The sequence below is a fragment of the Mytilus trossulus genome, chromosome 11, assembly GCF_036588685.1.
Source record: "Mytilus trossulus isolate FHL-02 chromosome 11, PNRI_Mtr1.1.1.hap1, whole genome shotgun sequence".
NCBI classification, from domain to species: Eukaryota; Metazoa; Mollusca; class Bivalvia; order Mytilida; family Mytilidae; genus Mytilus; species Mytilus trossulus.
Genome location: NC_086383.1, coordinates 152,601 through 224,689, shown reverse-complemented (window position 1 = coordinate 224,689; position 72,089 = coordinate 152,601). Strand labels below are relative to the sequence as shown.

Here is a 72,089-nt window from a genome sequence, read left to right as displayed (position 1 = left end):
GTCGTTTTTTACTGTCTGTCAGATCTGTCTTTTTTTTTAAATTATTTAATCATTCAGAAAAATTCCTGCACGGATCTTTTGTCGGCCTAGATGTTATTAGTACATCTATTTGTTAATGATGCCTGATAATGCATAAATGTAACTGTATGCTTTTGTTGAAATGGTTTTTGTACCTATGCTTTGAATAATCCACCTTAGATCATTGACACAATTTTATTTGCAAGTTATTAAGACCATGCAGAACACGATTGACCCAAGTCTCTTTAATCCAGCATCGATAAGGGCATTAAACAATATATTTAAAAGTCGAAAAGCCGTTGTAAGCTGCAAAATTGTACTGTGAAACATAAGATCTGGCGAGGAACCTGCAGTAATTATTTTGAAGTTTAAATGTCAATCGTCAACTCCCTCTTTCAAAGTTGGTAATTTTATCAGGTTGATTTATGTCATATATATCTTCCTTTGTGTCGCTTCGTGTCGTTTCGTATGGTTCCTTGGCTTTCAAATATTTGACTTTGAGGCAAATCTAGATAAGCGCCTCATACGCATGAATTAATATAACGTGTTGTTCAATTTTTTTTCTATATCAATGCGAAAGGGATTAACATTATTTACACCAAAAAAAATATATAGTACGATAAGGGATAAGTGCCATATGTAAATAGCTTATATATTTAACTTTTGTACTTTGAATGTGGATATTTTATTTTCCATGTGTAGAAAAAATTCTTGTCGTTTTAAAATTCTGTTCAATTTTAACCTTAATCATTCCAAATTAAACCTAATGAAATAACTTAATCATGTTAATATTGTTAAATTTTCTGGTGTTTCACCAGAAAATATCAAGGAGGTGCATACAAACTTGCTATTTTGCAAACGGAAATGAATAGAAACATTTTTAATGAAAATGCAAAATTCAAAATAGACTTTCTTTCTATTGTTATCATAACAGCTACAAAATTAAATTGAAAATTAAAATTGAAAAAAAAAAATCCATTCTTACAAAAACAGAGTAAAACTACGGAAGCGTATTAGCGCCACACATTTTTTTAAATTTGTCTTCCTATGTTTGCGTTATAACGCAAACCTTTGATTATCAATTTTAATTTTCAATAAAACATTTGTTTTATCTTATTTCTTATTCAAGATCCAAAGGAAACAGTAGTTATTAATGGAGGAGGCTGTATATATTAAAATTTATCACCTTTGTAGTAATTGCAAAGTAAAATGCTTGAATAATTAGATCATATCAATGACTAATGATGAGCAGAATAATATAAGAAGATGTGGTATGAGTGCCAATAAGGAAACTCTCCATCTAAGTCACTATTCGTAAAAGTAAACCATCATAGGCCGAATTACGGTCTTCAACACGGAGCATTGGCTTACACTGACAACAAACTATAAAGGTCCCCAAAAACGATATCCATGTTTCTACTAGTATATATATTACAAAGAAAATTGAGTAAATTGAGGTTATACCTAAGAAAAAAATCAACCCTGGTAATATAGCTATAACCGAATATATATACTTCCAAAGTAAGCTCTCGATTGAGAACTGTGTAAAGTAGGTTAGATTCAAACAAGCTTCCCTTTGGCAATAAATGTATAGAATGAAGATGTTTTATTAATAAAATTGTGTTCGCTCTATTCAAATTGCTACCAAAGCATCTTACAAATACTTCTTTATTGAAATGAAAATTCAATGACTTTCTATCAAAGAATCTTGATCATATTCTGAGATTTAAAAAAATGTTTCCTTATTAATAATTCATTTTAAAGCAGAAAGATCATTTTGTCTATTTGACTTGGAGGTTGGTTTCACAATTGTATGACATTTTTTTGATCTTTCAATTTTAATATGACTATATCATGTATATACTAAACTATATCTATTTTCTTGTTAAATTATATACTTTTCTGATGCACAAATCAGTCTTAATTTATGTATAATTGCACTTCATTTATTCCATTATTGCTATGCATATTTATTATAATGATTTGGCCTTGTATGTATGTATGTATGTAATGTTTGCGTTATATCGCAAAGGTTTGCGTTATAACGCTAAGGTTTGTGTTGTAACGCAAAGGTTTGCGTTGTAGCGCAAACATAGGAAGAAAAATAAAAAAAAAAATATGTGGCGCTAATACGCTTCCGTACAAAACAATACATACATTGTATTTAACAGAAGCTAAGGGTGAAATTGAGCATGTGCTGAAAATTAATTTGTAACAACAACACATTAAGGATTGGTTATATAATGTAATGCATCGCACTTAAGAAACATTCAGAAAAGGAAAGAAAATAATTTTATCTATCAATTATCAGTTAAGAAACAATTGAAAAGATTGCTCCATCAAAAGAACAGGAAAAAGGCAAAATTTCGCACGAAAAAACATCTTTATATAGAATTTATGAATAAAATTGAGAATGGAAATGGAGAATGTGCCAAAGAGACAACAACCCACCACAGAGCAGACAACAGCAGATGACCACCAACATGAAATAGGTTTTAGGTCGATGAGTTATTATTCACGTAACAAAAATTTAGCAGTATTCAAAGAGAAACAATGGTCTGATTTTAAAGTCATAAGAAACCTCAAATTAAAAAAACAATATGATGTATATGTTTTTTTTATAACAAAATGGATAGTTTTCATTATTACACTTATGTTCATATACTTTTTTCGGAAGAAAATTCTGTAATTTGTCCACATTTTGAAGAAGTTTGCTTTTTTTAATTGCTTTATTCCAGGAAGCAATTCGCCGACATATTTTCTGTATGCAAAGTGACCATACGTGACCCTACTTGTTAAAAACCAGTGATCGCAATATGCATGGATCTGTCACCTAAATAAACTATTATCTAATTGTACATGTTAAACACGTGTTCAATATCCATGCTTCTTTGTTGATTGTTTACTATAAGATGACAATCATTAAACTTCGGCTTCAAACATGACAAGAAATGAGCTGCCATATTTTAACATCATAACAGACAGAGAAAAAAAATACAATTATACGATATGTTTGCGTAAAATATGATGAAATCGTGTACAGAAACCTAAGTCTATATAAAACTATACACATGCATTAGTTCGGGAATTGGATAAACCTCATTTTCACCAGTAACTCGTTTCAGATGATTTTAAATGTTCATTGATTATTTATTTAATACAACTTAATGGTAAAAATGTAATAATTAATTTTAGTTTTATGTATATCGTCTCAATAACCAAATGATTTATGCTTAAACATTATCATCCTTCGACATCAAAAATCGCCTTCTTTGGGGTATAAAGATATCGTGCTCACCCCTGAAGGTATGCCAAACCAAATACTTGAAAACTGTCACATGTAATTGTAAAAGAGATGTGGTATGATTGCCAATGAGACAACTGTCCACAAGAGACACAAATGACACAAACATTAACAACTATAGGTCACCCTACGGCCTTCAACAATGAACAAAGGCCATACCGCATATACAGCTATAAAAGGCCCTGATAAGTCAATGTAAAAAAATTCAAACGAGAAAACTAACAGCCTTATCTATATAAAAAAAATAACGAAAAAAAAATGTAACATATAAACAAACGACAGCCACTGAATTACAGGCTCCTGACTTGGGGCAGGCACATACATAAATAATGTGGCGGGGTTAAACATGTTAGCGGCATCCCAACCCTTCCCTAACCTAGGACAGTGGTATAACAGTACAACATAAGAACGAACAAAAGAATCAGTTGAAAAAGGCTCATCAGATGGACAAAAATAAAAGTGGACGTGGACGGGTTTTTATACATCCCGACACAAAAAGACACCATGAACAGATCTGAGTACTCGCAGTTATCTGACAGCTAGTTTAAAGCCACTAACAACTAATACAAAAATTATGCTTCCTAAACTAAACTGGTTGACTTTGCTTAACTCACGTAGCATGTAGCAATATATCAATTGCTTATAATATAAGGTCTTAGCAAATCATATTAAATTGACGCAGACATTAGCCATATTAACGAGCATTTTGATAATCCGACTGGGCTTGTAGGTGTTGTACAAAGTATGGACAATCATTTAAAAGTTCACATGTTGTCTTATAAAACATACTTCATAGTACACAAGCATTCAGCGCAATCACTAAACAGCTTGACAAATTATATAAATTATTATATTTGAGGTATCAATAACATTTAATATTATAAAACGTGTACGAGGTATACATACTGTAAATCAAAGTCATCGCGAATATTTTTGCTCTCGTTTTTATCAAACTGTTACAAATGTATTCAATACGAAAACTGGAGTCTAGTATGACATGTATTATAGGAAGAAAGAAAAACAATTATAGAAAACACTGAGAATGCGCAAGGAATATGGAAGAACATCATTGTTTGCCAATGGCGAATCAGTTAGGGCAAGTAGTTTCCATTATGATATGAATGGTATTGAACCTAATTGTGACGTGTTATTCAAATGTCGTCAGTTTGGAATCATTTTCACTCTATTTAGAATGTCTATTGTTGTCCATGGGGTTTCCGCTTAAGCTATAAAGCCTTATATGATTGAACAGACTAAAGAACGACAACCAAACGATTGTTAATACACTAAACATGTTACTCATATTACGGTATCCAATATAGACTTTAGTTTTGTGATAACAATACATGTTCATTGGATGCATCATCGGAAGGGCGTGTAATGATATGATATGTTGTTTTGTATATAAGAACTTGAAAATTATACCAATTAATGATTAATTGTCTATCATCTGTAAATGAAAATACAACTATATTCACAAAGACAATAAAGATCATTGAGGTATGTGTTTTATGATTTTAACTAGTATATCATATATATTTTTTAACGTATCCTGACAATGGATGAAAGTAACGTATCGATGTAAAAATAATGGAGTTTGATGCGGCTATCATACAAGTGAAACGTTTACCAAACTATAAAACCAGGTTAAATCCACCATTTATCTACATACGAAACTGCCTATACCAAGTTAGGAATATGACGGTTGTTATTCATTCGTGTGATGTGTTTGAGCTTTTGATTTTGCCATTTTATAAGGGACTGACCTTATTGGATTTTCTCGAAGTTCAGTACTTTTGTGGTTTTACTTTTTTCAGTACAAAAGAATCATCCTGACATTCATACATTTAACTTTTTAACAGTTGAATACTTAAATATGTAAACTTTGGGTTTTGATCTGAGCGTCACTGATGAGTCTAATGTAGACTAAACGCGCGTCTGGCGAATTGAATTATAATCCTGGTACCTTTGACAACTATTGATATGATAACACACATTTTTTTCAAAGAGAATTATTTCTTTTTTTTTTTTGTATTCTTGCACAGATACTACATTGTTCGATGAAGAGCAAGAAAGTTGGTATATATAAAGTACAGGGCCCCTTTTCACAAAAAAATCTTACGACTAAAATTGATCGTAAGTTATAATGAAATGTGTATTATTTACGAACAATTTTACTCTTCAGATTTTTTGGTGAAAAGAGCTGCCGTACCGTATGTCAACTAATTACCTAAGTTCTATTCATGTAATTTTTAATTTCAATTAACAGATATAAATCAAGAATGGTTATTTTATTTCCACTTTTTAATTGGGCAAACTGAAAAAAAAGGGATTTCGGATGGATATTTTTTTGTTATTGTTACCATTTGGAGTTACACGGATTAAAATCATAAAATAAAATTCTGTCCGATATAATTCGGATTAAAAAAATTCAACAGGGAAGTAATTGTAATTTTTTTTACAAGTATGTGATTGTCGTTTTCCTGAAGTTAAGGCTAGTTTGGAACTGATCTCTTCCGATTTGATAATCTAGCACTTGACACACATTTGTTGTTTAAATCATTTTTTAACGAAGTACAGGAATAAGGAAATCATTCTAATGCTAACAAAGGAGAAGGTTCACGAAGGCTTAAATTGGCACTGAATTTTTAATGTTTTTTTTAAAATCGGGCCAAATTATTACAAATTTCACGTAGAAATACTTGTGATAATACTTTTAAGACAAACAAAAAATTTCTAGCACTTTCCTTTACAATTTATGGAGCTATGACCCCATAAATAAATATAATTTGTATTGAAAGTTCAATTTTGGTACTTTTTTTCATATTTTTTAATTGATTTTGGCATAATTAACCTTGGCCGCCATCTACGATCCAAAAAGTTTTTATATTGATGAAATCTATATCAAAATTGGAATCTTTGGTAACAACACATTTTGGATCGTAGGTGGCCGCAAAGGTTTTTTTTTGTAAAGCTTTGAGGTTTACAAAATGCACAAAATCATCATATTTTGACAAAATGTCCAAAATAGGCTAACTTTGGAGAATATTATGTTCTCTTATGAAAAGAACTGATATATTTAGCATTTAGACTTTTGAAATACAACCATTTACGAACAAAATTGAGACCTTTGTGGTGTTTTATGATAAAGTTGATATTTTAGGCCATTTTGTGCCATTAGTGAACCTTGTCCTTTGTGGTTTCAAAAATGGTTGTAAAAGAGAGATTGTAGATACCAAAGGGACATTCAAACCTATAGGTGGAAAATAAACTGACAACGCCTTGGATAAAAAGCTAAACGACAAACAGACAAACACAAGTCCCCAAAACAGCAACATAGAAAACCAACCATATACTGAGCTTAATGAAACCAACTAAAATGGTGATGTTGTCAGGTGCTCTAGAATTGTAGCAGATCCTGCTCCATATGTGACATTCGTTATTTATGCTATCCGAACATATCTGAATCAGTTTGTAGGAACATATGTGAATCAGATTAGAAGAACATATGTGAATCAGATTATAAGAACATATGTGAATCAGATTATAAGAACATATGTGAATCAGATTATAAGAACATATGTGAATCAGATTATATGTGAATCAGATTATAAGGACATATGTGAATCAGATTAGAAGAACATATGTGAATCAGATTAGAAAAACATAATTATGTGAATCAGATTAGAAGAACATATATAATTGGATTAGAAGAACATATCTGAATCAGGCAATGAAAACATATTTGAATCAATTACAAACACAAAAAAACTTATCCTTTAGAAAGAAGTAAAATTAAAAGGCTGCTGATTAAAAAATTAAATTCGTCATTCCGGAGTACACCAGACGAAACACACGTGAGTTATTCTCGAAAAAAATTCAAATTTATACAAGTAGCTCTCATTTATCAATTGTTATTAAAACCAAAAACATAAAAGGTTTTATTTAATATTTTCAGGATGGCATTATATTTATCAAACGGAACTTATACGAGTTTGAGTGACATAGAATACGAAAGATTTCTGAACCAAGGGATTCCAGCTACAATATGCCTTAGTTTCTTGTGTATGATAGGAACAGTTGGAAATATACACATGATATTAATATTCAAGATATCGCCGGTCATGGCAAAATATTCAATTCGAGTTTTCATCATTTGGCTTTCTTTAACTGATCTAATAGCGTGTTTGTTTTGTATGCCATTAGTGATTTATAATATTCGATACAGCTACTCCACATCAACCAGTAGCTGCAAATTCTTCATTTTTTTTTTCACGTGGTAGCCTTGGCCTCAAGTGGATTTTGGACTACGATTGCGGTTGAAAGATATAGAATTATTGTTAAAAAAGAACCAATACTGTTTGTAAACTCTCAGAGGTCGAATAATGTCATATCTATTTTCCTGGTAGGAGTATCTATGGCATTTTCAATCCCACTCGTAATATTTTTCGGTCCCAACGAAATAAAAACAGTTATCCCTGGTCTCACCGGAAAGGACTGCACTGTTTTATCCCAGCATTTAAATATACATAATGCAGGAACTTATTACATCATTATACTTAGTTCTCTTTGTTCAGTTTTCGCCGTAGTATGTACCGTATCATACGCACGAATTCTGTGGGACATTTGTAATGGGATAAAAACTAGGAAATCATTAAGAGGAAAGTCAAATTCGTCTTTTAATTCCGCAACGCATATTAGATTTCGGAACGACAATTTTAACTCATCTATTCAAAATGAGGAGATACAAACAATTCACGTACCAGCCGAAATAGGTTACAGGACGAACGCATCGCATAATCTTAAAAACGCACTTCGACTTACAGTAGGTCTCATAATAGCAACCACAGTTTCGTATATAGCATACATGTTGTTTGTTTGCATAATGATGGTCAAAATGCTGAATCCTACGTTATATAAAACCACTGTCCAACCGGTAACAGCCGTCCTTCTGCGTGGATATTTTGGTAGCAATACGTCCAATGCTTTTGTATTTTGTCTTTTTGATAAAACTTTTCGACAAGAATGTTTGAAATTATATCGGAAAATATGTTCTTAAAAGATTTTCGACCGCTTGAAACTGTTGGAGTTTTCTAAATAAAACGAGTTATATCATACAGTGCATCAACATATTTGAAGAGCTGAGATAGTATTGCAAATATAATGCACACGCATAGTATTTGCATGTAAGGCTTTATCTTTTTTGCGCCAGTATATATAAAAAAAAGAAGATGTGGTAGGATTGCCAATGAGATAACTGTCCACAAGAGACCAAAACGACACAGACATTAACAACAATAGGTAACCGCACGGCCTTCAACAATGAACAAAGCCCATACCACATAGTCAGCTATATAAGGCCCCGATATGACAATGTAAAACAATTCAAACGAGAAAACTAACGGCCTTATTTATATAAAAAAACGACCGAATAACAAATATGTAACACATAAACATAAGAACCATTTATTAAAATGCATCATGATAATAAGTAAAACAAGTTGGGTAATCGTGAATGAGACAGTACAAGCAAATAACACAAGATGAGCAATTTCTGAACACCTCACCATCACACCCTTGAGAGCATCTAGTGGATGAGCCATTGTATCAAATTTGAATATGTTATAAATAGTCCGACAGACTATCAAATGGTATAAACATGAAAGAAATTGTACAATATATGTGTGTTCAGTACTTGATAAAGGGCTTTAGATATATATGTTGTGTTATGGAATACATGTTTGTTGTTTGTCTTTTTGTAGTTTTTTGTTTCTTGTCATGACCATGATGGCGTTGTCAGTTTGTCATTTACTCAAACGTTTGAATGTCCTCTATATATCTTCCGCATGTTTTTGGTAAATGATAGGTAACTGATGAAATGTTTAAGCTCAAATTCGTAGATACATATTGCATAGGTATGAATAATTCATTGGAAAAAAGGTACAGTACATGTAGGTTTAGCCCTGCTTAAAATCACTGAGTGATTGGTATCCAGCGTGATCTAGCTTTAACAGTTCAATGTCCTTTTGTTATAGTACAGGTGCGTTCAGCTATCATCAAATCTGTGACATCATAGAGGCTCCTGAATTAAGACAATCGCAAATATTCGGTTGTGGTCAAAAAGTTTTTTAAGATCTCAACCCCCAGGTGTTCACGCAAAAACAAACACATAGAAATATGCACAGTAAAACTTAGTTTAAAAGAAGTTCGGGTCCGACGTCAGAAAAGGTAACAAAAAATTCTTAAAAAAACCCAAACAAAGACAATAACGACAAATTAATGTAAAAAAACAAAACACACATCAATACGCAGAGTAAAACTCAGTTTAAAAGAAGTTCACGTTCGTTGTCAGAATAGGTAACAAAAAAAAAAGAAAAAGCAAAATGACAATGACACATAAATTAACAAAGGACTACAAGCAGTTACTGACATGCCAGCTCCAGACCTCAACAATATAAATAACAATAAAGAGAAACAAAAAAAAATACTACGCATAGGTCATGTAGGTAGGTATACATGAGTTAAAGGTACCAACCTTTTTGATACCATGTATAATGTCTTTGGATTTTCTAGACACTTCTGCAGATTTGACTAAATGATGTTAATCGTTTTTCAATTTCACCAAGAGTGATGCTGCCTATTTTCGTTAGGTTTACAGCATATTCACTACGAAAACAATTTCTTTTGGCGTGTTTCAAATCAACGGTTGAAATCGAAGGTTCAGAGGATACACGAATAGCTTATTGATATTATGTATCATGTGCAATATTGAGTGATAAATACATTAATGAGGTCGGCAGCTTTCTCGTTTGAATTGTTTTACATTGTCATTTTGAGGCATTTCATAGCTGACTATGCGGTTTGGACTTTGCTTAATGTTGAGGGCCGTACGGTGACATATAGTTGTTAATTTCTGTGATATGTTGGCCTCCTGTTGATAGTTGTCTCAATGACAATCATACCTCTTCCTTTTTTTTTTTTTTATATTAAACGAAATTCACCATAAACTTGTGTATCAACAAAAGTTTGGTCTTCTTTGTTAATTAGGGATTGCTCCTCTTCTTTTTTTGAGTTTATACCACATATTCGAAATCCTCTGATATTATCCATGTAGTGTCAGTAAATGTTTTGACCGCCGTTCTCTACTTTTCTTTTCATAATTGTATAACATAATTTTTAAAAGCCATATTTCAAAAAATCCCTTTTTTTTTCGTTGTTTTTGAAAGAAAAAAAGGTGCCAATACTAAATATATGAAATGCGTAAAGGGAAAATTTTCCCGCCAAATTTTCAACGACTGATAAATTAAATATAGCATTTGGACCCATAATCCGAGTCAGCACTTTAGTAACTCTATTTACATACTTGTATTTTTAAACGTCTTTGAACAGCTTATTATTTTGATTACAAGTTGAAAACATGCTATAGCAACGAAAACCATATTTACAACATGACAAATGATAAACAGCAGAGAACAATACATATAAATCATTACAAAAAAACAAATAACATTAAGTAACAATATGTGATCTGATTGACCAAGCAGATTGTATGTAGTTACACAATTTTGTAATATGTAAAACAGACTTTAATTTAAATAGATACTGTAATTGAGTAAGGTTTGGCCAAGAACAATAGAATTTTGGCAAACATAAAGGCCTAATTGATCTATAGGCAGGGCATACTAATAAAAACTAACGATTAATCAATTGGCTATGACTAAGAATTTAAATGTCAAAATGACAGCTCTGTTTTTTATTTTAAAAATGTATTCTTCGTATTTCTTTTATCAACAACAGAAGACGAGAACACATTTTTTTTAGTTTTTAGATTAAAGTTTTTTTCAAAGGATAGAGGAATGGAGGCTATATAGAGTTTTACGGACAGATACTTAATTACACATTTTTGTGGAGATCATAATATATGGTAAAATAAAATTACTATTTGATATACACAATGTTACAATAATACATGCAAGGACTTTTTTGACAATCAATTTATTTTAAACATTTTTTCTGAATGTACGGCACATTTTAAACTGGTCTTTTCAGATTGTGTTGCCACTCACTTTAATTCATTTATAGCTTACCCGAGGGAATCACCAACCCAGTAGTCAACACTGCGGTATTGACATGACCATCAATAATGTGGTCATTTTTATAAATTTCCTGTTCACAAAAGTTTGAAAAAACTAAGGATTTTCTTATATAAGGCATAGATTACCTTAGCCGTATTTGGCAAACTTTTTGGAATTTTGGGTCCTCAACGCTCTTTAACTTTGTACTTGTTTGGATTTACAAGTATGTTAATATGATCGTCACTGATGAGTCTTATGAAGCCGAAATGCGCGTATGGCGTACTTAATTATAATCCTGGTACCTTTGACAACTAATTATAAACGGGAAAATAATTTTATATCATTCGAATCACCGGACATGAATTGATAAAAATGCACTAGTTTAACGAAGAGCAGGAAAAACAATCGTCACTCAGTAAAAATGGTCATTGGATACATTTAAAAAAGGCGTGTAGTAATACGACAGATACAGCAGTTATATATTTCAATATTTTAAATTGAGAAAAATTAAGGGTAAAACAATTGACATACACATTACACAATTGTAAACATCCGGAAAAAAGACTTTGAAGATCTATTCAGGTACGTTTGTATACTTCATTTGTTTTTGTAGTTCTATAATTATATTAATAAACAAATAATTGAGCAGTAACAAATGAAGTTGTTGAATAAACTCATCATACATACCAGAATAGCTATATTTGACGCAAAACATTCTTATTGTTTACAAAGGACTCATAAGTGACGCTTGAATTAGAAAATTAAAAAAATATACCAAATAAAGTACAAAGAAGATCATAGATGATTGGAATTTTGATTAACTGAGCAAATACATAATATCAATGATATATATTACTGTGGTAAACAAATATTATAGTCGATGTGAGATTTGAAGTTATGATAGATTCAATTAACAAATCATTGTATGTGAATTATTACAAAGGTTTTACTTAAAATAATTTAGACGACGATGCCATTAATAACGAAATACGTGCTTATGTTGACCGCGATGTAGTCTGATATTTTGTTTTTCATTTACCATCCAAACAGATCTATGTTTAGTCCAAATAAAGTTTAAGGTGCAAAATCAATGTACATTCAACGGAGATCAGGGATGCAATCATAACCATAAGAGCTCATTAGAAACCCTGTATGTTCGATTGAACTTGTTGTGGAATGTTTCGTCATTGTTTTTTTTATATTGCGTTACCATTTTGTTTTCGATTTGTTAGTTCTAAAGTCTAATTGGTATTGTAAGCCTCTTTTATATACTATTATCAAAATCAGGGCTAACTTTAGTTTAAAATGAAACAAATATCATTGAATATTAGTATGCACGAAAAAGAGAAAACATTTATATTTTTTTAAAACAAACATAATTTATAACAACATGGATTAAAATCGAAAAATATAATATTTACGTTCTATATAATACAGAATAAAAACCAAATACTTTAAAAGAAAGTAACAGTACGTTTTTTTTGTCACAAGTTGTTGTAGTTTAAATCTGATTTGAAATTGTTCATTTTCAATTTTCATTGTCATGCACTTGATATGCATCTGAAAATAGGGAAGCATTGTGTTATGCTGGAAACTACCGGACATAATGTGGGCAACATGTCTTTTTTAAACGAAGTACAAGGAAATCATTTATCAATACATTTTGGTTGATTCATTGTGTTATTTTTCCAAGTACCGACATTGTTATATCGAATATATCTAAATAAATTGTCGTTTTATGTCTGCTTATTAAATACATCGTGATGAAAAATTAATCATATGGGTTTTATGTAGTGTGGTAACCTCTGGATTTGAAACAGATATGTGAAAATAGTTTTACATAAAAAAATAACTATAAACACACAGAAAACAGAAATAGGAAGAATCATTCAGGTATGTATAAAATGGGTCATAAGAATACTTATTCTATATAACGTATTACAAATATTCGAACGGTAACAAACAATTATTGAAAAAGTAAGCAAATACTTGATAAAAAGTAAAACCACAAAAATTCAAAATGTAAAGTCCGTAATCAAATGTCAAAATCGAATTGATAACAATTGTCATATTCCTGACTTGGTTTATGCATTTTCTTATATAAAAACAGATGGTTAAACCTAGTCGCTTGTGTTCATCATTAGTAAGCAAACATAATATGATAAGGTAGATTTGAAGTTATATCCAATCCAACCAGATATGCTCTTCATAAGACTATTTAGGTTTACCTAAATTATATTAAATCGACGGGCACAAGAAATCGAGTCGAAATTTCATATTTTTCTTAGTATTTAGTTGTTCATCTCGATGTATGACATGTATTGTTTATCATTAAAAGATGTGATATGACTGCCATTGAAACAATTCGCCATCAAAAACAAAATGATTCTTCAACAGGTACACAGCCAATTTTTCATAGGTACTATGTTTGTACTTAAAATCTGAAGTACTGAAAATTTATTTTGATATTAACTACTATTTCATTACTTTAAAATTATTCTACTATTTACGTACCTGTTATATACAGAACTTTATTTGTACTTGAAATTTCGGTACAGAAATAATACCAAAAGCGATCACAATATGCCATGCTTGAAAATCATAATTTTCAGAGATTTGAAATAGACATACTATCAAAATGCTGAAAATGTAACTTTGTAACCAAAAATATGTAGTACTTAAATTTTCAAGTACAACTCAAGTACTGTAAAATACCGGTACCTAAATATTACAATAATTTTAGAGTAACAAAATAGAACTGAATATAAGAAGTAGATTTCCAGTACTAATGATTTTTGGTACTGACAAAGTACCTATGCAAAAGTAGCTGTGTATAAAAATTAAAATCACAAAAATACTGAACTTAGAGGAAAATCTAATCGGAGGTCCATTATCACATGGCAAAATCATATTACAAAACACATAAAAACGAATGGACAAGAACTGTATTATTCCTGACTTGGTACAGGCATTTTCAAATGTAGAAAATGGTGGATTAGGACTGGTTTTATAGCGCTTACCATCTTACCGACTGTTTAACTACTACCAAAGAATCTGATTTGATTACATATATACAACTATAGACAGAAAACTGTGTAAATTCTGGATACAACAGGTCATCCTTGATCAGCTTTGAGTAGAACAGTTTTCAACAATAGTTTTTCTTATGTACACTTTGGTAAACACAGATATTTCAAAAACATATATATACATATGTGTTTTACGCTAGTAATATTTTGGTCCTTAAGAGCTTGCTGTTCGATGTGAGTCACGATTATGAGTTAAAGGCTGTACTTTGACAATTATATATTTTTATAATTACTAATTTTTGAGACTTTGTAACTTGAATGAAGAGTTGTCGCAATGGTTGGCACTTTAATATACCTCATTTCTCAGTTGTATTTTACATATTTTGGATAAAAATCATAAAAAGTCATACATTCATCCAAGGTATATAAAATAAAACAAAATGAAACATTTTTATAACGTTTTCATTTTATCATTTTTAGAATGGCATACAATTTCACAAACGGAACTCATACAAGTTTGAGGGAAATAGAATACCAACAATTTATGGATAAAGATATCCCAGCTACACTATTCCTTATATTTCTGTCAGTTATAGGTACAATTGGAAATATACACACGATATTAGTGTATATGTTATCACCGATTATGGCAAAACATTCCGTTCGAGTATTTATCATTTGGCTTGCTGTTAACGATCTGACAGCATGTGTAGTTTGTATGCCGTTCGAAATTTTCGATATTCGATATGATTACACATTTTCATCTGACGGTGCTTGCAAATTCTTCAAATTCCTAAATCACGTTGTTACAGGAGCTTCCTGCATATTATTGACTTCAATTGCCATTGAGAGATATAGAATATTTATCAAAAATTTGCCGGTGCTTATAACAAATATACAAAAGTCAAATGTCATATCTTCTGTTCTTGTTGGATTGTCCATGATATTATCAATCCCAGTTCTAATATATTATGGTCTAAACAAAAAAGAAACAAACTATGTTGGTCTAATAGGCAAAGAATGTAGATTTTTGTTAAAGTATGAAAAGTTGAAATATCTAGGTAGCTATTACAGTATAGTATTATGCATTGGTTTGGTTTGCGTTGTAATGTGCATAGTTTCATATGGAAGAATACTGCATGCAATTTGTACTCGAAAAGAATGGAGAAAATCAATAAGGAAGAAACCAGTTTCGTCTGTCATTTCTACTTCAGATATAAGATCAGAGACCACTCGAGTAACATCAACTTTTCACAATGAAGCGTTAGAGTTAAATAAACTGCAAACTGGATCATGTGACAAGACAAACAAAAAGCGTACTCGTTCATCACACAATCTTGGAAATGCGATTCGACTAACCATAAGTCTCATGATAGCAACCGGTGTGTCCTACATAGGAAATATGTTGTATGTTTTCACGAAAATGGTCCAAATTTTGAATCATACGATGTACCAAAACCATATCCTACCAATATCCGATATCATAGGGCGCGGATATTTTGTTAACAACGCATCTAATCCTATCGTGTTTTGTCTTTTGGATAGAACTTTTCGACAGGAATGTATGAAATTGTATGGTAAAATATTTTGTAAGAAAGCTGTGTCAATTGAATAAAACTGACCGAATCTCTCATTAATGCTAATTGAAAAGGCTTGTGGAATTATATGCATACAACTACTGTTTTGCAGGATCGCGAAAAAGATACACTACATAACCAGATAGACATTTGTTTCCATGAACTTGAATATATGCCAATTTTATCATAATTACAGTATTTATATCGTGCAGTTATAGATAAAGTTAAACTCGAGGAAGTAGTACAACCAGCATGTGTTTGCTCAATTCGAGATATGAAGTTTAGTTCGTATCTGATACGGCTTACAATCACAACTGTTGTATAAGATATTCTGATCTTTGATGAACTGTTTCAAACCAGAATGTTTAAAATATAAGACCACATTTCATTGTTACATTTCTAATTACAAGGAAGGTGATTTGAAACAATACTAATTTGCATGTGTATGTTAAATGTATATGAAAAATATCAAACTCTAAGTTTATTAAAAAAGATATGCGTATGATCTCTTGATTTTGACATTTTATAAGGGATGTTCCGTTTTGAATTTCCTTTGAAGTTCAGTATTAATTTTATTTTACTGTTTGGTAACTTAGTTTTGTGTATTCAGGATGGTTGTGTTCATAACTAATTGTCCATCTGAATTGTCCGTCAAATGTGTTTTGTTAACTCTATAGAATAAAAATACATTGTTGAAGGCCGTACGTTGACCTAGTGTTAATGTCTGTGTCATTTTGGTCCTTTGTGGACAGTTGTCTCATTGACAATCATACCACATCTTCTTTTTTAGTATTTTAATATATGTTTTTTAATATTGTCTCGAAATGTAAATTATATTTGCACAAGGCTTTGAAACAGGTAGAAAAAAGTAAAATCAACAAAAATACTGAACTCCGAGGAAAATTCAAAAAGGAAAATCCAAAATCAAAAGGCAAAATCAAAAGTCCAAACACATCAAACGAATGGATAACAACTGTCATATTTCTGACTTGGTACAGGCATTTTCTAATGAGGAAAATGGTGGATTGAACCTGGTTTTATAGCTAGCTAAACCTCTCACTTGTATGACAGTCGCATCAAGCGAAGCTTTACAGATCATTTTAGCTTGTTTTGAGCATAGTACAAATACAATGTATGTTTCGAGACTAAGTATGCTTTATATAATCTAAGTCCTTTAACTGTTTCAAATAAGATATTTATTGTAAATAAGTACTGATTTTTAATTTTGAGCGAACGACGTAAAAATTCCTTGAATCTGTCCTGTTAAATGACGCCATGAAAACTTAAAAACCAGGATTATAATTTAGAACGCCAGACGCGCGTTTCGTCTACATGAAACTCATCAGTGACGCTCATATCAAAATATTATTAAGCCAAACAAGTACAAAGTTGAAGAACATTGAGGATCCCATAAACAATACGATTTATGTGAGCGACTGTATGTTGAAAAGGATTATACGGTCAATGTAATGTGACTGAGAAAATAACACAGCTGCATCATATCTAATCATAATCAGGAAGTTTGAACCGGTTCACATTTTGTCATGTCGTTGACTTCTTGTTTTTGGCTTACTTAACAGTAAGTGATTTTCCCATTGTTGAAGACCGTACACGGACCCCTAGTTGCTTACATCCAAGTGATTAGATATCTTGTAGATTGTTGTATCATTGGCAAGCATGTGGCATCTTCTTATTTTAAACCTGCCAAGAAACACTGTTCAATGTTGCGGGTTGTACTTTTGGATACAGATAGGTGAATTCATCTAAGATACCAGGATTAAAAATTTGGTCGCCAGAAACACGTTTTGTCATCAAAATTACTCACCAGGAGCGCTCTTACCAAAAACGTATAAGAATTGTCCAGCAACATAAAATACTTCATATTGCACAGTATATAAACTTTATGTGAAGTATAAGATCGCTGAAAATTAAATCTTTGAATAATGCCGTTAATATTGTAGTAGTCTCTCCACTTGAAATAACAATGACCATTGATACAAATAAATAAACATAGATACCAGTACTAAATTTAGTATATACAACAGACGCGCGTTTCGTCTACAAAATACTCATCAGTGACGCTCGAATCCAAAAAAGTCAAAAATGCCAAATAAAGTACGAAATTGAAGAGCATTGAAGACCAACATTCCTAAAAGTTTTGCCAAATACAGCTATTAAAGGTAATCTATGCCTGATGTAGACAAGCCATAGTTTTTCAAAAAAATAAAATATTTGTAAACAGTAAATTTATAAATATGACCAGTGAACACAGGAAATATGATAAATTTCTAGCGTCAAATTATATCTTTAAAATAAATCTCACCCGTGTCATCATGGTTTATCTATAAATGACCTATGTCTGATTGAAAGATTGCACTGTGCGACGACTTAAATCATACTTATTTTTCCTTGATATTGATCAATATTTTCAACATATAATCATTGACGACTATAACATGTATGTGAAAAGACAAATGTTATATCCGAATGTATCAACCGTCACAATGAACTAAGCTCCATACTTCGATAGAAATCAAATGTTTTAAATTGAATTCAAATGTGTCTGTAAGTGTAGACTTATATAAAAGTAATTATTAGAAAAAAAAGTTCATTTCAAAGTAATGAATACATATTTTTCAATCTTTCAGACCTACTTTTTATGTTAAAGCAATCACCCAACTTTTTGAAATAGGAGAACATGAACTTACAGTGACAACAAAGTTAATACACATATATTGCAAACAAGTTGCTTTTCTTTATTCTCATGCTCAAAAACAATGTCAGTAACAGTGCTTGTTTTCAAAATTTATACTATACAAGTTTTATCTTTTTAAATTTATACAGAGGTTTTTGATAGATGCATGAAAGAAGCTACAATTTCCATGCAATGCAATGTATATAAAAGCGTTTTTTTATACTAGCATACCAAGCAATGCCATGCTGTATAAAACATTGAGTGTTTATCTGTCATGTTTTATTATTATTGCCTGTTTAAAAATGTATGATATCTAAATAACTACAAAAGCATTTTAAACCAAAATATGCGAAATGGCGTACTGAGTAGTTAATAATTGCAAGACATAAAAAAGGTTACGTTTTGCATTCAATGTCAATGATCATTACACATGTTTCAATTCATAATTAAGCGAGTTCGCTTCACAATTTCAAAATAACAAACCTTCCATACCATTAGTATATATTGACAGCTGATTAATAAAGGAACAAAAATAGCAACAAAAAAGAAGTATAGGTTATAGTGCTTGTTTTCAAGATATTAGCCATTGAAATTTTGGCGGAAAATGTTCTCTCTTGATTTTCATAGCCTTATCATTAACAACAAGTTAAGTTCCTCAAACTATTAAAATCAACAAAGATTTTATAAGACTTTTACAGATGGCTTAAAATTATAAACGATAAAATTTAATATAAGAAAAATGGGGGTCAACGGGCAATTTTTGTAATGTACAATCTATTATTTATATGCTTATATCGCCCAAAAATTATGTATGGCTGTAGTATGATCAAATGCCAAACCGCATATTAATTTGAAACATATTCATTCTTTGTGTTATGCTTCACGTTGCACTTTGTAAATACAGCTGTTTCATAAAAAAACTTCTCTTTCGGGGATAATTAAAATATTATATTAAATAAATTGAAAAACAAACATAACCAATTTGATATAAACTATAAAACAAAACAAATATTTTCATAATGTACTTTCTAGCAAATATGTTTCTGCAATTTACCTGCAGATAATTGTCTCGTTTTTATTTTTAGGGATTAAACCACCAGTTATTTTCCCCTATTAATGTTTGGAAATTTTGCATTTTTCAAATTATGGTGCGAAATTTATCTTGGATTTAAATGAAGAAATACTTGGAAAGAGTAAAGTTTTATTTTCAAGTACCATACACTAAATTTTATTAAACATTTCATTGCATATCACTGGAAGTTAATCAACCAAATGTTCAATATTTTTGTCATGTGTACAAGCTTAAGTAACCATCTAAATATTCTTTAGAAACACAAAACAGAGGCTAAACTCTATTGATCTTACAGCTTGTTTTTTTTGGTATGCCTTTTGCGAATTTTGTTATGCGATACAGCTACACATTTTCATCAGTTGGTGCTTGCAAATTCTTTAAATTTCTGAATCACATTAGTACAGGGGCTTCAACTTTTTTATTGACTGAAATTGCTATTGAAAGATATAAGATGGTTGTTTAAAAAAACCCAGCTCCAATACTTATTACAATTCATAAAGGTCGAATGCTATATCTGCTGTTTTGCTAGTATTGGTCTTTGTATAATCAATTCCAGCCGTAGTATTTTATGGTCTGAATGAAAATAAAACGAAGATTTTAGGCCTTTCCGGCAAGGAATGCAGACTTTTTTTTAGAATATCAAAATATACGTAATGCAGGAGTTTATTACAGTATATTAGTAATGTTAGGTTAAGCATGATCTGTCCGTGTGCATAGTTTCATAGGGAAAAATACTGCATGAAATTTGTACTCGGAAAGATTTGAGGGAATCTTTAAGAACGAAACCAGGCTCGTCATCTCATATACCGTCGGAAATGAATTCTAGAACCACCCAAGTTATATCTACTGTTCCAAATAGGGAGGGGAAAAAAAGTACACAGAGAACTTTCTTACAGTGAAAAGAAAAAGTCTAATAGTTCAACACACAATGTTGGGAATGCGATTCGATTAACAAAAGCCTGATGATAGCAACGGTCATTTCCTGTAAATGATATATGTTATATGTTTTTACATTAATGGTCATGATGCTAAATCCTAAGATGTATCAACATTTTGTCCGACCAGTATCCAACATTCTAGTGCGCGGAAATTTTGTCAACAATGCAGCCAATCCTATCGTATTCTGTTTTTTGGATAGCAGTTTTCGACAGGAATGCTTAAAATTGTATGGAAAAATATTTTCAAAGAAAAATATTTCGCCGGAATAACACTGATTTAACTTTCTTTCAAACACAACTTAATAAAACGTGTATAAATACTTTTTTTAATGAGAGAATGGCGAAAAGGGTATAATATCTTCAAAATTGCGTTTGTGCGTCTCTCGTTGCTTGAACTTTGATGTATGCCAATTGGTATTGCATGATAAATATTCACATCTTACAGCTACGAATAAAACAAAATGTGAGGAAGAAAGCACAATCAAACAATACAAGCTGACTAAATAGAAATTGACTGAAGATTAGCTCAATAAACATGCCTTTTAAAGGTTGACAATCAAATAATAATTACTTGTAAGTTGTTCGAGGGAGTCTGCTGTTTGGGTACCAGTGTCAAATCAGAATGCATGGAATATGTAGCACCCCTACTGACCGATTTGTTTTTGTACTCAAACAGAATTCATTCAGAACCTTCTAAAAGACATAAAGAAAAAGCTACTTGCAAAATTCTTTAATTACTATCCGATATATTGATGATGTTCTATCATTGAATAACCCTTATTTCAGCCAATACTTACATCTCATATATCTCAGTGAACTTGCAATTAAGAATACTACTAATACTATAAGGAATGCTTCATGGGTAACTATATCAAATCAGAATGCATGAAATATGTAGTATTATTGTAACATATATAAGTAAAGGGAAAGCGTTTTGAGTTTTTAGATTGATCGTCCTTCGCATAGACAAGTTATATGCATTGCAAAATCACAGAGATCCATATTCAAAATCTCAAGATTTAATTTTACAATGTTTGCAGGAGCCTGATAATTCAATCTTAAAGATCGTTGCTTTATGCATTTATGTATTGCAAAAACGGAGGGTGTGAATGCGGTGTACATAGTGTACAGTACTAAATATATTTAGTTTTTGCTGTTATCATTTTAATTTATGATTTCGTCAGTTTTCTAAATTTTTGCGACCAAATATGTGGACAAAACGTTATCCTACAATTCCTTGTTTTATTTCAACTCAATCTTAGCATTGCGCTGTACTCTACTTGGGAAGACAAAGCAAAGTTACCAGGCTTATAATTGTGTACGCCAAATTCGAGGTTTGTCTACATAATAGTTAAATGTGAAGCTCGAATTTAACAGTTGGATGCAAAATCAAAAGAATTGCAATAAAATAACGGACAATTCCGATGCCGAGACTATGCAGGCATTAATTTTTATGTAGATTAGAGCATGCAAGCAAATTAAGGTAATTTGAAACTTTACTTTGATAAACTTGAAAAATATACTGTATATGTGTTAAGAGGTCACGCTCACAATAAGCATTTAAGGTAGTAAGTATCTATTCAGAAAATTGAGACGACATTCATATTATCTTGAGTTCCAGATACACCCTGCAATAAATAAAAATTACTACTTTTGAAATGGCAAATACATAGAATCGAAATATATAAATCCAAATGTTGTTTATTCGGCTTGTGTTTCATCATTACAAAAACATTAAGATTTTGCGTTTTTCGTTTTAAAGTAAAAAAAAACTAAGAAAACCAACCATTGTGATTTTTTTATGTTTGTTTGTTATCACGCAAAGCAAAATACGAATGGACACAAATGTGCACGGACTTTTGACGGACAGTTGTTAACTCAGTTTGTAGAAATGTTGTTTGTTACCGTTTGAGTTGACGCTTGATTACCTGGATTACAAATCTAAAATAAAAAATTCTATTCATATACAAAAACAAACAAACCAGACATTTTAATAGAGAACTCAAGGTTTTTTTTTGCGAATATGAGCCTGATATTTTCTTAAGATAAGGCATATTTCGATCTGTTGTTTAACGATTTTTATGCCATGTACTTTGAATTGCAGAAGCATTTGCTTTCTTTAAAAATTTCACAAACGAAGTTGTCAAAACACCATTTTAACAGAGGACAGGAACAAGGAAAACATGTTAACAATATGTTTCGGTCAATGACTCGATTATCTTGTGTTATCAAATACTTACTGAGTTATCTAAAAAATAAATCTAAAAAAATTATCATTATGATTGGGTTTTAGAATATAACGTGATCCCACATTAACCACCTTGATAGCGATAAGGTACCGTGATTGCGTCTAAGCACAAGGAGAGGGGGACTTATATTTGATAAAAAACTTTTAAACAGGTACTTGCTGATAGTGCATCAAACATTTGTTTTGTCAAAAGAAAACTAATAATTTACTCAACGATATCTGGTATCTTATCATGAAATTTCATTTCATAATAAAACAGTTTTTCTGAAATTTCTCCAAGTACAGAAATATAAAGATATACATTGATCAGTCAATTATTCATGCATTACGTCTTTTAATACCATCAATTGGATCTATGCTGAATAGAGAAATGTTTAACAGGGCTAAAAACAAAATCGACCTGCATAAGCCTCTTAATAACAACCACTGGTTCCTACATTGGATATTTGGAGTTTGTTTTCACCATAGTTCTAGGTTGAACTATCTTTGTATGGATTTGAATAGAAAACATTTTTTTCTGATATAATTAATCGAACAACAACATAAACTGTAACATGTGTAATAAGGAGGCTTATACCTATACAGTTTGATTGCTACTCTGTGCATTACATGTTCTGAATCTACAGCATATTTTGAATATTTCTTTTTAAATTCAATTTACCCTGCACTTCAAAATAAAGTTCATTGCGTTGAAAATGCGGAAATATTACAATCTTTTAAATCACCGGACAAAAGTGAAAAAGGAAAAAGCATCAGGGAAAACAATTAACACTATGCAACAATATCAATTTCAATTGGATACATCATTGTAAAGGCGTGTATTATCTTGATTAATAAAGCAGTTATATAGTTCACTATTCACTTGAAAATCAGAAAAAAGGTAAAGTTTCTGTCATATGTAGCAGTATATACAACTGTAAGCATACAGAAAAAGAGACTTATAAAGATCAATTGAGGTATGTTTGTAATGCTAAATTATATTTTGTTGTCCCTTAATATAAATTACAAATGATCGAATAGTAGCAAATTTGATCGAATAACTGAGCCTATAAATAATAATACATCTTTATCTTCAACTAAAGTAAAAAAAACACATTATATTTGTTGAGATAATACATTTAAATTATCTTTCTTTTCGCAGCTTATGACAACATTTTTTCTCAAAATGATCGAGACGAGGTGTGCCAGTTAATGTTGCTTGGCAGGAATATTAGTTTTACACACATGTATACCTTTCCGGGTCTAATGTTTTGTTTATCATTTACCACAAAATTAAGGTTTGTTTCTCCTGATAGAAAGTACAGGATACTTAATCAATTGTACTTACAATAAGGTGTACCATAGTAAACTTTATGGAACACAGGCGTTTACGATGAGTGTTGATAAAAATCGTGTTGCGCAATCTCTATTTTTCTGTATAGTGTTTAATGAACTTATCGTCTTTTTGTCGTTTTTTAAATTTTTTGCTATGGCGTTGTCAGTTTGTTTTCGACTTTTGAGTTTGAAATGTCACCTTGGTGTCCGCTTTTTTATATATCAAAGCCATAAATACTTTAAGTTTAAAAAACTTGATAATTTCTCATCTAATAAAACGTAAAACTATACAGGAAAAAGACACACCAGTCTTATAATTTCAATTTGCAGATACAACTCTGCAAAGAATTACACAACTCGTTGATTTCAAATTGAGTTTCTGTCTTCATGTTTTGGTTTTTCAAAACAAAACACGAATGGTCGCAAATGTAGTCGGACTTCGGACAAACACCCTTTACACATTTTGTAGAAATGTTGAATGTGACCATATTTAGTTGATGTATCATAACATGGATTCAAATAATATAAAACCGAGATATTCTGATAAAAAGTTAATATATTGAATATTTTGTAAGGTATAATTTTTTTCCTATATCATTTTCAGAATGACATCAAATTTTGCAAACGGAACTTCTATTAGATTGAGTGAAATTGAATACCAAGTATTTCTAGACAGAGGGATTCCTGCTACAATATTCCTGCTTTTCTTGACAGTCGTTGGAACAATTGGCAATATTATGGTGGCCGGTTAAGGCCATTTCGCGTTTTCGCGTTTTCGCGTTTTCGCCCATCATATTATATAGGGCGAAAACGCGAAAACGCGAAATCGCGAAGTCGAAAACGCGAAAACGCGAAGTCGAAAACGCGAAAACGCGAAGTCGAAAACGCGAAAACGCGAAGTCGAAAACGCGAAAACGCGAAATATTTGTTCTTTCCGATTTCGCGTTTTCGACTTCGCGTTTTCGCGTTTTCGACTTCGCGTTTTCGCGTTTTCGCGTTTTCGACTTCGCGATTTCGCGTTTTCGCCTTTTCGCGTTTTCGCGTTTTCGCGTTTTCGCGTTTTCGCGATTTCGCGTTTTCGCGTTTTCGCGATTTCGCGATTTCGCGATTTCGCCTTTTCGCGTTTTCGCGATTTCGCGTTTTCGCGATTTCGCGTTTTCGCCTTTTCGCCTTTTTGTCTCGGTACCATAAAACAAAATCTTAGATATCAATTCGTGGATTATAATCCAAACCCGAAAGTTGAATTATCGATTTTATATATATCTATGGGGGTTGTTGTTGTTTGTTCATGCAGGTCATATGGTCTTATTAAGGAAGGCAGTAAAGATCGTAAATTATTTTGTAAATTAGGCCGTTAGCTCGTTTGAACTGTTTCATTTTTTTGTCGGGGCATTCAATGTTCAAAGCCACACAGTGTCCTTTGATCACTTTCTATTTTAAACATATTTTATTTGATCAAGTTCAAATTGGATAAGACACAAGTCAAACAGATTTATGAAGTCTTCTCCATTTAACATTTTTAGCAATATAATACAAAATGTATGTATGAGCATTCATGTATAGAATGGTATATCTATAAGTATATATTGATTTATGTCAAAAGACAGAGAAGAGCAGATAGAAAAAAAGAAAAAAAAGAAAAAAATATATAAAAATAAATAAATGAATAATTAGAAAACTAAAACACAAAAAATAAAAATACAAATTAAACAAACGAGAAAAAAGGATAGACTGTCACGTAAATGAAGATGTGTGTGCGATCATGGTTTGCTATCTAGAAAATTAGAAATCTTTCCGAACTTTTAATATACTGGAAGACATTTTTTAAATTAGTTTGGTTTTTATCTAGAGAAAGAAGACAACTACCCGAGGTTGGCAGTTCTTAGTTAATTTTACAGCCAGCGCAGACTTTCAAATATATCATTTTGTATTTCTGAATATAATATAAATTTAAAAAAGAAATGATAGAAATCTTCACGATTAACACCACACAGGCAAAAAGGGTCAGGGATGATATTGACCCTATATAGATCATAGTTTAAGGATGATGCAAAAACATCGAAGTTGGGTTAGAATAATATTAAGTTTTCGAATTTCTAACTCAAATTTCTTCGGTAGAAATATGTTACTCTGAGGATAAAGTTTTTTTAGTTCAGTTTTAAAATTATTTATTGATTCCGCATCACGAGTTGAATCATCAAGATTATTCCAAAGACGTATGGTTGATGGAATAAATGAATCATTAGTCTGCAGAATGGTATAATGATGTTCATCACTTTCTGCTACATGAGTTAATTAACTCCAGTGGATATTTGTATCAGTTTATTGCAGACGGGGTCTCTTTGCAGATCTTGTACAGCTCAAACTGATCTAGATAAAAACCAAACTAATTTAAAAAATGTCTTCCAGTATATTAAAAGTTCGGAAAGATTTCTAATTTTCTAGATAGCAAACCATGATCGCACACACATCTTCATTTACGTGACAGTCTATCCTTTTTTCTCGTTTGTTTAATTTGTATTTTTATTTTTTGTGTTTTAGTTTTCTAATTATTCATTTATTTATTTTTATATATTTTTTTCTTTTTTTTCTTTTTTTCTATCTGCTCTTCTCTGTCTTTTGACATAAATCAATATATACTTATAGATATACCATTCTATACATGAATGCTCATACATACATTTTGTATTATATTGCTAAAAATGTTAAATGGAGAAGACTTCATAAATCTGTTTGACTTGTGTCTTATCCAATTTGAACTTGATCAAATAAAATATGTTTAAAATAGAAAGTGATCAAAGGACACTGTGTGGCTTTGAACATTGAATGCCCCGACAAAAAAAATGAAACAGTTCAAACGAGCTAACGGCCTAATTTACAAAATAATTTACGATTTTTACTGCCTTCCTTAATAAGACCATATGACCTGCATGAACAAACAACAACAACCCCCATAGATATATATAAAATCGATAATTCAACTTTCGGGTTTGGATTATAATCCACGAATTGATATCTAAGATTTTGTTTTATGGTACCGAGACAAAAAGGCGAAAAGTCGAAAACGCGAAATCGCGAAAACGCGAAAAGGCGAAATCGCGAAATCGCGAAAACGCGAAAACGCGAAATCGCGAAAACGCGAAAACGCGAAATCGCGAAAACGCGAAAAGGCGAAAACGCGAAATCGCGAAGTCGAAAACGCGAAAACGCGAAAACGCGAAGTCGAAAACGCGAAAACGCGAAGTCGAAAACGCGAAATCGGAAAGAAAAAATATTTCGCGTTTTCGCGTTTTCGACTTCGCGTTTTCGCGTTTTCGACTTCGCGTTTTCGCGTTTTCGACTTCGCGTTTTCGCGTTTTCGACTTCGCGATTTCGCGTTTTCGCGTTTTCGCCCTATATAATATGATGGGCGAAAACGCGAAAACGCGAAAACGCGAAATGGCCTTAACCGGCCACCATACAATATACACATACTTTTGGTGTATATTTTATCACCGGTCATGGCCAAATATTCCGTTCGAGTATTTATCATTTGGCTTGCCTCTATCGATTTAACAGCATGTTTGTTTGGTATGCCTTTTGAGATGATTGATATTAGATACGACTACACATTTTCATCTGTTGGTGCTTGTAAATTCTTTAGATTTCTAAATCACATTTTAACAGTGGCCTCCTGCTGTTTATTGACGACAATTGCTATAGAAAGACATAAGATAATTGTCAAAAACTTGCCTGTACTATTTGCTAATTCAAAAAGGTCAAATGTCATATCTGCAAGTCTGGTAGGATTAGGCACGATATTTGCAATTCCTGCAGTTATATTTCAAGGTCTAAATGAAAAAGAAACAGATAAGTTTGGCCTAACGGGTAAGGATTGCAGCTTGTTATCGGAATATCAAAATGTTCATTCTGCAGGAGTTTATTACAGTATAATAGTTGTAATAGGTTCAGTTAACACTGTCATGTGTATCGTTTTATATGGAAGAATACTGCGTAAAATTTGTACCAGAAAAGAATGGAGGAAATCATTAGGAAAAAATAAAACAGTTCCGTCTTTGAATATAACTTTGGAAATAAGTTCGGGAACCACCCAGATAACCTGTCAAAATGGGGAGGAAAAAATAGATGAATTACACACTAGAATGGCTAACAGTGAAAAGAAAAAGGTTACTCGTTCAACACACAATCTTGAGAATGCGATTCGACTAACAATAAGCCTCATGATAGCAACCGCTATTTCCTACATAGGATATATGGTGCATAATTTTACTTTCATGGTAATTATGCTCAATCCAAAAATGTATCAAAATATTGGCCGACCAGCATCCAACATTCTAGTGCGCGGATATTTTGTCAACAATGCAGCCAATCCTATCGTATTTTGTCTTTTGGATAGCACTTTTAGACAGGAATGCTTAAAATTGTATGGAAACTAATTTTTTAAGAAACATATCTCGCCAGCATAAAACTGATTCAACTTTCCTTCAAACACAATTAAAAAAGTGTTTATATACATTTTGTTATAAGAGAATCTAGAAAAGGGTACGCTTTTTTTCTAACATGGCATATGTGTGCTTCTCATTGCTTGTATTGTTTTTTTTACCGATAGTTTGTATTGCATATTAAAGGGGTACTAGCTACGAGATTTATGAAAAAAAAAGTATATGTTTTTTTGGCTAAATCAGTAATGAAATACAAATAGTGAAATAATAATTCCTGTTTAGTAGACAATAAGGTTCAATTTTGTCAAAATAAGCAGAAAAAGATTATTGCTTGCAAGTGAATAGTTCGACCTCATAGAATCCGTATTCATGTGAACTTTGATTTAACCCATTAGCTTGAGATGGATAATACGTGAATTGAATGTGTAAAGTTATTTAAAGGAAGAGAATGTCAACATTGAAAGTGAAACAAAACTTAATAATTTGATTGACTAGTTCGATCCACAAATACACATTCTAATACAGAAAAAAATCGATGATAAACATTTATTTTTTATCTGTACTATGAAATAAAATAGACCTATAATAATTCAACAGAGCGTGTTTGCTTATTCTATTTATATCTATATTTATGTTTACATCGTTTATATGGTCATCGGATGACTATAGAGGTCAACTCGATAAATAATCAGATGGCATCTAGACCAAAATACACACAAAACGATTTTCATGGCTATGCCTTGTTTTAACAATGTTTGATGACTAAGTTTGACAACTTAAGGTTACTGCATGCCTTTAAAGGTTGGCAATCACATATGTTGTTCAAATAGTCTGCTGTTGTTTTTTTTATTTGGTCGGGTTGTTGTCTCTTTGACACATTCCCCATTTCCATTCTCAATTTTATGCTGTATTCAATTGGTAACTGTATCAAATTATATATATCTAGATGGTTTTGAGTTAATACTGACATGTATATCCCGTGTTTGAAAAGTTCACATTATATGTGTTTGTTGAAATGTTAAAGTGACAAGTGAATTCGAAGTGCTTCCTGGGATCGTTTTCTAACATATTTTTGTTTCGGGCTGCATGATCTCAGGAGACAAGAATTGTGTTTGACCTGTTAAGCGAAAACATGTCAACAGACAATTAAATTTTTATAATATGTTTATATAAGAATAACGTGATTAGGCGTATTTGGTTAAGTATATGGTCACTTCCTAGCTTTTCATGTTAATATGTTGCATTTTATTATTATATTCGCACATATTAAAGTACTAGTAGTGGATCCGAGCATCCGGCACTGACATTATGAACTTGGTATCATTTTATCATAACTAGTCGTTACTGGTCTGATGGTATATATGTCATGTCCGTAGAACGATGTCGGGCATAAGTTATAACATTTCCGTCGTCAGTTATGAAAGAAATATTTAATAACGTGAACACAATTCATAGTTTGATATTGTGTTTTTTAAGCAATTGCCAGTTTATTTCACGAATACAGGAAATAAACGCTCTGAAAGATAGTTTAAAACTATATATGAAGCTGCTACAATAATGTTGCTAAATAAATCAGAGTTCACAACTGGATAACTTAAATCATTTTCGTTGAGTGTAGTTCTCAACCGACCCCACTGCCAGTAACTATGCGTAAATCTAAGAGGGTTAGTCAAGACATAACGATGACTAAACTATATCTAATGCATCATTTATGATTCAAAGTTTCTTCTTCTTAACGAATGACACATTTATAAGTGTCTTTAAGTATAATATTATATGATTTAAAAGAAAGTAGTAATGGGAAATTTATTTTTGAAAACTGTTTTTTCATAGTATATTAAAAGGCAGTGAACCTAAAACATAGAAGTAACATGTGCTTGACTGACAACGTGTTATTTAAAAGATAATGCTAGAGAAAACCAGGCATAACTTGGAAATCCTTCTTGGTTTAATTTGCACTTTTTAAAATATGATGCGGTATTTATCTTGATTTCAAATAAAAAAATTACTTGGCAAGAGTAAAGTTTTATTGTCCAGTACCATAAAAAATATTTAACCAAACATTTCATTGTGAATAAAAAAAATCCATCAATGGATGCCAAAAAAAACCCCAATAATGGTGCTTTGAAATCCCCTAGATAAATGTTTATTTTTTACTGCATTATGATATAGGATTAAAATGCCTGCAATTACTTTTCTACGTTTTTTTCTTTTTTTGGTCTTCTAGCATTTTCTTGGTACGCCTTCCAACCGCTTCTATTGGAGTTATCAGAACCAACATTATAACCATCGATAGACCTCATCATGAAGTTTTAACAGATGAACTTTTGTAGGATTTCATCATCCCCTTTAGAAGTTCACTCAGTTTGAGGTCAATGTCAGGTCATGATGAAGTTTAACCCTGACCTTCAAAGTGTACTGACATGTGACATTTCAAAGGTGAAGTAGTCTTGACTTGAATGTTGGTAGTCCCATGTCTCTACGAGTTCTGGTTCTCAAATTTGATATTGCATCATATATTTGATTACTCATAATGACCTTGATGAACCTTGGAATCGTCCAACTGTTCTCTACAATTTTGTCCTTTATCTGCCGATCATTTACAACTTAGCAGATTTGAGATTTCTGTTTTAATATTACAGATAATTTAGTTTGACGTTTTGCGACCAGAGGCGTGTATTTCTGAATCAACAACAGTTTACCATCTGACATTTTATGAAATTGAAGAGTTAAACATGGTTATATGTTTGATTAATTATCAAAAACATTCAATGAACAAAATACCTAAAAATCAAATTGATATTTTCAAGTTTTGCATTGACTGTGTAGGTTTCATAATTTCTATTAAGATGTTGATTTTTGGCACTTTGTCAAATTGGGTCATCTGATTTACCAAATTGGCGGTCTTAATAAACTGTACTGAAAAATGAAAATTTTAAACCTCTTTTTCATCCCAGGTCCCGGGTGGTGTCATTTATTGAAAAATAAAATTCTCAGATAGTAAGATTGTTGCATTACAAACGAAAGTCGATAAAGCGTTCTTTTTCAAATTTCAAATTGACGTCCACCAAGAATTGGTCGGGTGGGGTCGTTGAATGCAAAAAATAAATTTTCTTTTAAGATACGGTTGTTGTATATCAAATGAAAGGTCATGATGTGTACATTTGAAATATATCAAATTCCGGACCTCCAAAAATGAGTTTAATGGGAATATTGTGTGCAAAAAACACTTTCTAGAACATGGCGTTGTCGTATATCAAATAAAAGATCATCAAGTCTACATTACATATATCATACTTCCGGTCATACAATGTTCATTACGATAACGTCGTTTTTACAAACAATTGAGATACAAATATTCAAGATAACATTATGTTTCACCATTTTTCGTATGCAACCGGATGTGACGTACTATGATAAGGTGGTATTACACATAAAGCCTTGTACTTCAAATACATTTAAATTATGAAAAAAGTATCTTTAAAATCACCGGACATGAATAGGTCGAAACACTGTTGAAACGAAGGAACAAGGAAAATATTTAACTTACAGTCGATTTTACGATTAATTCATTATTCAATATTTCAAGGAATTGAATGGGTGATATTTTCTAATATATATATCTACGTTATTCACAATAGAGGAGACATTAAAAATACAGAAATATGTCCTTTTTGTACCAATTTTGAAAAAGGACGGTACAAGTGTCTATCGCAACATTCACAGAATCCATATAACGAACGATATATTGTCACATTGTCTCGATTTTCAATTAAACATGTACGAACATTCACGATTCTTCAATCTGTTTATTCACATATTCTGGCACGGCATCAGGCCATTCTATTGTCTTTCATTGATGATGACATCATCTCACTTTTTTCTTTTAATTTTAAGATGCATTATGATTGAAATTTTGAATATGATAAAATGTTTTACAAAAAGAACCCAGAGATTTTTCAAGTTGAGAAATTTGGTCTTATAATAAGTGTATATTTCGTTATGTATTTTTCTTTTCTTTTCAAGTTATAATACACTTTTAATTCTAAGTGTTTTCACTAATGTATTTTTTTATATTAAAAATAATTAAAACATTCATCAACTCTATCGTACTATAGTTATTTAGAACATATTAAAAAAAAAATGTTCCAGGAAAATGTAACAGTGTATTCTGATAAAGCTAAGATATATTCAAGTTTAAATCCTTTTAATTGGATACACAATCTTAAAGGGTGTGTCTGAAATAATTGATTGGCAATTGACAATTCACACGTTTCCCTTCAAAATTATAGAATAAGGATATAACTTTTTCCAAATGATGAAGTATAAACGACTATATACTCAACAGCAAAGCAATTAAGAAGGATTAATTCAGGTAAGTATGTAATGCTGATAAGTGTTCCTGGTTTAATAAAATGTTACAAATAATCGAAAGTAACACATATATAGTAACATAGTAATGCTGGATACATATAATTCCCGTTATTTTATTGGAAAAGAGGGGGAGGGCAATTGTATAAATATATATATATATATATGGATCGAAAATGCTGGATATATTTAATTGTTGAAATGCTTTGAAATCATGTATTACTTAATATGTACTTTTATTTTGAATTTATTTATCATTTAGTTCATACAAGTGGGTTCTTGTTGGACTGTTCGTTTCCGAGGGCATCAATAGCAAAGTATAAAGTACTTCGCAAGTGCATAACAATACGGATATTGTTTGATTAAGTTTTGTTTTTGACAAATTTTGAAAACATTGTAAATAAAGAGGTTTTGAAATTTTCTAATATGTAGCCTTGATGATGACTGAAAAGACAATTAATGACGAAATGCGCATCAGGTGCATAGAAACTTGGTCATTTATGATATTGTTTAATTTTCTAAATATTGAAATGTTAATTTTTAATATAAGTCAAGAGTCTGACTTCATCTGGGAACGTACTTTATAGTAGAAATGACAGTTTCAGACGTATTACAACAAAGGAAGAATATATATATATACTTTATTGCGGATGTTTTGGATTGATTGACTGATTGATCGGTATCTTACCCAATTTTCAGAATAAAAAGGTTTGTCAAGGAAGTAAGTAGGTTTTTTATTGAGGAAACAAGAAGACCCGGAATAAACCACTTATTTATGACATGAAAAATGACAACTAAAGTCAATAAAGATTCAAACGTACTTGCCACGTACGGAGTTCGAACTCGCAACATCAGTGTTGACAATCTAATTATAAAGTAGATTGACTACTAAAAACACTCGGTCATCGATGCAAGCAAAGTTTCCGCATAGTGTATTACATGTATAATGGCGGATTCGTCTACGGTGACGATTGAACTGCTATGTTATTAGGGACAAACATGGTCCATCCCACGTTCATGCCTAAAAAACTGAAAATACGCATGAGCTCCAACTCTAGGAATGCGATAATTATAAGAAAAGCAAAGATAGGATAAACGGTAGTAGTATCTATTTCATGAAATGCATGTCTACCAGATAAATGTTGTGCACTTAACATAAAATATATGACTTAGCATCGATGTCTTTTACAAATCTGGGTACTTATATGATTTACATTTTTACATGTTCTCATCCTGATTTGCATTTCATATGGTCTATCCTTTTGACGTTTCATTATTCACTATTTTGTGTGATTCGTATTAACAACAAAAAAGTTTCCTCTGACTAAGGGTCATATCATTTTCAGTTGAAAAGAAAACTAGTTATGTTTTTTTATGTTGTTAAAATGTGAAAATTTAAACAGCTGTATAATGTTTTGTTCTATATGATTGCAGGAATGGCATCAAATGTCACGAACGTAACTCGTACAACTTTAAGTGAGATAGAATATCAAGAGTTTCTGGAAAACGACATCCCAGCTACAATATTTCTCGCATTTCTGTCAGTTGTAGGAACTATTGGCAATACACACACGATAGTAGTATATATGTTATCACCGATCATGTCAAACTATTCCGTTCGAGTTTTTATAATTTGGCATGCCTTTATCGACGCAGCGATGTTAAGGCGATTTACTTAAGATATTTTCAGGGGCAGATAACCCCGTAAGGACCTCATTATGTATTCATATATTAATCAATGGCGGAGGCTGCGTCTATCGATGAAAATGTATGAAATCAAATTACATACATGCCTGTTAACTAAAAACGACTATAAATATGATGTAATTTATTTATCGAAATACAAATATTGTATGTTTGTGCTTGGATTATTATGGAAACAGTTACAATAGCTGTTTTTCAAGGCGAATTTCTTTCCATTCTGCAAGCTGCAAACATCTATTTGACGTCGATCGTCTTCTCATTGGTTTATCCGCGGGGTCCAAAAGAGTAAGTGTGAGCCACAAGACATGTATTTATTATGAAACATATGTTGCTTGTTGTGTTTCTCATTCGCTCCAGAGGGCGAAAAACTGTATATTATTAGATAAAAACGAGTTCAATGAGGGCAAGCATGATATACACGTGGTCAAAACAAAACAAGACTACAACAAATAGCTGAAATTTAAGTTATTGGTTGAGTCTCGTCAATAAGTGAACAATATATCGAATGAAACAAGTTACCTGCATTATACCAAGGGCCCATTCTCACCTTTTACCCCGAAATTCATTTCTAATTTTCGTTTCGCAGGTAGCTAGCTGCCTGCCTGGGTATATATTGCTCTAATTATGATATCGTGCCATTATTCGTGGAGCTATTTTTTGGAGCACATGGGCTGCACATACATACTTGCTCAAAAGGAACCTGAAACATGTTATCTGGAGCTTGACACATGTTGTACCCCTCCCCCTATTCTGAGACTACTTTTATAACAGTTACAATAGTCTCAGCCCTAGTCCAAATAATTATAAGGGGGATAGGACCTTTATCTGGACTCCAGGATCAGGTGTTTTTAAGATTGGGATTTCAGGATTCGGGAATTCTTTTTTCGAATTCGGGACCTCCAGATTTTGTTTTTTTTAAGCCCGAGATTTCGTGTTACATGTATTAAGCCTTATCCCAGTAAACAGAACCCGGGTCCATCCGCCCTGATTCTGGTTGCATGGCCCTAATTTCTGTTCGCCCTAATACCTGTTTGCCCCAAGTCCGTTCGCCCTGATTTTATTTTTTTGCTGCGTAGTGTGTATATAATTGAATGTGTTGAAGTCAGTCTACAATTTCGCAGAATATTTACGATGTTTCATGTTTAAACTTGTCTAAAGCTAGCTGCTCGACTAGGTTATATGTTTCAGCCGGTACATTTCAGGACTACAAGATAATCCACCAAAGACATTTTATATAACAATCAGGGATATCAAAGGTTTCAAAAGACATCAAAATTCAATCAAAAGTAATTAAAAGTAATTATAAAATAAAGTGTAACAATGCAGTCAAGAATTTTATTTAATTAATATAAATTTTGGCAAATATTCTGTATTTAACTTTTAATAGATACATGTATACATAAATTTTAATATATATATATTCCATTCATTGATGTAACATATACATATCATAAATGAATATAGGGCGAACAAACTCAGTGCGAACAAACCTAGGGCGAACATGTTATCAGGGCGAACCCTCCCGATACCCGGTAAACAGAAGGGACCCAGTTATAAAATTTTCTTTGGGAGCCTGGTTGCAAGAAAGTTGTTTATTCTAAACAGAGAAAGCAATTGCTTTGTAGGAACCCGTAGATTAAGGGGTCTCATATTCTTATTGCTCTGAAAAGTAAGTCTACCACATGCCGCTGAGACCAAAAAAATACAACACGAAAGTGTTCATTTGTAACAGTTAAACAAACCAGGCATCAGGAACACAGATAACCCCCCCTTTTTTTTTGGTCATGGGTTAGGAACCCCCCTTTTTAAAATAACTGGATCTGCCACTGTCCATTGGTGACATTTCCCATTTCCATTCTCAATTTTATTCCCAATTTACATATAATTTATATATACATCTTATTTTTGAGTACTACATGTATAGGGACATTATTCATAATAGAGGGTCGAAATTATCGTGTTTTTCAAATAATGATTTTAAACCGCTTGAACAAATTTTCATGAAACTTTGCTGAAATGTAATATACATGTTAGATCCCTTACATTTTTTTTATTCAATGAATATTCTAGATTTTACTCATTCCCTTTATGGGATTTTAATATAATTTAAAAAATTATCCATGAATTGTGCCACTGTTGGAATTTTTTTTTATATTTGTACATGTACAATATACTCCTGGCACCACTTTTAGTCTTTAAAAAAGTTGGAACATACTGTTTTACTTCTGTCTACATCCTAAGGTCAGTCTGTCCAATGAATATTTTTCGTAGCACTGTTTGCAGGAATGTTACAAGGATTTCTGAAATTTGGCTTTAGGGTTTATTCATGTACTTGTACAAGTCAGCTATACTGTGTGATGCTTTTTCAGATTCATCACTCAACAACTTTCTGTTAACCTTATACTTTAAGGGTATGGGGATATTATTAGTGAGCAGTAGCTCACAGAGATTCAGGTGTTTGTTTTAGATTTATATTATTTTTGAAGGGGGCTGGCTATTATGGGCAGTGCTTTCAGCATTTCTAGCTACATTTAGTTAATCATGAAAATTTATTTAAGACATAAAGAAGAGCTAAAATGTCAGACCATACTTGTATGGCCAAAACAAATATATGTCAGTATGTCTGTTTAAAGTTACATTCTTACATATACATCATCAATATATATAATGTACATGCAGGTCGGAATTTTAGTATTTTTGTCCATGGGCCGAGTTTCATTTTTTTTTAATGATTGATTTCCCTTGGTTATTGGTTGGAAAACATGGGGGCGAAGTTTTTATTTCATTACACGAGTTGCAAGTTTCCTTTGAACAGCTGTCATATTCACAATTGTGAATATTGGGATGTATCAGGCAATATATTAAATTTATTGGCAACCCTTACTTCGCTTTTGACACGAATTTATAAATTTTTCACTTTACGACAGGAATAAAATGGCTTTTGGTCAGTGCTCAAATTATGGTCAGTCCAGTAACTGTAAACAGACATATACATGTACATGTATTTTTTTTTGGCTTGTTATCACCGTGTATCATCGTACAGTTGATATAGGTACTAAGTACTACTAACCAAGCAGGCGGGTCTCTATTTTGCATAGCATGCAGCAATTCTAGAAATCCCGGAAAAAATAGGCATTATACATGTATCTATGAAGGAAATCCTGCGATCAAATAAGGGTTGTGTGCATGTGGCAGATGTTATTTCTTTATTTAACAATTATTTGTATCATTATACACATGTTTATGTTCCTTATTTAAAAAAGTATCTGTTTGTAATTAAATGATTACCTTTTTTCAGCTTACCTGTTGATTTCAAGATACAGTATGCCATTCCAGGTTTGATGAAATATAGAGTGATGCTTTGAACATGCATGAACATGTTGAAATTGGAGTTTTATTTTTATAGACAGGTAAATTGTTTTATCCTGCAATCAGCTAACTTTTGTACAACATGTACAATGAGACAACTCTTCTCAAGTGTCCAAATGACACCAAAATTAACAACTACAGTTATAGGTCACTGTATGGCCTTTCAACAATGAGCAAAGGCCATTCTGCATATATTCCACTACAAATGGCCCCTAAATTGCAAATGAAATTTTTAGCAATTCAAAGGAGAAAACTAACAGTCTAATATGTAACACAGCAACACACGACAACCACTGATTCTAATGCAACAACATTTGTAACGTTCATTTTGATTGGATAACGTCACTTTCTTACATGGCATCAATTGACAATTGATGCTATGGGGCGTACGCGCAAGCGCAGACGGCATATGCCAGATTTTAAATACATGTTTTAACGTTGTTTTCTGTCAGTTTCATTAGAATGGAGATAACAATATTGTATTTTAAGCTCCGAAGGCATCAATTGGGGATTTGATGGTCGCAAATACCCGTTTACTGTCTCCGCTAACGCGTCGCCAGTAAACTTAATTTGCGACCATCAAATCCCCAATTGATGCCGTCGGAGCTTAAAATACAATACAGTTATCTCCTAAATAACAGGCACATGCATACAGAATGTGGAGGGGTTAATAGTCTATAGACATAGGAAGATGTGGTGTGAGTGCTAATGAGACAACTCTCCATCCAAATAACAATTTATAAAAGTAAACCATGATATGTCAACGTACGGCCTTCAACACGGAAGCTTGGCTTACACCAAACTTAAAGTATAAAGGGCCCCAAAATTACTAGTGTAAAACCATTCTTACAGGAAAACCAAGTCCAACAGTCTAATCTTTATAAAGAAAACAAGAAAAACATATAAATTACATAAACAAAAGACAACTACTGAATGTTAGTGAGCCTGTTTTTTAATTTGTGCAAATAAATTTCTGTTTTCTTACAACATTGTGAGAATATTAATGTATCAATGTAAATTCAGAAATTATTATAATGTTTTTATATGGCAAATTTGCATTTTGTAAATTGCAATAATGGAACTCACATTCTGAAATCAATAAATATAAGTTTTATCAAAGTAGTGCACCTTATTAAAATGTGTGTTAAAAATAACATCCTTGTTCAAATGTATAATGATATTTCTAGCTACATTGAAGACCAATTGGTAGCCTTCGGCTGTTGTCTGCTCTATTGTCGGGTTGTTGTGGCTTTAACAGCCATTTCCTTTCTCAATTTTATTATTCATGTTATTAAATAAAGACCAGGGAATTTATATGTTGTTTGCATTTTAACAGTAACTTCTTGAAGAAATATGTTTGCACTTACTTTTTATTACTTTAATATTTAATCATAACTATAATGTTAAACATTTCATTTAATATATACATTATATTTTCATATTTCAGCAATGATGATCACCTGCACCGAGACAGCAGAAGAAAGTTACTTATTTATAACTCATCATGACCATGATGACCATTTAATACTGAAAATCTGATGAAAATTTGTTTGGAAAGCCACCAAATATTGCAATGAGAAGTAGAAAAAAGACAGCAATTCTATATCATGTATATCATGTACTAAGCAGAAGCATTTGCTGTTTCAAGACCCTATTGAATTGGAGTTTAGTGTTTTGATGCAGTGAAACAGAGGAATATTTAAGTGAACAGTTTAGCTTCTTTTTCATCCTCGTGAAAAATGTGTTGCAACAGTTTCATGGATTTAATTTGTGGTTTCTTTCGTGAAATATTTGAAAAATCTGCAATGTCTAACCAAGTAGTTTATAAGAGATCTAAAGATAAATATATGACATGTATGATATTCAGATGAATTTGAAAGAAGGAAATATATTGATTTATAAGACTTCATTATGAGTGTTTAGTTATTTTTTTGGCAATTACAGGCATGACAGGGAGTAATTATAAGATAAAGTTATTTGATTTAAACATAAATCCTACCTACAGATATACATGCAATATAGATATATATGCATGTAGGCATAAAATTCACTGATGCACCACTAGTTTGAGTTACAAATAATACATGTACATGCACATGTAATTATAAAAGTAAGAATATGACATATGAAAAAAAATTGATTGCCAATGAAACAAATCTCCATCAGGGAAAAAATAGTTGTATATATATATTGGCCACCTGCAGAGACATGATATAATTTTTCAATTTCATTTCATATAAACACTGAATACAGGCCTGGGTTTACAAAAAGTTCAAAAGCACAAAACAGTGTTGTAATCATGCAGTTGTTGTTCATCTTAAAGACATATGATATTGATGTTGGGCTTCAATAATGAGCAAAACATATGTATAACAGCCACATAATGTTTAATTTTTAACAAAATAATTATGGGTATTTTCTTTGCCATTTTGCACATACATGTATATATGTATTGTACATGTACACAAATGTAGCTTGCATTGTTTATACATGTACTTGGAAATCAGAAAATGCAATGTTTTCATTTCTCCGTGTTCTTGCATTTTGTCTAAAATAAAATTGGTTATTTATATAATCATGATAATTGTAAATGTTTGGCATAAAAAAAAATATAAATTTATTTAAATGATGGTATTACAATGCATTATTTGTATCCAGGATTTTCTGTAACTGCAATAATAAATCTCACATTTACCATGTTTATTGTCCTGGCATTGTTTAATATAAATTATTATTATCTTGGGAATAAATTTATTCGCACATTTTGAGTCTATTTGAAGGATATACATTATAGTTATCATGATAATATAAACTTGAAAACTTGATGGAATATTCACAGTATTAGAAGACTAAAGATTCTTATATATAGCATATTTTGCATGAGATGTGATGTATGGCAGTGACACAGCATGACCCCAACACAGACAGAAATTGCTTTCTTCTATTTTGAAATTCCATGCATATATTTTTGTAATACAGCTAGAATTTGATTTAAAGCATGTGGTATAATTGTCAATGAAGTTTTGATTAACAATTAAGTAATTTTACTTTTTGTCATGTTTGTGATTTGGTCAGGTACATCATGACATTTGTAAGATTAACCACAGATTGTACCCTTGTCAATGATACATTTGGTAGGCATGGTAGGCAGTAGTTTTATACATGTATGTAAGCATTCATACATGGTTGTCATTTTAATTTCCATGCGGACTATTTTGTCCTGTCCCCTTTGTCATGATTCATTCACCTGAAACTTTTGTAAGAACTGTGATTAATTTAGTGTCAGATTTCTGTATGTGTATATTATATATACATGTACATAAAAAGAAGATGTGGTATGATTGCCAATGAGACAACTCTCCACAAGAGACCAAAATGACACAGAAATTAACAATTTTAGGTAATCGTACGGCCTTCAACAATGAAAAATTATATATAATATATAAATATAATGTAAATTATATACATGTATTCCTGGAGAGGGAAGAACAAAAAATTGTTATGTACATGTACTGGTACATAAAATTTCTTTTATTCTGACAGAAAAGAAGTACCATTCAGTATATGTAGCCTCCAATATATCTCACCAGGTGATGGGGAAATCAGTTTTCTGATTTTATCATGTTTAATATGAACTTTAAAATATAATGGCACTTGATAATGAAAAAAAAATATTGATTGTGCTGAATGAGACGTAAGCACTTTTAGTTTTTTCTTGGCTGTCCCTTTGTATTGGTTGACACTAGCCTGCTGTTAGGCAGGAATTTAATATGAAATCAGCAGCAGAACAAATGGGTCACTGTTTCCAACTTCTTGGTACAAATATATACTACAATGTATAAGGTTGAAAAATTATGGCTAATGTATACATGTAACTGTATGTGTCGCTCAAGGCAGCTGATTAAATCATAGTTACATAAGTGCATGCGCATGTATCTGAAACTAATCAAAGTTGAATTTTTCACAGATGCGATGAAAATTTACTTTAGTAATTCATTGTGTTCACTGTATGCATATACATTGAAACCATGAGTGCTCAAGGAATATTTTTTTAAGTATCAGATACTCAATGCCATAGCTTCTAATCCTTTAATAGTACCCCCAAAAAGGTATACGTTTGTGCAAATATTCAAACTTACTCATTCGAGGAAAACAGAATTTTTAATGCTTTTGTGAGCTTTTGAATAATCCAACCAGAATTAAATTAATAATGGGAGGTCAGAAAAAAAGTTACTAGTAACTGTAAGACTGTTAGAATTAGTAAAATATTGCTTTTTAAGATGGAATGAAAAGGAAGATTCTGTCCAAGAAAATGTAGAAATTCACTAGGGAGATCATTAAAAAAAAAGCAAGCCATACAAAATACTGCCCTGGTGAAAATTCATATTCAGTGATGCCAAAAAATCACATTGTCCCTACAGAATAAATTCAAAAAGACCTCCATATCATGTTTTACAAATTGATTCCAGGCACACTTGAGTAACAGGAGATATTCAACTAGTAAATCTGAATATTTATATGCAGGCAGGAGTTTATGTTTATTAATTTAATATTATCAATGACAAAGAGCAAAAATAAATCATGAATTTTGGTATAAAGTTTGTAAAAAACCCACTTTTTTCATTAAAATAATAATAATAGTTCCTAATATACTTGCACTTGCAAAATGAGATCATCACTAGGACCCGAGATGTGGATTCCGGATTTGGACAAAAAAGGGGGGTGCGTGTCCCAACAATAATGGAAGTTATTAATTAAGTGCGACCTAACGAGTTCACACTAACCATAAATTTGTTCACACACAAGGGTTCAGAGCCCATCTAAATCCCACGGTGGCACCTCTGCCATTTGCACAAGAGATGGAATGCAAGATGTAAATATTCTATTTTATGAAAGTCCTGCCTATCACAATTAAATATTCTCTGAAATAGAAACAATTATGAATTAGGAACTTCAATAAATTAAGCAAGCAATAACAGAATATGTGTTTATCTGCCCCAACAAGACGTAGGCTTATTATGAAACGCTTGACGGCGAGTACAAAAAAAAACACTTAGTGTTTCCGTCAGCCGATCCGACTTCCGCCGCGTCATTCAAACGTTTCTCTCTCGCATTTCAAGACAATAATGCTACGACATGTTAAATAAATTCAAAAGGGCAGGTGCAAGAGCTATACCAACCTACTCGATTCTGGTATTGGTAGAACGGCGACATTTCAAATTTTTCAAAAAGTGCTGTGCCTAGTTATATAGCGTTCGTTTAAAGGAAATTTCAGAACCTGAAGTGCCAAAAAGTCGATAAATCGAAAAAAATCTTCACGTTTTATTGTTTTTTATTTACAAAACCTCTGCTATCAAACTAGGCACAGCACTTTTCCAGTAAAATAAGTTATCCCGATCACAGGGAGCCCAAAACCAGGGCGATCCGATTTCATCTTGCACCTGCCCTTTTGACTTATTTGGGAAATGTCATTACTTTCAGTTTGAAGTCACGTGACACCAATGTATTTATATTTTTCTATAAATAAAAGTTTGGAATGAAATTCAGAAAAGATATTTTCCCTCTGTTTACGCTTTTAACGTGCATTTTTGGCATATAGGCAAAGAAAACTCACTTTGAGTTCAATATGTTTTTTCCTGTGTATAAAATGGGATTTTTTTCGAAACGCCCTTAACGTCGCTGCGGATCTTACAGCTTGTGTCTTTGGAATGCCTTTTGAGAATTTTGTTTTGCGGTACAGCTACACATTTTCATCTGTCGGTGCTTGCAAATTCTTTAAATTTCTAAATCACATCAGTACAGGGACGTCAACCCTATTATTGACTGCAATTGCTATTGAAAGATATAAGATGGTTGTTAAAAAATCGCCGATACTTATTACAAATTCACAAAGGTCGAATGCTATATCTGGTGTTTTGTTAGCATTGGTCTTGGTATTATCAATTCCAGCAGTAGTATTTTATGGTCTGAATAATAATAAATCGAAGATTTCCGGCCTGTCCGGCAAGGAATGCAGAATTTTATCAGAATATCAAAATATGCGTGCTGCAGGATGTTATTACAGTATTGTTTTAGTTATCGGTTTAGGTTGCGTTGTTGTGTGCATAATTTCATATGGAAGAATACTGTATGAAATTTGTTCTCAGAAAGAATGGAGAAAATCACAAAGAAAAAAATCCAATTCGTTTTCTAATTCACCTTCAAATATACGATCTGAAGTTGCCCAGGTTACTTCATCTATTCAAAATGAAGAGTTCCAAATAAATAATTTGCAAACTGGATGTGGCAACAGGACGAAGAAAAAGTGCACTAATTCATCACACAATCTTGGGAATGCGATTCAATTGACCATTAACCTCGTAATAGCGACCGCCATTTCATTAATAGGATATTTGGTGTATGTTTTCACGAAAATGGTTGAAATATTATATCCTAATATATATAAAAACATTATCCAAACAGTATCCAATATCTCACTTCACGGATATTTTGTTAACAATGCAGCTAATTCTATCATTGTTTGTCTCTTGGATAGAACATTTCGACAGGAATGCTTGAAATTGTATGGAAAAATATTTTTGAAGAAAAATATCTCGCCGGCATAAGATTGCTTCATCTTTCTTTTAAAAAACAACCAAATGAGACGTGTGTATGTACATTTTTTTATGAGAGAATGGCACAAAGGAAACGTTGGTTCAGCTTTAAAGAGGTAACTACAAGTGTATGCCTGTTACGTATGTCCTTTCCAGAAAATGGAGTAAATTGAAATGTTTGTAAATTGGTGAATTCCTTTTGTAGAACCACAAAATAAAATTTACGTCAAACAATACTGATTTTATAAGCAGCTTTATCAGCGGGGACTAAACAATTTCTTTTGTGATTAATTTTAGCCAATTTCTGATACGAGAAACAAGTTATCATGGTTGTTGTTAGGAGTAAACTGATATTTAAAATGTTGAATACGTGTACCAACAATGTTCATTACCGAAAATCTATTGATTGCTTGTCAGTTTTTCCTCGTTTTATCTATTTTGAGCAGTAAGTACGGAGTGTGTCGTGGATGATGTTACGGCACTTATTCCAATTATAATGGACGGGTGACGAAATTTACTGAGAAATAATATCATCGCTCGGTCATGAACTATGTTAAAGTCTCTTGTTATAACATGTGGGGCAAATATTCTGTGAATTGTTAAAGTGTTGCATATTTTTTTTTTCGTTGATTTTTTTTACATGAATTAGGACGTTCATTTTCTCGTTTGAATTGCTTTACATTGTCATTTCTGGGCCTTTGATAGCTGACTATGCGGTATGGGCTTTCCTCTTAGTTGAAGGCCGAACGGTGAGCTAAATGTGTTATTTTCTGTGTCATTTGGTCTCTTGTTGAGAGGCGTTTCATTTGCAATTTTACCACATCCTCTTTTGTTAGGATGTATTAAATCTCACATTTAAGGTGGTACCCAACACCTTGACTAAATTTATTTGGTCGTTTAAAGTCATATGAAACGAGTGACCGGTGAAAAATAATGTTCTTCCAATTCTTAAACCAATGCATACATACATCATAAACTTAGTCTTCTGTGCTCGAATTTATCATTTTTTTCGTGTAAATTTCGTATAATCGTCAATTTTTTTTTCAATCGGTCAGTGTTGTTGTGAAAATATGGCAGGTAATTAAAGTTCGTGTTTTGAAGCCGGAGTTTAACGATTGTCACCTGTTTGTCAACAATTGACGAAAAATAAACAGAAAAGCATGGAAATTGAGCACGTGTTTAACATGTTAATTCATATAATAGTTTATTTTAAGGACATCCATGCGTATTGTGGTCACCGGATTTTTACGAGATGGGTCAAACTGAGGTTACCTTGCATACGGAAAATATATCGGGGGAATTGCTTGCTGGAAGGAAGCAATTCAAATAAAGTAAACTTCTTCTAAATATGAATAAATTAAAGAATTTTCTTCAGAAAAAAGTATATGTACATTAGTTTTACAATGAAAACTATCCATTGAGTTATAAAAAACATATGCATTATTTTTTTTTATTTGAGGTTTCTTATGACTTTAATTTTCATAAAATTTTGACAAAATATTTACTTTGACCCTTTGACAAAAATATATAAATTTGAAAAATGAACCATCCAAATTATCAGAAAAAAATACACTGGTTATATAGCAGTTTGACAAACCCTTATTTTTATCATTGTCAAGCTTAATATTCCCTTAACAACACAACGTAATAAAAACGTTTAGCTGATTTTACAGAGTTATCTCCCTGTAGTGTTAGATACCACCTTAAGGAATTTCAAATTATAAAATGAATGGTATCTATAAATCAACGGACATACAAATGTTAAAACACACTTGAAACGAATAACAGGAATGAGGAAATTATTCCAGCAATAATTTTCAATCGATTTGACGATTTTGTTTTGTTTCAAAGAATTAAATGAATTATGTTTTCCCACCTATATATCTACGTCATTCACAATAGACATAAAAAAGACAACGATGACAATATACATCGTAATAGTTGATACCTTTACCTGAAGATAATCCATATTATATTAGTAACATGGTGTGTTAGTGACCTCATACGATATGAAGCATGAATCCCAATATGGAATTTACTGATCCATTATGTATCTTATTAGGTCACTAACACACCGTGTAACGAATTTATCTTACCGACTATCTTCACCTTTGCTGTTTAGTCGTCTATGACTTTCATATGTTTTCTTGGTTGTGGACTAGCTTTTTAACTGCCAGTACCCTTAGAATGGTATTGTGTGTACAAAATTATAATCATGGTACCTTTGATAACTATTTACACCACTGGGTCGATGCCACTGCTGGTGGACGTTTCGTCCCCGAGGGTGTCACCAGCCCAGTAGTCAACACTTCTGTGCTGACATGAATATCAATAATGTGGTCATTTTTATAAATTTCCTGTTTACAAAACTTTGAATTTTTCGAAAAACTAAGGATGTTCTTATCCCAGTTATAAATTACCTAAGCCGTATTTGGCACAACTTTTTGGAATTTTGGATCCTCAATGCTCTTCAAATTTGTACACGTTTGGCTTTACAAATAGTTTGATATGAGCGTCACTGATGAGTCTTATGAAGACGAAACGCGCGTCTGGCGTAAAATATTATAATCCTGGTACCTTTGATAATCATCGTAATAATTTTTGGTTTTTAACCTACCATCAGTGGTCATTTCGAGAAAAGGGCTAAATATGAAGCAGATTGATCTGTGTCGGTAGTATCTTTAATTTCAAATTCACTTGGAAACAATAAATGTAAGTGATAACTGAATCTATCATTATTTATCGACAGTATATCATCAATATACCGAAAGGTGAAATTAAAAGACTAGGCTAATTTCTTTTCTCCTTTCTGTACTAGCCCTTGTATAAATTCTGCCTCATAGGAATATAAAAACAAATCTGCAAGTACAGGAGCGCAATTGGTACCCATTGGGATTCCAATAGCCTGTTGGACGACCAAACCTCGAATTCAACAAATATGTTGTCAATTAAAAAGTCCAGCCTGGCAATGATATCCTCGTCTGTATATTTTTTCCTTGACTCTGTATGATTTTTCAAAAAGTAAGCTAAATTCCAGCCCAAAACTAGATATTTGAAACGTCTAGTGTCCTTTTTGTTAAAGAAACATAAGCTGACGAGTTCTTTCAGTCGAGCTTTAAGTTTAGTATGTGGAGTAGTGGTATAAAGAGTTGAAAAATCAAAGGTTTTAATGTTGGTACAATGTTTAAATGATTGCGATTGTAAATTCATCATTAACTCTTTTGAATTTTTCGGTATTCGTTTCTGATTAACACCACTACTTGAATATGCCTTTTCGGAATATTTCTAAAGTCCTTCTTTGATTGCAATGAATATTGCAGTAAGAAATTTAGAAAGGGGTGTAGTGGAACACTTGGAAGGACCTGCAATATGACTTTCCTTATAAGGATTCTTGTGAAGGTTAGGAATCCAATATAAGGATGGAAGATCCTGGTCTTCATCCTTTGGATTAACACCAAAGGAAATTACAACCGATTTCTGGTTTTCTAGGATCAATGGTAAAATCAAAATTCCCTCGGGGAGGGGAGGGCTACTTCAATATGTGGTGCCGCTGGGGTTCTGTTACCCAACCCTTTTCATTTAATTTTGATATTAAAAAATGTATACCTTTTCATATATTGGGTTGGTAAAAATGTTACCGTTTCCCATATTGTTTGGGTTTCACTTTGTGAATAATAGTCTATAATGTAAGAGTAGAATACAAAAGTGCCAAAAGAGAAAATTTTGTTGATGAAAGAGTACACTTCAAAATTCTTGATAAACAACAGATTATTATATGTATATAACAAGATGTGATATAAATGTCAATGAGACAACTCTTCACAAGAGACAAAATGATACAAAAAATAACGATTATAGGTCACCGTAAGGCCTTCAACAATGACTCAATGATCAATATCTATTTATAGATTTGATAATGTAATGTACACTATGCATGTAAATAAAACAAAGCAATCCCACCGTTACAAACTTGAATATATTCAAACGCTCAAGAAACCGGTATCATTAACGACAAGTGTAAAGTATTATCTCCAGAGTCAGGTGACGTATTTAGATATTTACGATAGTCTGGCAATAGAAAATCTTTCTAGCGATCTTTTGATACACAATTTGTACATATATATATTCTGTTCGATACTTTCATGCAGTCGAAATATTTTTCCTCGAACATATATTCTTATACAGTTTTATGCATTCCTGTCTAAAAAATCTATCCAACAGACAAAACACAATAGGATTGATTGCATTGTTGATAAAATATCCTCGCACTAAAATGAATGATACTGGTCGAATATGGGTATGGTATAACTGTCGATTAAGCATTCTAACCATCAACGTAAAAACATACAATAAATGTCCAATGTAGGAAACAGCGGTTGCTATCATGAGACTACTGGTAAGTCGAATCGCATTTCCAAGATTGTGTGATGATTTTTTCTTTGCTTTTTTACAGATTTCAATTTGCATATTATTTATTTTCACATCGGCATTTTGAATAGTTGAGATTGCATGTACCTGGGTGGTTTCTGATCTCATATCTGAAGTTGAATTCACAGAAGGAACAGTTTTCTTTCCTAGTGATTTTCTCCATTGTTTTCTGCTAAAGATTTCACGCAATATTCGTCCATATGATACGACGCTCAACACAATACATACTAAACCTATAATCGCCAGTATACTGTAGTAAACTCCTGCAGTTTGCATCTTTTGATATTCTGATGAAAAACTGCAATCCTTGCCGATTAAACCAAATATGTTTGTTACTTTGTCATTTCAACCGTAGAATATAACTGTTGGAATGGACGATATCACGGAGAACCCTACCAGAACAGCAGATACGACATTTTGTCTTTCAAGGCTTGCAAATAGCTTCGGCAAGTTTTTAACAAAAAGTTTATATCTTTCAATAGCAATTATAGTCAATAAACTAGCGGAGGCTCCTGTTACAACGTGGTTGAGAAATTTGAAGAATTTGCAAGCACCGTCAGATGACCAGGTGTAATTGAATCGCAAGTCAAAACACTCAAAAGGCATACAAAACAAACATGCTGTAATATCAGTAATGGCAAGCCAAATGATAAAAACTCGCACCGAATATTTTGCCATGACCGGCGATATCATATACACAAAGATCGTGTGTATATTTCCTATTATTCCAACGACTGACAAAATCACGAGGTATATTGTTGCTGGAATAGCTTCGTCGAGAAATCTTTTGTAGTCTATTTCGCTCAAACTTGTATTTGTTCTGTTAGTAAAATTGAATTCCATCCTGAAAAATATTTTTTTTAAATGTTTCAACGTTTTATTTTGTGCAATCATAAATGAAAAAATGCATTTTCATGTACGAATTAGAAATGAGTTTATCAAACTGACTTCTGAGAAGAAACAACAGAATAAACATAAAATATCAATTGCAAATCACTTTCTAACGGGTATCTTACACTATGCCCCAATGTTGTCATTTCGTTAAGAGAGACTGATTTGTATAAGTTTATCGTGTTTCCGAGTCCCGGTATTTCTATTTCATAAATGTAATTCGTGCATTTAAAAAAAAAACAACAATGTTTAAACTTATCTTGTGTATCATTTTTATGTTTAAACGGAGTTATGATTACCTTCAAACACACGTGATTAAGTTTCTTGGTTTCTACGGAAACATTCACTTATTGGATGGTAAATGATAAACAAAACTTCGTTCCGTGTTTTAAATAGACAAAGTGAATTGCGGCCGTCAGAATATTTCTAGTAAAAACTGTTTCAAAATAGGTTATTGAATTATCTATCGTATAGTGCAGTAAAACATACATATCATACAAATTAAATAGACATAACGAGATGTGGTATGATTGCCAACAAGACAACTATCCACCAAAATTGAAATGAAGCAATTAAAGGTAATAGTACAGCCTTCAACTATTAGATACACCCATACCGTATAGTCGGTCATACATGTAATAGGCTCCGATATGCAAAGTATAGCATAATTAAATAGAGAAAACGTTATCATAATAGTAGATGTCTGTTAAATGTGTTGCTAAGTTGATGTTTGAAAAACTGACATTCACTATGGCCAATAGCCCATTTGTCAATTTCCGATTTGATTTTATTATTACACACTTTTTAAACAAATTACTTCCCTTTGTCAATCGTAGACTGGTTCCATACCGGACAAAAATGGCTTTTGCCAATGCAAAACATGATGAATTAAAAGTGATGTATCGGCGGTCTAACTAGATTTTCATGAAAAATAATTTATGATGTCAAAAGTATTTAGCGGAACAACAAATTATTGTTATTAAAAGATTTGAAAACCTTACAGATAACTCACATTACGCAAAGGTAAATTTGCTCTTTCTGATAGCTCTCCATTGTAAATAAAAATGTATGTCTCTAATAAGGGAGACAACAAAAAGAAGGGCTCTCTAATTACAGGGCCAATTACGGGAATTGGTAAAAAGCCTATTACAGAGGAAACTATCAGTTTATGCAAAGAAACATAAACAAAATATTTACCGAAATATTTTATTCATTTTTATATTTAACTTATGACATTTAATTACTTGAAACAAATGTTCATTTTGTCATACATAAAAGTACATGTAAAAAGTAAATTAACCAAAAAATCCGAGCTCCAAGGGAAATTCAAAGCCGTTCTCTATTTTCTGACAAATTCAAAAGCTCAAACACATTTAACGTATTGAAATAAGCTGTCATATTCCTCAGTTCGTACAAGTATTTCTTTATGTAGAAAAAAAGGCTTCAACATTTTTGTATTGCTAGCTAAACCTGTAACTTACCGTTCCTGAGCACCTGAGATCACCCCTATTTTGTGGTGGGGTTCGGGTTGCTTTGTCGTTAGTTTTCTATGTTGTGTTTTGTGTACTTTTATTTGTCAGTTTGTCTTTCCCCTATTTTAAACCGGTCAGTTTAAATTCCATTCGATCTTTAAGTTTGACTGTGTCTTATTTGTATGACAATTGCATAGAATTCCACTCTTGTTTAGTGCAATTTATTTCACTTTTAGTCAAGTTTCATATGATGCTTTATTCTAAAATTAAATTCTTCCTGCTATCATAAAAAATAATACCAAATTTATTCTATCGTTTGTTGTTACTTTACGATTGTTTATCTTATAAAATATAGCAATACGAACGTGTATTAAGCTTTAAAATACATACTTGTATAGGTCTTTCGAAATTGTCTGTGTCTTTGTGTATAAATAAACGTATATACTATATAACTGATATATTTGTTTTGTAAACTACTACACACTTTTGAGATGGTGTATCCGATGAAAAATCAATAACTTTCACACAATGGTTATTGTTAGATATTCCTGTTCCTGGAAAGCTATTTAAGGATAAAAACAAATTTCAGGAAGTTTCTCCTCGTACATGTATCTCTCAAACGTTATTTCTGTTTTAAAATAAAGTACAATCAAGGCTGGATAAAAGCCATATTGTATATTCAAATATACACGGAAGTTCTCATAATATATTCGTGGTACGATCAATATTTGGTAGGGCTTCAGGAAGCTGCATTTACTCTAAAATTGAGAATGGAAATGGGGAATGTGTCAAAGAGACAACAACCCGACCGTAGAAAAAAAACAACAGCAGGTACCATAACGTAAGATAGGAAATGTACAGCATATTCAAACCTGGTGTGTGTAGAGAATTGTTTGAGTCAACATCATGCCTTTCAATCAACAACTAACCATGATGGTATCGTGTTCACTTGAGTTATCATTGATATGGTTGTAATTATAAATTAACTGTTAAATCTTTTTTGAATTTTCGAAAAACTAAGGATTTTCTACCTTTATAAATTAACTGTTAGCAAAACTTTGAATTTTAGAAAAAAAATAGCTTTTAATTTCTACCTCAGGAATAGATAACCTTAACTGTATTTGGCAAAACCTTTAGGAATTTTGGTCCTCAATGCTCTTCAACTTCGTCCTCTATTTTGGCCTTTTAAACATTTTCTGATTCGATAGTCACTGGTAAGTCTTTTATGAACAAAACGCAGACCTGACGTAAATATACAATTTTTATCCTGGTATATATTATGAGTTCATTATCGACTAGACACTGTAAACAAAATGACATACTCTATCCAAGTATGTTAATGACAGTACAAAGTCAATGTTTTTATTTACTGACCATGTCGTTTTATAATACGGTTATTTCTGTAAATTCAGGTAATATTTCGCAATTGTTTTTATCACTTTGTAAGTACATCTTCGTGGAATCACCACAGGAAAACAAGTTCGAAGTGACAACGATAAACAGTTACTTATATTGAAATACATTGCTGTATCAACGGATATTAAAATCCTGATATACATTGAACTCTAATGAGTACACTTTTTTTATTGTTGCAAAATAACAAGAGGGAAAATTATTAATATGTACATAGTTGCAAAAATATGTGAATACAAAAGTCAAATAAGCGGACCGTTTTGTTTATCATACAGAACTAATGAATTCCTAACTACTGTAACACACGAATAGGCCAACTCACTAACGTGTCTTGTTGATCTCAAAATCTACAATTATTAATTACGGTTTGTGTTCTTATACCACGTGTGTCCTTTTGAATGACCGACTGGATTCGCAGAGAGAGTATCACGTACATTTCAGGAGCCCTTGACCTTATTGACCTTCCCGGAAGCGCTCTTTTTGGAGTTAATGCAAATATATTTTAGGTATTTCAATCTTTCAAATAAAAAATAAGAATTATTTTTCGATCAGAAACATTAGAATTAATTTTTTTTATCGTTTTTCCGTGTATTTTTACGGCAATTAGAGGCGCACAGTTCGTTCCCATAGGAAAGCCGACAATTTGTTAATTTCACTGTACGTAAGACGAGCACATTTCTTTCTAATAAAAAAATTAATCAGGCACAAAAACAGAATAATGCAATTGTAGAGGGCGATGTTGGTGCCATATGATTATCCGAAGATGATATTTAGACAAATGGATGGTAGCTGGACCAGGGGTCAGTATAATAGGAGATGAATTTGACAAATCTTGTGGGTTAGGTCATTCGATAACAGATGAAAGACCTAATGAAGACTCTGCGAAAACACAAAACGATATGATCTTTAAACAGCTTTAAAGACTTTGTAAAGTGATGAACTAGTTTGCAAATTCATTTCTAGAAGAGTCGTCAGATTTGTAAAAAAAATATACTCCATTTAGGAAATTGTTGAACATGTAAAATAAGTAAACGAATACGAAAAATTTTGGTCCAAACAATACGAAGATCTTTTGAAGCAAATGCAAATGAAGCAGAACCTGCTTTTTATAACCAAAATCAAAATAACAACTTCTTATTTTTGCCGCAAAATAAAACTGGAAACGTCTTTGTCAAAGCTAAAGAACCGTAAATTTTAAAGTGATTGCGATATCTTTTCTAGACTTTTCATTTCTTTTCACAGTAGACAGTTTTACTTGGAATATTTCTTTATCCATAAAAAACAAACTTCTCCGTATTTATCTCAGGATGTTTCTTGAAATAGTGATATTAGATTGCTGCAAATGGGTTTACTTGAAACATTCTGCGATTTTCTGATCCATTTTCGGACGCATCTATCGTTGGTTGGGCAGCAATGGTTATTTCTAGGTCACAAAGTTGGGCAAAAATATTTAATGAATATGTAAATGATGTCATACTGCCTTACATAAAATCGTGCGTTGATAAGTATTCAAGAGTAAACATTGTATTCGATGTTAACTAACATGACTAAATGAATAATTTAAAGATTGTGACAAGACAAAGGAAAATTTTTGTGTCAGATAGAAACGTTTTGGTTCTTGTAGAACTCCAAGAGTTTGGAAGTAGTTTTCTCTGTGAAGGTGACAACGAAACGAAATTGTTAAAGTTTCTTGCTGACAAAATTGCTTCTTACGAGACTAATAAAATGTGTATCTTACTCATGGTGAAAATATTCGTTGCAATTTCAATAAGGATACTTCCTATCTACACCTTGTAATCACCAAGAAGCAGATACACGAATGTTTGTCCATGTTCGGCATGATTATGAAAAGTGTTTTAAAATGTAATTTTAGGTAGTTCTGAGACTGATGTAATAGTATCAAGAATAACTGCAATCGCAGAACTAGGTAGAACACATTGTTGATAGGTTATGGAAGGAATAAAGACTTGTTGTGGCTTCCTGTACGTGACATATCAAATGCGTTTGGTCCTTGTGTAGCTGCTCTTTCTTTCGTCCATGCATTCAGTGGATGTGACACTTTGTCGAATTGTCGTAGGGAAGGGAATAGGTCAGCTTGGCTAACAATGGAAGGTTTTTCAGATGTAAAGGACGTTCTTGTTGCCTTAAATATGAAGCGAGGCACTATGTGAATTGTTTGCCAGTAAGCAGCGGCATTGTGATGCAATTCCGTCTACAAGAAGTTCTTTTCCAAAGAAAAGAAAATCAAGGAGGAGTGGTTTGGGCTCAGCCTGATTCATGTATTCGACAGGTTCATGTACCAAGTCATGAACACTGGGGTTTGATGAAAGGAAGAATTAAAGACAGTTGGAAACCAAAATAGCTTCTGTAACTGCCGTTGCATCCTCGTGTCAGGAACGTTTGAAATACGGAGGCAAAAATCCAGTTGTGTTGGTAACTGTAAATGCTACCGTTCTGGCCTTCCGTGTATGGGTTGTTTAGGCAACTGTCGGATAATTATAAGATAAGCAACCTGTCTGTCAAATCAAACTTGGCATTTAAACTTAACAAAGAGTGTTATCACTTGTTAACTTGATGAAATTTAAAAAAATATTTTTTACGTATTTGCTTCAATTTTGGTACCGGAAAACAATATTTTTCTTCTTTTATGTATTGATTTGTCGTACGTGGGAACTGTTTTTTTTTACATTTTATCATTGGACTATACCTATTACATATCTATCATCTATCAAGGATTTACATTCCTTGTGAAGTTGCTTGAAAAAATAAAATTTGAAATTTTTGATTTTTTTGCCTGCATTTTGAAACCGGAAGTCACCTTTAGTTTCATTGATGTATTGTCTAGTCGTAATTTAGGAAGTGTCATTTGGTTTTTATCAATTGTTAAATTGCATTTTACATATAACACACCTTTCAAAGTATTTACGAATTATTGCCAATTTGTAATGACGCCATTTCCAAAATGTATGGTGGCCATCTTGAAACATAGATTTTTTTTCTGGCCAGCAGCGGATTTTTTATAAGTATCATTTAGTCAACCTTTATACCAAATTTCATGCTTGTATCACGATTTGCACAATTATGTCCATAATATCTCCCACTATATGAAATGGTGGTATAAAGTGTTAAAAATTAAAGGTTTTGATAGAATAAATTTCAGAGAAAAATGGATATTGAAAATTATACAGAATTTCGTAAGAGTTTTTCATTATATAAATATGGTAATTACCACTGCGCGAGCAAGCACTGCCCTAGTATATGACTATAAAATATTAATTTTGAAAATATGTGTTAATTCAAATTACATATTTTTTCACAGTGAATTATTATACAACAACAGATACAGTAATCGTGAAAAATGCCGTTATAATATAAAACATACATTAAGTTTCGTTGCGAACAATTCTATACTATATATATACATTTGCTCCTATTTCTGTTTTCAGTAAAACGATAGGAGTTGATTCACTAGTAATGGTGCGATTCTAGTTGTCTTATCTGATGCACTTGAATTTTCAAACAAAATCAAGATAGGATATCGTTATCATTGTTAATCAAAAATACTAATTGTTCTAATCGAGGAAGGAGATTATATCTTTCAATAAACCTCGAGCTCAGTTTATGATTGTGTCATTGATTTTGATTTCCTTCAGATAAATACTGTACTGTGACACCCTTCTCTTCAATCTGCTTGTTTTGTTTAAAACAACATTTTATATACTGTACATTTTTGATAATAATTTCATGTTCATGAAAATTTGCATATAGGCTATTTTTTACCTGATAAAATCAAATATGTAATAAAAATTTACCTTCATTTGCTACTTTTGGAGTAAAATGAGGTCGAAATTTTGGATATTTGCTCGAAATTCAGATATGTTGCCGTAATTTCTTTTTCGAAAGAAAGACATAACTTTTTTGTTATAAAAGATAAAAACATATTGTTTTTAGTTAAACAATCGGTCATTTCTTTATTTTATAAATATCTTTAAAAATATATGTAATTTTTTATTCAGAAATAACTCATATTTATCAAATGTTCATCAATTGAGGAGAAAACGTAATTTTTTACTGCATGTTTATCACAATTAAAAAAATCCTCTATTTACATTTTTATAAAATTTGGGTCAAATAATCTCCCTGCAAAATGAAACCAAATGCCTTTTTGAAAATTAGGGGTCCATGAACTCGTTTTCAAATTAAATCAGTTTGAATGATAAAAATCAGTCGAAAAATGCACCTCTTCCCGATATGTCACAGTTTGACGTCGCGAAAATAACAAATTACGTTAGCAACGTCATTACCTTCCCTGTAACTGTATCGTATGCCCTTAAGGAGTGGACCAACCTAATGTGTATTATGTCTAACAAGTTTGATCAGTCATTACGTTATGTAATAAGTATGAAAACAATTGAGCAGGGATGCAATCTCAAAATGAGCTAAATATCTAAATTTTAAATGGTCGTGAATGAAAAAAATCCTTTTTTCTATGGTTTTTAAGGACATCTTCAAAAAACGTAAATAATGTTTTCGAATAATCATAACAAAATTCAATACTATCATAATGTCAATTATTTTATACTGTTTTAGGAGTCACTTCTTATATTTTATAACTTTTGACATTTCCGAAATGCCAAGTATTTTCTTCCTAAGAAATAGATTACTTATAACTTCGTACTTCATTTGGCTTCTTTTTTTTAACTTTTTTTCATTCGAGCGTCAGTGATGATTCTTTGTAGACTTAAAAGAGGGACGAAAGATACCCAAGTGACAGTCAAACTCATAAATCTAAAACAAACTGACAACGCCATGGCTAAAAATGAAAAAAAAACCAAAAAGACAAACAATAATACACATGACACAACATAGAAAACTAAAGAATAAACAACACGAACCCCACAAAAAACCAGGGGTGACCTCAGGTGCTCCGGAAGGGTAAGCAGATCCTGCTCCACATGTGGCACCCGTCGTGTTGCTTATGTGATAACAAATCCGGTAAATAGTCTAATTCGTTAGGTCACATTCATGAAAGGGAAGGGGATTGTAGTTACGACGTAAGGAACATATCTGATATCATTTTTGAAACGGTTATTCCATAACGGTCAACCAACTCGTGATGGCGTCCGTAAAATTTGCGAAGGGATGATTTCAACTTTACAATTTAGAACTCTTGGTTTAATAACTTCCTTGTGAGCAGCAACTCGCGTCTGGCGTACAACATGTTATTCCTGGTATATTTTTATATAAATTGGTTCTCAGTTTTGAGTATATGTGTTGTATATTTTGTATGTCTGTTGTTGTCTGTTAGTTTGTCGGGTTGTTGTCTCTTTGACACATTCCCCAATTCCATTCACAAGTTTATGTATTTATAAAACTTCTGGAAATAAGATATTCTTCAAAACCAAATTTAGAAATTTGAATTTATTTAAGAAAATCAGGAAATCTTTGAGATGTTTTATGATATCAAAATAAGTCATTTTACAAGAGATCTAAATGAAGCTGGTGTGTTTCTCTCCAGAAATATATATGAAACATTCTTAAAAGTTGCATGCTACAGGGTTTCACTTCACATGGAAAATTTAGTATACAATATCTACCACGAGAACAGACAAATTCAACAACAAGTTGATAATATGAAAGAAACTCAAATAGAAAGATACATATAAGTAACTTCATCCAGATTATAGAAAAAACTTAGTGCTTAAACTCATATTGTAATTAGTTTATGCAATTTGCATTATACTTCAAGTGTGTACATACTGAGATTTGCAATAGATTTATGGAAAAAAAAAAGATGAACAACCCTAAGCAACGAATGAAATAGTCGATCTTTAAAATGTATTTTCAAATAGCAGCTGTGTATGGTCCAAGGACACAGTTATCGTCCTTTGGTTTTCGTTGTCTACGAATATAGTCCCTAGTGTAAACAGTGTATAACTTGCATGTTGTATTTGATACACTTTCCCAATTTATTTCCTGATTTCAAATGCATGACATATCAAGTAGGGGGATGTTAAAAAAATTTGGGTCCTGAATCTTTATGTCAAGTGGTGAATTGGTCCAGTTCTAAAAGGTCAAATTTTATCACATCTGAAGCTGTCAAACTGACTTTTACACCCCCTTAACACAGAATTGTCAATATTTTGAGTTAGAGCTGGTAGAAGTTTCTATAATTTTGATATTATTTGTCTCAGTGGTAGTACACTACACTGTAAAAATATTTTTGAGAAAAAGCAGGTGCGATTTTTTTAATTTTAATTTATTGTCTAAAAGAAATGCACTACAAAATAACTGTGTTCTCGGGCCATATATACATTTACTCATTACAACTATCCAACATTATTTTCAACTGTCTTGCGCAAGAATGTACAACTATTACATATTTTAAGTCAAGGCAATTAAACTTCATAAGTATCTTCTTCTTTTCACAGTAAATCATTTCAATTCATAGGGAAACAAAAATTCAGCAACAATCTTTTGATGACCAGTGCGCAGTCTAGATTCACGTATTGCTTTTCGTTTTATAAAGAAAGCAACTTGTTTGAACTTGTGCAAGTGTTTTCGGATGGAAAATCCTGATCCATATTGAATTAAAGTATAGCATTGGCATAGATAAAATTACTAAAACATTTCCTATCACGATCAGTTCGACATTTTATACCAAATTATTTACTCACTTATTTTTTATTTTTGCACAATTATTCTTTACAATAAATCACCCTATCTTTCTTTATTCTATTTCCCCCATTAATCTCTATAATTCTGTAAACCCGTTCAACACCGTCATACACTAGCGGACTAGACTATAATTGGTTTGTTTGATTTTCATTTAATTTATTTTGGTGGGGTTTGTGTTGCTTAGTGTTTAGTTTTCTGTGTTGTTTCTTGTGTACTATTATTTGTTTGTTTGTCTTTCTTATTTAAAGTGTTGTCAGTCTTTTTTCGATTTATGAGTTTGACTGTTCCTCTTGTATCTTTGGTCCCTCTTTAACAATGTAATAGATGCATTCTGCTTGGATAAGTTTGTTGCCAGGTTTCAGAAATAAAAGGTTGAAATGAAATAAGGATATTTAAAAATGGCCTTAACTGATGTACAGTAGTTGTCGTTTGTTTATGTAATATACAGTTGGGTGCAGACCAAGCATTACATGTAGACGGGCCGAAAAAGTTAACGCGGCGTTTACTCGCGTGCACTTCATGTAAACGCCGCGTTAACTGTGCGTTAACTCTGAAATTGCAGTAGACATTAAAATTAAACGGGCGTTTACTTTCGCGTTTACCTCCGCGTTAACGCAAAAACGGTGCGTCTTCTAATTTTTTAAAGAGTAAACGGGCGTTTACTTTGCCGTTTACCTCCGCGTTAACGTGGGAAAATGCGCGTCTTCTATTTTCGTAAAAATTAAACGCGCGTTTACTGTTTGTAGTAAACGCCCGTTAACGCAGATTGTCATCGTAACCTGGATACACTGACCTTAAATATGAAATGATAACGAACATCAAAATTAATTGACCAACTAGTCATTTCCGCTTGACATATTGACGATTACGGTTATTTAAAAATGTCACACATTTGTATTTAATTGAACAATAATTATAGTAAATTTCTTGTTCTTCGCAAATTATAGTTTAAGTATGTTTATTCAAATACATGTAATTTAATCCTCACCAAAATCAAAGTTTTCTCATCTTAAACAGACTGAATCGTAAAACTAAATTATTTGATATCATTAACAAAAACTGACAATATTTATCCTTTAACAAGTTATCTTATTCTATATAGAAGTAATTCAGTTATATTTTTATGCCATAAATGACCATATAACACAATAGACCACTTTCGAGTTCATCCGTCACCGGCAAAAACTCGTCAATTATGCACGCCTTTATGACGTCATTTACCAGATAGAGGGGCTCGCCTGTATCCCTGCACTATTTACGTTCATCAAGCGTCTAAGTGATCGTTTTTGTGCAGGATAAACTAGAAATAATGCTTGCTCTGTAGGTACTTACTGACAATTCCCTAATGACAGCAGTGGTGATTGTCTATTTTCAGAATTCAATTTGCCGAATAATTCGTACAATATAGAATTATAATTTTCCAACCACTCGCTCAACATTGTAAGGAAGTGACGACGCCCCTAAACGCACAGATGACGGTGATAAAGGCGCGTATAATTGATGAGTTTTTTCCGGTGACGGATGAACTCGAAAGTGGTCTATTGACAGCAATGTGTGTACCAGCCTGACGGTCATGACCTCTTTTTATTTAAAATATTGAATAGTAAGCAAAATTACATAGTTTTCATACATCAGACTAACTCGTAATACATAAATATAAATCAATTGCTTTAAAAAAGCAATTGTAGGGGGTCTTTCCCCCTTTAAAATTAATTGAATTGGGGGGGGGGGGGGGGTGTTTGTTTGTTTGTTTGTTTGTTTGTTTGTTTGTTTCTGTATGGGGTTTATATTATTGTTACCGGAAAAGGTTCATGTTTAGTTTGGAAAGTTTTTCTTTTATTTTAGGTACAGCGCGCGCGCCACATCACGTGACACGGGTTTATAATAACGAAAAGATAGTCTTTTTATTTCTCTTTAGGTCGGGACGTTGGACAGACAACATCTATAGAGATGGAATATACACAATGTAATTTCTTTTGTCATTGTAGGAAATTGACATCTTGTTGACAGTTCACGGGCAGTGCATGTTTTGGATTTAATTGATCCGGTGTAACTTTAAAACACATTTATTGATTATTTTCTGATAATGTACATTTTTCAGCACTTGTTTGTAACACAGATTAGTATTTCAATCTCGGAGCGGACATTTTATTGTAGGTTTTTACTGAGATTTACGGACCTAGCCAGCGATTTTTACGGCATTGCCATTTATTTTCTCTAGGAAAATTCGTGAGAGGTAGCTGCACCAAGTTTTTTTATAAACTTTTAGTACATGTATGCACTGCTGACTGCAAATTTTGAGGTCGATTGTACTTGTAGTTTCAGAGTACATGTGGATTTTTTTTTCAGAAGTGACGCAAGAACAATATTAAATTTCAATTTTTCATGAAACATGATTGATTGATCATCATCATGATTGATTGATTACTTACTTGACTGATTGATTGATTGATCATGATTATGATTGATTGATTACTTGATTGATTGATTGATTGATTAGTTGGTTGGTTGGTTGGTTGGTTGGTTAAACACGTTGGATAGGGTCAATTGAAACAGCGAAAAAGAAACAAAGAAGATATTGGACCGTATATTAAACACATGAGACGGATACATGATTGATTGATCATGATCATGATTGATTGATTGATTGATTACTTGATTAGCTGGTTGGTTGGTTGGTTGGTTGGTTGGTTGGTTGGTTGGTTGGTTGGTTAAACACGTTGGATAGGGTCAATTGAAACAGCGAAAAAGAAACAAAGATCTTGGACCCTATATTAAACACATGAGACAGAAACATGATTGATTGATCATGATCATGATTGATTGATTGATTGATTGATTGATTAGTTGGTTGGTTGGTTGGTTGGTTGGTAAAACACGTTAGATAGGGTCAGTTGAAACAGCGTAAAAGAAACAAAGAAGATCTTGAATCCTCTGATTGATTGATTGATTGATTGATCATGATCATTATTGGTTGATTGATCATGATCATGATTGATTGATTGATTGATTGATTGATTGATTGATTGATTGATTGATTGATTGATTGATTGGCAGGCAAACACACATAAAACTCTTCAAGTAGTGCCCCAAATCACATATGGACATGACCTTGACCTTTGACCTTGTGACCTTTGTCAAGGTCATTGCTTCACAATGTCATTGCAAAAAACACCCTATGGGTCAAGGACCTTTTGTTTAAGAGTTTTGCCCAATAATGGCTTTTTATAAACCATCAATGGGGGTTATGTCCCTTATATAATGGTAAAACCAATACAATCATAAAGTAACAAAGTTGCCCCTTGAAGTACTCAACATTTTTCACTGCTTAAATTTTCTGTATCTATAACCATTCAAGAATTATAGGGAAATCAAAGACATATGAAAATCTAAAATATGACCTTGACCTTTGACCTTGACCTAATTTTCTTAGTTAGGAATCAGGGGACTCAAATAAAAACATTCCAGGGTTATACGGTTAACGGTTTATGAGTTAAAAAAATATAGCGACAAATTTATTCCGTAAAGGTAGATAACTCCTATAAAATTTCATCGAATCGCTTCGATCCAAATACGCCAAAAATTACTGAGGATGTAACGAACAATTTGTGAAAAGAATTTTGTCGCTATCTTTTTTTGTTATGAAGGAGATGCACACACATGATAAACAGTGAATAGGGAGATAACTCTCACAAAGAAAATGGTTCGGCTTAGCAGGGTGAAATTTAAAAGCGCATAAACTATACGATACCATATGAGAAATATCTAAGCGACATATTGCGAAACAAACATTTATCGCAAGAAAAAAATTTGGCGGAAGAAAAAAAATAATAATAATAATAATAATAATAATCAGAACAAATACAATAGGACTTTCCACAGAAAAGTGGAAAGACCTAATAATATGGAAAAAACTGGAGTTGTCGTTCGTTTTACGTTGAAAGGATCGATAGCACACAACCTACATTCAGTTGTAAGTGAAGGGTTAAAAAAAAAAGGGGGGGGGGGGGGCTGCAAAACGGGGTCTCGGGATTTTTTTTTTTTTTTTTTTTATTAACGGAACAGAATGGTTAAAAAGGTTCTTTACAATATAAATCAATTGCTTTAAAAAAGCAATTGTAGGGGGTCTTTCCCCCTTTAAAATTAATTGAATTGGGGGGGGGGGGGGGTGTTTGTTTGTTTGTTTGTTTGTTTGTTTGTTTGTTTCTGTATGGGGTTTATATTATTGTTACCGGAAAAGGTTCATGTTTAGTTTGGAAAGTTTTTCTTTTATTTTAGGTACAGCGCGCGCGCCACATCACGTGACACGGGTTTATAATAACGAAAAGATAGTCTTTTTATTTCTCTTTAGGTCGGGACGTTGGACAGACAACATCTATAGAGATGGAATATACACAATGTAATTTCTTTTGTCATTGTAGGAAATTGACATCTTGTTGACAGTTCACGGGCAGTGCATGTTTTGGATTTAATTGATCCGGTGTAACTTTAAAACACATTTATTGATTATTTTCTGATAATGTACATTTTTCAGCACTTGTTTGTAACACAGATTAGTATTTCAATCTCGGAGCGGACATTTTATTGTAGGTTTTTACTGAGATTTACGGACCTAGCCAGCGATTTTTACGGCATTGCCATTTATTTTCTCTAGGAAAATTCGTGAGAGGTAGCTGCACCAAGTTTTTTTATAAACTTTTAGTACATGTATGCACTGCTGACTGCAAATTTTGAGGTCGATTGTACTTGTAGTTTCAGAGTACATGTGGATTTTTTTTTCAGAAGTGACGCAAGAACAATATTAAATTTCAATTTTTCATGAAACATGATTGATTGATCATCATCATGATTGATTGATTACTTACTTGACTGATTGATTGATTGATCATGATTATGATTGATTGATTACTTGATTGATTGATTGATTGATTAGTTGGTTGGTTGGTTGGTTGGTTGGTTAAACACGTTGGATAGGGTCAATTGAAACAGCGAAAAAGAAACAAAGAAGATATTGGACCGTATATTAAACACATGAGACGGATACATGATTGATTGATCATGATCATGATTGATTGATTGATTGATTACTTGATTAGCTGGTTGGTTGGTTGGTTGGTTGGTTGGTTGGTTGGTTGGTTGGTTGGTTAAACACGTTGGATAGGGTCAATTGAAACAGCGAAAAAGAAACAAAGATCTTGGACCCTATATTAAACACATGAGACAGAAACATGATTGATTGATCATGATCATGATTGATTGATTGATTGATTGATTGATTAGTTGGTTGGTTGGTTGGTTGGTTGGTAAAACACGTTAGATAGGGTCAGTTGAAACAGCGTAAAAGAAACAAAGAAGATCTTGAATCCTCTGATTGATTGATTGATTGATTGATCATGATCATTATTGGTTGATTGATCATGATCATGATTGATTGATTGATTGATTGATTGATTGATTGATTGATTGATTGATTGATTGATTGATTGGCAGGCAAACACACATAAAACTCTTCAAGTAGTGCCCCAAATCACATATGGACATGACCTTGACCTTTGACCTTGTGACCTTTGTCAAGGTCATTGCTTCACAATGTCATTGCAAAAAACACCCTATGGGTCAAGGACCTTTTGTTTAAGAGTTTTGCCCAATAATGGCTTTTTATAAACCATCAATGGGGGTTATGTCCCTTATATAATGGTAAAACCAATACAATCATAAAGTAACAAAGTTGCCCCTTGAAGTACTCAACATTTTTCACTGCTTAAATTTTCTGTATCTATAACCATTCAAGAATTATAGGGAAATCAAAGACATATGAAAATCTAAAATATGACCTTGACCTTTGACCTTGACCTAATTTTCTTAGTTAGGAATCAGGGGACTCAAATAAAAACATTCCAGGGTTATACGGTTAACGGTTTATGAGTTAAAAAAATATAGCGACAAATTTATTCCGTAAAGGTAGATAACTCCTATAAAATTTCATCGAATCGCTTCGATCCAAATACGCCAAAAATTACTGAGGATGTAACGAACAATTTGTGAAAAGAATTTTGTCGCTATCTTTTTTTGTTATGAAGGAGATGCACACACATGATAAACAGTGAATAGGGAGATAACTCTCACAAAGAAAATGGTTCGGCTTAGCAGGGTGAAATTTAAAAGCGCATAAACTATACGATACCATATGAGAAATATCTAAGCGACATATTGCGAAACAAACATTTATCGCAAGAAAAAAATTTGGCGGAAGAAAAAAAATAATAATAATAATAATAATAATAATCAGAACAAATACAATAGGACTTTCCACAGAAAAGTGGAAAGACCTAATAATATGGAAAAAACTGGAGTTGTCGTTCGTTTTACGTTGAAAGGATCGATAGCACACAACCTACATTCAGTTGTAAGTGAAGGGTTAAAAAAAAAAGGGGGGGGGGGGGGCTGCAAAACGGGGTCTCGGGATTTTTTTTTTTTTTTTTTTTATTAACGGAACAGAATGGTTAAAAAGGTTCTTTACAATATAAATCAATTGCTTTAAAAAAGCAATTGTAGGGGGTCTTTCCCCCTTTAAAATTAATTGAATTGGGGGGGGGGGGGGTGTTTGTTTGTTTGTTTGTTTGTTTGTTTGTTTGTTTCTGTATGGGGTTTATATTATTGTTACCGGAAAAGGTTCATGTTTAGTTTGGAAAGTTTTTCTTTTATTTTAGGTACAGCGCGCGCGCCACATCACGTGACACGGGTTTATAATAACGAAAAGATAGTCTTTTTATTTCTCTTTAGGTCGGGACGTTGGACAGACAACATCTATAGAGATGGAATATACACAATGTAATTTCTTTTGTCATTGTAGGAAATTGACATCTTGTTGACAGTTCACGGGCAGTGCATGTTTTGGATTTAATTGATCCGGTGTAACTTTAAAACACATTTATTGATTATTTTCTGATAATGTACATTTTTCAGCACTTGTTTGTAACACAGATTAGTATTTCAATCTCGGAGCGGACATTTTATTGTAGGTTTTTACTGAGATTTACGGACCTAGCCAGCGATTTTTACGGCATTGCCATTTATTTTCTCTAGGAAAATTCGTGAGAGGTAGCTGCACCAAGTTTTTTTATAAACTTTTAGTACATGTATGCACTGCTGACTGCAAATTTTGAGGTCGATTGTACTTGTAGTTTCAGAGTACATGTGGATTTTTTTTTCAGAAGTGACGCAAGAACAATATTAAATTTCAATTTTTCATGAAACATGATTGATTGATCATCATCATGATTGATTGATTACTTACTTGACTGATTGATTGATTGATCATGATTATGATTGATTGATTACTTGATTGATTGATTGATTGATTAGTTGGTTGGTTGGTTGGTTGGTTGGTTAAACACGTTGGATAGGGTCAATTGAAACAGCGAAAAAGAAACAAAGAAGATATTGGACCGTATATTAAACACATGAGACGGATACATGATTGATTGATCATGATCATGATTGATTGATTGATTGATTACTTGATTAGCTGGTTGGTTGGTTGGTTGGTTGGTTGGTTGGTTGGTTGGTTGGTTGGTTAAACACGTTGGATAGGGTCAATTGAAACAGCGAAAAAGAAACAAAGATCTTGGACCCTATATTAAACACATGAGACAGAAACATGATTGATTGATCATGATCATGATTGATTGATTGATTGATTGATTGATTAGTTGGTTGGTTGGTTGGTTGGTTGGTAAAACACGTTAGATAGGGTCAGTTGAAACAGCGTAAAAGAAACAAAGAAGATCTTGAATCCTCTGATTGATTGATTGATTGATTGATCATGATCATTATTGGTTGATTGATCATGATCATGATTGATTGATTGATTGATTGATTGATTGATTGATTGATTGATTGATTGATTGATTGATTGGCAGGCAAACACACATAAAACTCTTCAAGTAGTGCCCCAAATCACATATGGACATGACCTTGACCTTTGACCTTGTGACCTTTGTCAAGGTCATTGCTTCACAATGTCATTGCAAAAAACACCCTATGGGTCAAGGACCTTTTGTTTAAGAGTTTTGCCCAATAATGGCTTTTTATAAACCATCAATGGGGGTTATGTCCCTTATATAATGGTAAAACCAATACAATCATAAAGTAACAAAGTTGCCCCTTGAAGTACTCAACATTTTTCACTGCTTAAATTTTCTGTATCTATAACCATTCAAGAATTATAGGGAAATCAAAGACATATGAAAATCTAAAATATGACCTTGACCTTTGACCTTGACCTAATTTTCTTAGTTAGGAATCAGGGGACTCAAATAAAAACATTCCAGGGTTATACGGTTAACGGTTTATGAGTTAAAAAAATATAGCGACAAATTTATTCCGTAAAGGTAGATAACTCCTATAAAATTTCATCGAATCGCTTCGATCCAAATACGCCAAAAATTACTGAGGATGTAACGAACAATTTGTGAAAAGAATTTTGTCGCTATCTTTTTTTGTTATGAAGGAGATGCACACACATGATAAACAGTGAATAGGGAGATAACTCTCACAAAGAAAATGGTTCGGCTTAGCAGGGTGAAATTTAAAAGCGCATAAACTATACGATACCATATGAGAAATATCTAAGCGACATATTGCGAAACAAACATTTATCGCAAGAAAAAAATTTGGCGGAAGAAAAAAAATAATAATAATAATAATAATAATAATCAGAACAAATACAATAGGACTTTCCACAGAAAAGTGGAAAGACCTAATAATATGGAAAAAACTGGAGTTGTCGTTCGTTTTACGTTGAAAGGATCGATAGCACACAACCTACATTCAGTTGTAAGTGAAGGGTTAAAAAAAAAAGGGGGGGGGGGGGCTGCAAAACGGGGTCTCGGGATTTTTTTTTTTTTTTTTTTTATTAACGGAACAGAATGGTTAAAAAGGTTCTTTACAATATAAATCAATTGCTTTAAAAAAGCAATTGTAGGGGGTCTTTCCCCCTTTAAAATTAATTGAATTGGGGGGGGGGGGGTGTTTGTTTGTTTGTTTGTTTGTTTGTTTGTTTGTTTCTGTATGGGGTTTATATTATTGTTACCGGAAAAGGTTCATGTTTAGTTTGGAAAGTTTTTCTTTTATTTTAGGTACAGCGCGCGCGCCACATCACGTGACACGGGTTTATAATAACGAAAAGATAGTCTTTTTATTTCTCTTTAGGTCGGGACGTTGGACAGACAACATCTATAGAGATGGAATATACACAATGTAATTTCTTTTGTCATTGTAGGAAATTGACATCTTGTTGACAGTTCACGGGCAGTGCATGTTTTGGATTTAATTGATCCGGTGTAACTTTAAAACACATTTATTGATTATTTTCTGATAATGTACATTTTTCAGCACTTGTTTGTAACACAGATTAGTATTTCAATCTCGGAGCGGACATTTTATTGTAGGTTTTTACTGAGATTTACGGACCTAGCCAGCGATTTTTACGGCATTGCCATTTATTTTCTCTAGGAAAATTCGTGAGAGGTAGCTGCACCAAGTTTTTTTATAAACTTTTAGTACATGTATGCACTGCTGACTGCAAATTTTGAGGTCGATTGTACTTGTAGTTTCAGAGTACATGTGGATTTTTTTTTCAGAAGTGACGCAAGAACAATATTAAATTTCAATTTTTCATGAAACATGATTGATTGATCATCATCATGATTGATTGATTACTTACTTGACTGATTGATTGATTGATCATGATTATGATTGATTGATTACTTGATTGATTGATTGATTGATTAGTTGGTTGGTTGGTTGGTTGGTTGGTTAAACACGTTGGATAGGGTCAATTGAAACAGCGAAAAAGAAACAAAGAAGATATTGGACCGTATATTAAACACATGAGACGGATACATGATTGATTGATCATGATCATGATTGATTGATTGATTGATTACTTGATTAGCTGGTTGGTTGGTTGGTTGGTTGGTTGGTTGGTTGGTTGGTTGGTTGGTTAAACACGTTGGATAGGGTCAATTGAAACAGCGAAAAAGAAACAAAGATCTTGGACCCTATATTAAACACATGAGACAGAAACATGATTGATTGATCATGATCATGATTGATTGATTGATTGATTGATTGATTAGTTGGTTGGTTGGTTGGTTGGTTGGTAAAACACGTTAGATAGGGTCAGTTGAAACAGCGTAAAAGAAACAAAGAAGATCTTGAATCCTCTGATTGATTGATTGATTGATTGATCATGATCATTATTGGTTGATTGATCATGATCATGATTGATTGATTGATTGATTGATTGATTGATTGATTGATTGATTGATTGATTGATTGATTGGCAGGCAAACACACATAAAACTCTTCAAGTAGTGCCCCAAATCACATATGGACATGACCTTGACCTTTGACCTTGTGACCTTTGTCAAGGTCATTGCTTCACAATGTCATTGCAAAAAACACCCTATGGGTCAAGGACCTTTTGTTTAAGAGTTTTGCCCAATAATGGCTTTTTATAAACCATCAATGGGGGTTATGTCCCTTATATAATGGTAAAACCAATACAATCATAAAGTAACAAAGTTGCCCCTTGAAGTACTCAACATTTTTCACTGCTTAAATTTTCTGTATCTATAACCATTCAAGAATTATAGGGAAATCAAAGACATATGAAAATCTAAAATATGACCTTGACCTTTGACCTTGACCTAATTTTCTTAGTTAGGAATCAGGGGACTCAAATAAAAACATTCCAGGGTTATACGGTTAACGGTTTATGAGTTAAAAAAATATAGCGACAAATTTATTCCGTAAAGGTAGATAACTCCTATAAAATTTCATCGAATCGCTTCGATCCAAATACGCCAAAAATTACTGAGGATGTAACGAACAATTTGTGAAAAGAATTTTGTCGCTATCTTTTTTTGTTATGAAGGAGATGCACACACATGATAAACAGTGAATAGGGAGATAACTCTCACAAAGAAAATGGTTCGGCTTAGCAGGGTGAAATTTAAAAGCGCATAAACTATACGATACCATATGAGAAATATCTAAGCGACATATTGCGAAACAAACATTTATCGCAAGAAAAAAATTTGGCGGAAGAAAAAAAATAATAATAATAATAATAATAATAATCAGAACAAATACAATAGGACTTTCCACAGAAAAGTGGAAAGACCTAATAATATGGAAAAAACTGGAGTTGTCGTTCGTTTTACGTTGAAAGGATCGATAGCACACAACCTACATTCAGTTGTAAGTGAAGGGTTAAAAAAAAAAGGGGGGGGGGGGCTGCAAAACGGGGTCTCGGGATTTTTTTTTTTTTTTTTTTATTAACGGAACAGAATGGTTAAAAAGGTTCTTTACAATATAAATCAATTGCTTTAAAAAAGCAATTGTAGGGGGTCTTTCCCCCTTTAAAATTAATTGAATTGGGGGGGGGGGGGGTGTTTGTTTGTTTGTTTGTTTGTTTGTTTGTTTGTTTCTGTATGGGGTTTATATTATTGTTACCGGAAAAGGTTCATGTTTAGTTTGGAAAGTTTTTCTTTTATTTTAGGTACAGCGCGCGCGCCACATCACGTGACACGGGTTTATAATAACGAAAAGATAGTCTTTTTATTTCTCTTTAGGTCGGGACGTTGGACAGACAACATCTATAGAGATGGAATATACACAATGTAATTTCTTTTGTCATTGTAGGAAATTGACATCTTGTTGACAGTTCACGGGCAGTGCATGTTTTGGATTTAATTGATCCGGTGTAACTTTAAAACACATTTATTGATTATTTTCTGATAATGTACATTTTTCAGCACTTGTTTGTAACACAGATTAGTATTTCAATCTCGGAGCGGACATTTTATTGTAGGTTTTTACTGAGATTTACGGACCTAGCCAGCGATTTTTACGGCATTGCCATTTATTTTCTCTAGGAAAATTCGTGAGAGGTAGCTGCACCAAGTTTTTTTATAAACTTTTAGTACATGTATGCACTGCTGACTGCAAATTTTGAGGTCGATTGTACTTGTAGTTTCAGAGTACATGTGGATTTTTTTTTCAGAAGTGACGCAAGAACAATATTAAATTTCAATTTTTCATGAAACATGATTGATTGATCATCATCATGATTGATTGATTACTTACTTGACTGATTGATTGATTGATCATGATTATGATTGATTGATTACTTGATTGATTGATTGATTGATTAGTTGGTTGGTTGGTTGGTTGGTTGGTTAAACACGTTGGATAGGGTCAATTGAAACAGCGAAAAAGAAACAAAGAAGATATTGGACCGTATATTAAACACATGAGACGGATACATGATTGATTGATCATGATCATGATTGATTGATTGATTGATTACTTGATTAGCTGGTTGGTTGGTTGGTTGGTTGGTTGGTTGGTTGGTTGGTTGGTTGGTTAAACACGTTGGATAGGGTCAA

At 32.3% G+C, this 72,089-nt stretch overlaps 2 protein-coding genes across 2 annotated transcripts; both read left to right on the top strand.

The window, feature by feature from the left end:
• Window positions 1-27,770: 27,770 nt before the first annotated feature.
• Window positions 27,771-28,706, top strand: LOC134691535 (cholecystokinin receptor type A-like). Its single transcript, XM_063552102.1, has one exon. It carries the CDS (start codon window positions 27,771-27,773, stop codon window positions 28,704-28,706), a length of 936 nt encoding a protein of 311 aa, XP_063408172.1.
• A 4,279-nt stretch (window positions 28,707-32,985) lies between these two features.
• LOC134691534 (uncharacterized) lies at window positions 32,986-44,515 on the top strand (the record flags this gene model as incomplete). Its single annotated transcript, XM_063552101.1, has 3 exons — window positions 32,986-33,087; window positions 34,518-34,743; window positions 43,756-44,515. Coding segments are annotated over exons 2-3 (984 nt in total), but the record flags the coding sequence as incomplete, so codon positions are not given.
• Between the last annotated feature and the right edge of the window lie 27,574 nt (window positions 44,516-72,089).

Coding starts and splice junctions, on each gene's coding strand:
- LOC134691535 (XM_063552102.1), top strand. CDS start 27,771: ATGGCCAAATATTCCGTTCGAGTATTTATCATTTGGCTTGCCTCTATC.